Source organism: Odontesthes bonariensis, chromosome 11 (assembly GCF_027942865.1).
Source record: "Odontesthes bonariensis isolate fOdoBon6 chromosome 11, fOdoBon6.hap1, whole genome shotgun sequence".
In the NCBI taxonomy this organism is placed as follows: domain Eukaryota; kingdom Metazoa; phylum Chordata; class Actinopteri; order Atheriniformes; family Atherinopsidae; genus Odontesthes; species Odontesthes bonariensis.
In genome coordinates this window covers 6,208,891-6,263,653 of record NC_134516.1, presented here as the reverse complement: position 1 = coordinate 6,263,653, position 54,763 = coordinate 6,208,891, and the positions used below count along the sequence as shown (strand labels likewise).

At 45.0% G+C, this 54,763-nt stretch overlaps 2 protein-coding genes across 4 annotated transcripts; one reads left to right on the top strand and one right to left on the bottom strand.

Annotated features, from left to right (window-relative positions):
• Positions 1-7,768: 7,768 nt before the first annotated feature.
• On the top strand, positions 7,769-35,188 carry LOC142391523 (solute carrier family 22 member 13). Of its 2 annotated transcripts, none has more exons than XM_075477352.1 (10): positions 7,769-8,229; positions 10,192-10,289; positions 10,387-10,541; positions 16,846-17,014; positions 17,094-17,196; positions 17,330-17,469; positions 30,784-30,995; positions 32,931-33,039; positions 33,109-33,354; positions 33,449-35,188. In XM_075477352.1, exons 1-10 carry the CDS (start codon positions 7,993-7,995, stop codon positions 33,534-33,536), a joined length of 1,557 nt encoding a protein of 518 aa, XP_075333467.1. In that variant the 5' UTR covers positions 7,769-7,992; the 3' UTR covers positions 33,537-35,188. The 2 variants fall into 2 exon arrangements, with proteins under 2 accessions (XP_075333467.1, XP_075333468.1); XM_075477353.1 differs by having other exon boundaries at positions 33,113-33,354; positions 33,449-33,539.
• A 97-nt stretch (positions 35,189-35,285) lies between these two features.
• sh3yl1 (SH3 and SYLF domain containing 1) lies at positions 35,286-50,356 on the bottom strand. Of its 2 annotated transcripts, XM_075477354.1 has the most exons (11): positions 50,229-50,356; positions 43,679-43,789; positions 43,462-43,575; positions 42,086-42,150; positions 41,857-41,969; positions 40,152-40,280; positions 39,929-40,073; positions 38,592-38,673; positions 37,717-37,770; positions 37,025-37,057; positions 35,286-36,181 (listed from the first exon to the last, which is right to left on the bottom strand). In XM_075477354.1, coding segments are annotated over exons 1-11 (1,056 nt in total). In that variant the 5' UTR covers positions 50,230-50,356; the 3' UTR covers positions 35,286-35,972. The 2 variants fall into 2 exon arrangements, with proteins under 2 accessions (XP_075333469.1, XP_075333470.1); XM_075477355.1 differs by lacking the exon at positions 37,025-37,057.
• Positions 50,357-54,763: the final 4,407 nt, after the last annotated feature.

Sequence of the window (54,763 nt, the reverse complement as noted above, 5' to 3'; positions counted from 1 at the left end):
ATCCATCCACCATCCATCCATCCATCCATCCACCAATCCATCCATCCATCAATCCATCCATCCACCCTTCCATCCATCATCCATCCATCCATCCATCCACCATCCATCCATCCACCATCCATCCATCCACCATCCATCCATCCATCCACCATCCATCCATCCATCCATCCATCCACCATCCATCCATCCATCCATCCACCATCCATCCATCCAACCTTCCTTCCATCCATCCAACCTACTGACCACAGTCTCTGATGTGAGGTCACCCAGTCTGACGAACTGGGGCCGTTCTGTGAGGTAGTCTGTAATCCAGGGCTGGTGACCTCACATCAGAGACTGTGGTCAGTAGCACTGGAGCTCCACAAGGAACGGTGCTCTCCCCGGTGTTGTTCACCCTGTACACCACTGACTTCACCTACAACTCTGAGACCTGCCACATGCAAAAGTTCTCGGACGACACCGCCATTATTGCATGCATTAAGGATGGGCAGGAGGGGGAGTACAGGGGACTGGTGGAGAACTTTGCCGGATGGTGCAGGACCAACCAGCTGCAGCTGAACACCACCAAAACAAAGGAAATGGTGGTTGACTTCAGGCGAACCACCCCACCCCTGGTGCCTGTCTCTATCGAGGGGGAGACAGTGGAGACAGTCTGCACATACAAGTACCTAGGGGTACATCTGGACAATAAACTGGACTGGTCTGCAAACTCACACGCACTCTACAAGAAGGGTCAGAGCAGGCTCTACTTTCTGAGGAAGCTGAAATCCTTTAATGTCTGCAACAGACTCCTGCTGATGTTCTACCAGTCTGTCATGGCCAGTGTGCTCTCCTATGCTGTGACATGCTGGAGGGGTAGCATTAGGAAGAGAGATGCTGGACGCCTGGACAGGTTGGTGAGGAAGGCTGGGTCTGTTGTAGGCACAGAACTGGAGGCTCTCACTACCACAGCTGAGAAGAGGACACTGAGCAGACTCTTCTCTATAATGGACAACCACAGTCACCCTCTGCACTCTGTGTTTGCCAACCAGAGAAGCCTGTTCAGCTACAGGTTCCGCACCATTCCCTGCAGGACGGACAGGCTGCGGAGGTCCTTTGTCCCCAGGGCAATCCAGCTGTTCAACACCACACAGAAAGGGACTGCCATAGGTGTTTGAACGGCATAACCCCCCCCCCCCCCCACCCAATAACCAGGAACAATTTCTCTTTTTACTGCTCTTCACTTTGGACAATATATACATACTGTGTGTGTGTGTGTGTGTGTGTGTGTGTGTGTGTGTGAGATCTGCCTTTTTGATGAATGTATGGAGAGTTATATGGCTGTTATATGTGCAATGTTGTGAATAGTGCCTTGTTTATATGTGTATATGTTTATATGCTACTGGACACCTTAATTTCCTTCGGGATTAATAAATAGTACTCTACTCTCTACTCTACTCTACTCTACCTTCCATCCATCCATCCATCCATCCATCCATCCATCCATCCATCCATCCATCCATCCTTCCTTCCATCCATCCAACCTTCCTTCCATCCAACCTTCCATCCATCCATCCATCCAACCTTCCTTCCATCCATCCAACCTTCCTTCCATCCATCCATCCTTCCATCCATCCTTCCATCCATCCATCCATCCATCCATCCATCCATCCAACCTTCCTTCCATCCAAGCTTCCATCCATCCATCCATCCATCCATCCATCCATCCATCCATCCATCCAACCTTCCATCCACCATCCATCCATCCATCCATCCACCATCCATCCATCCATCCATCCATCCATCCAACCTTCCTTCCATCCATCCATCCATCCATCCATCCATCCATCCATCCATCCATCCATCCATCCATCCTTCCATCCAAGCTTCCATCCATCCAAGCTTCCATCCACCCATCCATCCATCCATCCATCCATCCTTCCATCCATCCATCCAAGCTTCCATCCATCCATCCATGCATCCTTCCATCCATCCATCCAACCTTCCATCCATCCATCCATCCATCCATCCAACCTTCCTTCCATCCATCCATCCATCCAAGCTTCCATCCATCCAAGCTTCCATCCACCCATCCATCCATCCATCCATCCATCCATGCATCCTTCCATCCATCCATCCATCCATCCATCCATCCATCCATCCATCCATCCATCCAACCTTCCTTCCATCCATCCATCCATCCATCCATCCATCCATCCATCCATGCATCCTTCCATCCATCCAACCTTCCTTCCATCCAAGCTTCCATCCATCCATCCTTCCATCCATCCATCCATCCATCCATCCATCCATCCATCCATCCATCCATGCATCCTTCCATCCATCCAACCTTCCTTCCATCCATCCATCCATCCATCCATCCATCCATTCAATTCAATTCAATTCAAAAATACTTTATTTATCCCAGAGGGAAATTAAATGTTGATGTAACTCAATTAAATCAAAGAGTTATTATAGATGCTGATGGCTGTGGGCAGGAAAGATTTCCTGTAGCGGTCCGTTTTGCATCCAAACTGAAGAAGCCTTTGACTGAAGAGACTCTGTTTTCTGATAACAGTCTCATGGAGAGGATGTTCAGGGTTGTCCATAATTCTCTTGATTTTATGCAAAATCCTTCTTTGCATTATTGTCTCCAGAGGTTCCACAGTCGTCCCCAGAACAGAACCAGCCTTCTTTATCAGGTTGTTGAGTCTTTTTAGGTCCCTGGTTCTGATGCTGCTGCCCCAACAGATGACGCAAGAGGAAATGACGCTCTCAACAACAGACTTGTAGAACATCTGCAACATCTTGTTGCAAACCTTGAAGGACCTTAGCTTCCTCAAGAAGTACAGTCTGCTCTGTCCTTTCTTGTAGATGGCTTCACTGTTGTGTCTCCAGTCCAGTCTGTTGTCCACATGAACACCAAGGTATTTATATTCCTCAACCACCTCCACTTCTTCTCCCATGATGGAAACAGGGTTTGATCTGACCCTGTTTCTCCTGTTTCCATCCATCCAACCTTCCTTCCATCCATCCATCCATGCATCCTTCCATCCATCCATCCAACCTTCCATCCATCCATCCATCCATCCATCCATCCATCCAATCTTCCTTCCATCCATCCATCCATCCATCCATGCATCCTTCCATCCATCCAACCTTCCTTCCATCCAAGCTTCCATCCATCCATCCTTCCATCCATCCATCCATCCATGCATCCTTCCATCCATCCAACCTTCCTTCCATCCATCCATCCATCCTTCCATCCATCCAACCTTCCTTCCATCCATCCATCCTTCCATCCATCCAACCTTCCTTCCATCCATCCATCCATCCATCCAACCTTCCATCCATCCATCCATCCATCCATCCACCATCCATCCATCCATCCATCCATCCATCCACCCTTCCTTCCATCCATCCACCATCCATCCATCCATCCATCCATCCAACCTTCCTTCCATCCATCCATCCACCATCCATCCAACCTTCCTTCCATCCTTCCATCCATCCATCCATCCAACCTTCCTTCCATCCAACCATCCATCCATCCATCCATCCATCCACCATCCATCCATCCATCCAACCTTCCTTCCATCCATCCATCCACCATCCATCCATCCATCCATCCACCATCCATCCATCCATCCATCCATCCATCCATCCATCCATCCATCCATCCTTCCATCCAACCTTCCTTCCATCCATCCATCCATCCATCCATCCAACCTTCCTTCCATCCATCCATCCATCCACCATCCATCCATCCATCCATCCATCCAAGCTTCCATCCATCCATCCATCCATCCATCCTTCCATCCATCCAAGCTTCCATCCATCCATCCATCCAACCTTCCATCCATCCAAGCTTCCATCCATCCATCCATCCATCCATCCAACCTTCCTTCCATCCATCCATCCATCCAACCTTCCTTCCATCCATCCATCCATCCATCCAAGCTTCCATCCATCCATCCTTCCATCCATCCATCCAACCTTCCTTCCATCCATCCATCCATCCATCCATGCATCCTTCCATCCATCCAACCTTCCTTCCATCCATCCATCCATCCATCCAAGCTTCCATCCATCCATCCTTCCATCCATCCATCCAACCTTCCTTCCATCCATCCATCCATCCATCCATCCATCCTTCCATCCATCCAAGCTTCCATCCATCCATCCATCCATCCATCCAACCTTCCTTCCATCCATCCATCCATCCAACCTTCCTTCCATCCATCCATCCATCCATCCATCCTTCCATCCATCCATCCAACCTTCCTTCCATCCATCCATCCATCCATCCATGCATCCTTCCATCCATCCAACCTTCCTTCCATCCATCCATCCATCCATCCATCCATCCAACCTTCCTTCCATCCATCCATCCATCCATCCATCCTTCCATCCATCCAACCTTCCTTCCATCCATCCATCCATGCATCCTTCCATCCATCCAACCTTCCTTCCATCCATCCATCCAACCTTCCTTCCATCCATCCATCCATCCATCCAACCTTCCTTCCATCCATCCATCCATCCATCCATCCATCCAACCTTCCTTCCATCCATCCATCCATCCATCCAACCTTCCTTCCATCCATCCATCCATCCATCCAACCTTCCTTCCTTCCATCCATCCATCCATCCATCCATCCATCCATCCATCCTTCCATCCATCCATCCATCCATCCATCCAACCTTCTTTCCATCCATCCATCCATCCATCCATCCATCCATCCATCCAACCTTCCTTCCTTCCATCCATCCATCCATCCATCCATCCATCCATCCATGCATCCTTCCATCCATCCATCCAACCTTCCTTCCATCCAAGCTTCCATCCATCCATCCTTCCATCCATCCATCCTTCCTTCCATCCAAGCTTCCATCCATCCATCCAAGCTTCCATCCATCCATCCATCCTTCCATCCATCCATCCAACCTTCCTTCCATCCTTCCATCCATCCTTCCATCCATCCAACCTTCCTTCCATCCATCCATCCATCCTTCCATCCATCCAACCTTCCTTCCATCCATCCATCCATCCTTCCATCCATCCAACCTTCCTTCCATCCATCCATCCTTCCATCCATCCAACCTTCCTTCCATCCATCCATCCATCCATCCATCCATCCATCCATCCATCCATCCACCCACCATCCATCCATCCATCCATCCATCCATCCAACCTTCCTTCCATCCATCCATCCATCCATCCAACCTTCCTTCCATCCTTCCATCCATCCAACCTTCCTTCCATCCATCCATCCATCCACCATCCATCCAACCTTCCTTCCTTCCATCCTTCCATCCATCCATCCATCCATCCAACCTTCCTTCCATCCATCCATCCATCCATCCATCCTTCCATCCATCCACCATCCATCCATCCATCCATCCATCCATCCATCCTTCCACCATCCATCCATCCATCCATCCATCCAACCTTCCTTCCATCCTTCCATCCATCCACCATCCATCCATCCATCCATCCACCATCCATCCATCCATCCTTCCATCCATCCATCCTAGCTTCCATCCATCCATCCATCCATCCATCCATCCTTCCATCCATCCATCCATCCATCCATCCATCCATCCTTCCAACCTTCCTTCCATCCATCCATCCATCCATCCATCCATCCATCCATCCATCCAACCTTCCTTCCATCCATCCATCCATCCATCCATCCAAGCTTCCATCCATCCATCCTTCCATCCATCCATCCATCCATCCATCCATCCATCCATCCATCCATCCATCCATCCAACCTTCCTTCCATCCATCCATTCATCCATCCATGCATCCTTCCATCCATCCAACCTTCCTTCCATCCAAGCTTCCATCCATCCATCCTTCCATCCATCCATCCATCCATCCAACCTTCCTTCCATCCATGCATCCTTCCATCCATCCAACCTTCCTTCCATCCATCCATCCATCCATCCATCCAAGCTTCCATCCATCCATCCTTCCATCCATCCAACCTTCCATCCATCCATCCATCCATCCATCCATCCATCCATCCATCCATCCATCCATCCAAGCTTCCATCCATCCATCCTTCCATCCTTCCATCCATCCAACCTTCCTTCCATCCATCCATCCATCCATCCTTCCATCCATCCAACCTTCCTTCCATCCAAGCTTCCATCCATCCATCCATCCATCCATCCATCCATCCAACCTTCCTTCCATCCATCCATCCATCCATCCATCCATCCATCCAAGCTTCCATCCATCCATCCTTCCATCCATCCATCCATCCTTCCATCCATCCATCCATCCATCCATCCATCCAAGCTTCCATCCATCCATCCATCCAACCATCCATCCATCCTTCCATCCTTCTTTTCTCTCTAATTTTTTCCAACATCGGCCTGTAGATACATTGTGTCGCTGCATCGAACAGATCAGTGTGTGGATGTAAAACAATTTCCTCCAGCTAAACTCAGACAAAACTGAAATAAATGTCTGTGGCCCACAGAAACAAAGAGAAAGTGTTATCAGTCACCTTGAGACTCTCTCTCTAAAACCTAACTATCAAGTTAGAAATCTCGGGGTAATATTGGGCTCAGAGAATAGACTTTAAAACAGCTCTGCTTGGGTACAAGTCTCTTCATGCTCAAGCGCCAAAGTACATCTCTGACATGTTAGAGCCATATGAACCAACCCGGGCTCTGAGAACCTCAGGGAGGGGTCTCCTGCCCCAGGGAGGGGTCTCCTGTCTTGGGGAGGGGTCTCCTGCCCCAGGGAGGGGTCTCCTGCCTCAGGGAGGGGTCTCCTGCTGGTGCCCAGAGTCAGGACTAAACAAGGTGAGGCTGCGTTTCAGTTTTATGCTCCTAACATCTGGAACAGCCTTCCAGAAGATGTGAGACAGGCCTCAACTCTGACAATGTTTAAATCCAGGCTGAAAACAGTTCTGTTTAGTTTATTTCTTCCTTCTCCATCTCTTTATGTCTCTATACTTCCCCTCTCCTGCTTTCTTTCTTCCTTCTCCATCTCTTTATGTCTCTATACTTCCTCTATCCTGCTTTCTTTCTTCCTTCTCCATCTCTTTATGTCTCTATACTTCCTCTCTCCTGCTTTATTTCTTCCTCCATCTCTTTATGTCTCTATACTTCCCCTCTCCTGCTTTCTTTCTTCCTTCTCCATCTCTTTATGTCTCTATACTTCCCCTCTCCTGCTTTCTTCCTTCTCCATCTCTTTATGTCTCTATACTTCCCCTCTCCTGCTTTCTTCCTTCTCCATCTCTTTATGTCTCTATACTTCCCCTCTCCTGCTTTCTTTCTTCCTTCTCCATCTCTTTATGTCTCTATACTTCCCCTCTCCTGCTTTCTTTCTTCCTTCTCCATCTCTTTATGTCTCTATACTTCCCCTCTCCTACTTTCTTTCTTCCTTCTCCATCTCTTTATGTCTCTATACTTCCTCTCTACTGCTTTATTTCTTCCTTCTCCATCTCTTTATGTCTCTGTACTTCCTCTCTGCTGCTTTCTTTCTCTTTTTTCAACATCGTCCTTTCCTTAAATCGTCTCATTTCCTTTATTTACTCTTTACCTTCTTTTTTTTTCCCCACCTCCTCACTTCCTTTCCTTCTTTCCACCTGTTTTCATCTTTCCCTTTGACTTCCTTTACTACTCGACCCCCTCTTGTTGCTTTTTTGCCCTTTCAGTGCCTTTCGCCCCTCTCTCGGCCCTCTCGTCCTGCCCCTGAGCCACCACCAGGGGTCGCTGTTTCCGTCTGAGCGGAACGCGGCGCTCTTTCCGGGCCCTGTAAGGTAAAGAAGGCGGAGAGTTGAGTGACAGAAGGTTCGCAGTGTACGTGAGGCTGCCTGCCTCACAGGACAACAACTATCCTGTGACAGCAGCAGCTGTTCAGACACCTGAGCGGCCGCGGACGGTCCGGAGCTCCTGGAAACTTCGGAAAAACTTCGGAAAACTTCGGATTGTTGTTGTCCAAACCGGCAGGAAGTCACGTGGGGTCTGTCCGGCGACAGAAAGGCGGCCATGTCCCCGCTGCAGCTGTCCGTCTACTGGCGCCTCTCCCTCGTCTTCTTCTTCACTTCTTTCCTGTTTTTCCTCGACATCTTCACGGCAGCCGTCGCTGCTGAAACGTGTCGCCCTGACAACGGGACCGCTTCTGGGGGTGGAACCTGGCTACCAAATGCAGAGGGCAACCAATCAGAAGGCGGGAAAGTTTCAGAGGGCGACGCTGATTGGAGGACGGACACAGCGAGCAGAGAAGTTAGTGGAATTTACATATATCAGTGAATTTGTGGTAATATTTCAGATTTCTGCTCCTCTTTATCTGCTTGGACACAAAGTATTTTTATCCACACAAATCTGAGCTGTAGCAGCCTGTCTGTGGAAGCCTGGATCCAGTATTTAACCAGGTTATTCCTCTTAAGGCAAGGCAAGTTTATTTGGATAGCACAATTCATACACATTAAAACAGTAGAAATAAGAAGCATGATTTAAATTTTAAACAAAAAAAGAAAGAAATAAGAACAATAGATAAAAGCAGATCAAATCAGTAGTTAAAATGTGATTAAGTTTTGAATCCCAAGCTTCAGATTTGGGAGACTTAAAAGGAGACTTTGACTGTATTTAACACCTGATTGACTTCAGCTGCGGGATGATTTTTGACTTGAAGTGTAAACACTGAAACAGCCAGGAGAGCAGAAGGAGCTGCAGCCCTCTCACATGTGCCTGCAGCATGCACGTTGCATAACAGAGTGGACATATTAACACGGTTAATCAGCAACCTGAGGCTGTAAATGAAGCATTTCTGCAAAAAATTAAAGCAGAATCTGGACATTTTTGTGCTGAATATGTGTCTAAAACTTGGCAGACAGCTCTGAACATACTGTTACCTTCCCCCACCCCCCCACACCCAGTATTTCCAAGAAGTCTAAATAACACGCTGTACAGAACCAGCTCTGCTGCCTGGCAGCTGACTCTACATGTCCTGTTTTACCGTCTGATTTTCAGCAGCCAGACTTTCTATAACCTTTAAAGTGTCCTGATCAGCAGTTCTGCAGCTTCCTGAAGCTCTTTCAGAGTTCTTCTTTGGACATTTTCTGCTTCTTCCCTCATCTTTAGTCCAGTCCTTGTACCTGAGCATCTTCAGATGAATGTGTTTTTTCTTTGTTAAGCCACTTAACTCTGAGCTGTGAACCATTCAGGCAGGAAAAAGGCTCCTAACTCAAGCGATGAACCAGTGCTGTGTCCACACAGAACAGACAACTGAGCAAAGAAGCCGTTTTAAACTGGATCTTTAGGCACTTTGTTCCCAGCAGCCTGTCACAGAGACGCATCATTTGTTCCCATTTCTTTAGCTGCATGAGTAATAAAACTGTTCTTTTTGCAGTGAAGTTCATAATAAAAACACTGATGTGCAGTTAGTTAAGATTCAAACGATCCCACAGGACAAAAGTGAGAAAAGTTAATGCTTTTATACTGAAAAAAAAAGGGTAATGCAGCAGGCGTTTAGGTGTTGATGAAGGCAGTCCGGCTAGTTGGCTGGGGTTTAAAAAATAAAGCGTTTTGCTTCTCAAAACAATATGCGTTCAACAGAGTAATACATTTGCATCACAAGATCGTTCTCCAGGAAAAAGTCAGACCTCCCAATCTCTTGGCCCTATTTTCTCTCCCTTCGTATCACTGCCTGCTGCCGCCTGCCGACAGCCGCGCCTGTTACGCTGTTTGCTGCTCGCTCTGCGCTTCGGTCTGCACGGCAGGCAGTGATACGAAGGGAGAGAAAGTTGGGCCAAGTTTGTTTTGAGAAGCAAAACGCTTTATTTTTTAAACCCCAGCCAACTAGCCGGACTACCTTCATCAACACCAAAACGAGGCTGGAACTCTGCTCACAGGACGCAGCAGGGGGTAAGAAGATGTTCAGAAATGATGTTGCTGATATGGGATGTTACACAGCTTCATGTCAAAAGAGGCGAACTGTCCCTTTAAAGAAAGGACAGAAAGCTCGTCTGAGAGCATTCAGGCTGTGTTAGAGGATAAAGGAGCTCAGAGCAGATTGTTCTGATGTCTGTGTTACAGCAACAAACTGAACATGTTCAGGCTTCAGGCTGCTTCTGCGTTGGGAACATGTGTGAACATGTGTGACATTTCTGTTACTTTAATCTGTTTTATTTGCATTAACAGTATAATATAATATATATAACATATGTTCCTGTGTTTGTGTGTCAGTCAGTGTGTGGCTGGACGGACTGGCTGCCTTATGGTCAGCCCGTCTTCATGACCGGTCTGCTGTTGGGGTCTCTGGTGGGCGGAGCCATATCAGACCGGTAGGACACGCAGCCTCCGACATGTTCTGTCCCCATGGCGACCAGGTGTCTGATCTCTGGTGTCTGATCTCTGGTGTCTGATCTCTGGTGTCTCCAGGTACGGGAAGCGTCCGGTGCTGCTGGTCTGCGTGTTCCTGCACGCCATCTGTGGCCTCGTGCCCGCCGTCCTTCCTCAGCCGCTCCTCTTCCTCGCCGTGCGCTGCCTGACGGCGGTTTGCGGCTGCTGCATCAACATCTGCGCCTTCAGCCTGGGTAGGGAAACTAAGTGAACCCCTGATCCAGCAGCTGGTAGCAGCAGTGAATGAGAAACTAAGTGAACCCCTGATCCAGCAGCTGGTAGCAGCAGTGAGTGAGAAACTAAGTGAACCCCTGATCCAGCAGCTGGTAGCAGCAGTGAGTGAGAAACTAAGTGAACCCCTGATCCAGCAGCTGGTAGCAGCAGTGTGAGAAACTAAGTGAACCCCTGATCCAGCAGCTGGTAGCAGCAGTGAGTGAGAAACTAAGTGAACCCCTGATCCAGCAGCTGGTAGCAGCAGTGAGTGAGAAACTAAGTGAACCCCTGATCCAGCAGCTGGTAGCAGCAGTGAGTGAGAAACTAAGTGAACCCCTGATCCAGCAGCTGGTAGCAGCAGTGAGTGAGAAACTAAGTGAACCCCTGATCCAGCAGCTGGTAGCAGCAGTGAGTGAGAAACTAAGTGAACCCCTGATCCAGCAGCTGTGTTTGGGATCTTTGTCCTGTTGATGAGCCAGTTTCAGCCCAGCTTCAGCTGTCGGACAGACGGCCTCACATCTGACTCTAGAACACTTTGGTATCCAGAGGAGTTCATGCTGGACTCAATGGCTGCGAGGTGCCCAGGTCCTCTGGCTGCAGAACCAGCCCAGATCATCAGCCCTCCACCACCGTGCTTGACAGCTGGTGTGAGGTGTTTGTGCTGATATGCTGTGTTTGGTTTCCTCCAAACGTGCTGCTGTGCGTTATGAGCAAACATCTCCACTTTGGTCTGCTCTGTCCAAAGGACATTGTTCCAGAAGTCTGGTGGTTTGTTCAGATGCAGCTTTGCAAACCTAAGCTGTGCTGCCATGTTCTTTTTAGAGAGAAGAGGCTTTCTCCTGCAGCCCTTCCACACAAGCCATACCTGTTCAGTCTGTTTCTAACTATGCTGTCATGACCTTTAACCTTTAACATGCTGACCGAGGCCTGCAGAGTCTGAGATGTAGCTCTTTGGGTTTCTGACCTTGGGGTGACCTTTAACCTTTAACATGCTGACTGAGGCCCGCAGAGTCTGAGATGTAGCTCCTGGGTTTCTGACCTTGGGGTGACCTTTAACCTTTAACATGCTAACTGAGGCCCGCAGAGTCTGAGATGTAGCTCTTGGGTTTCTGACCTTGGGGTGACCTTTAACCTTTAACATGCTAACTGAGGCCCGCAGAGTCTGAGATGTAGCTCTTGGGTTTCTGACCTTGGGGTGACCTTTAACCTTTAACATGCTAACTGAGGCCCGCAGAGTCTGAGATGTAGCTCTTGGGTTTCTGACCTTGGGGTGACCTTTAACACTCTAACTGAGGCCTGCAGAGTCTGAGATGTAGCTCTTGGGTTTCTGACCTTGGGGTGACCTTTAACCTTTAACATGCTAACTGAGGCCCGCAGAGTCTGAGATGTTTCTCTTTGGGTTTCTGACCTTGGGGTGACCTTTAACCTTTAACATGCTGACTGAGGCCTGCAGAGTCTGAGATGTAGCTCTTGGGTTTCTGACCTTGGGGTGACCTTTAACCTTTAACATGCTAACTGAGGCCTGCAGAGTCTGAGATGTAGCTCTTGGGTTTCTGACCTTGGGGTGACCTTTAACCTTTAACATGCTAACTGAGGCCTGCAGAGTCTGAGATGTAGCTCTTGGGTTTCTGACCTTGGGGTGACCTTTAACCTTTAACATGCTAACTGAGGCCCGCAGAGTCTGAGATGTAGCTCTTGGGTTTCTGACCTTGGGGTGACCTTTAACCTTTAACATGCTAACTGAGGCCTGCAGAGTCTGAGATGTAGCTCTTGGGTTTCTGACCTTGGGGTGACCTTGCCGGGACGTCCACTCCTGGGAAGATTGACAGCTGTCCTGAATGTTTTCCACCTGTGAATAATCTTTCTCTCTGTAGAACAATGGACTCCAGATAGTTTGGAAACGGCCTTATAACCCTTCCCAGGTTGATGGGCAGCAGCAGCTGCTGATGTCTTTCCTCCTTGGCATCGTGTTAACGCACACCTGAATAAACTGACAGAACTCCTGCTTTTATGGAGCTGCTCACACTGACTGATGATCAGTTAATCAGAGCATTGATCAGCATCAGCTGGCAGGAAGGGTTCACATAGTTTCTCACTGCTTCTGTGTCAGTTTTAGTTCAACAAATAATGACATGTGACGTGTAATATGTCACATGTTCTTAAGCAGCGTGACCTCTGACCCTGCTGAGTGTTCCTAAGCAGTGTGACCTCATGATCACAAATTGCCTCTGAGCGAAGAGTGGTGTCCCTCCAACTGACGTTCCGTCCATTATAAATGGCTAAAATCCTAAAATCAGTGTTTAAATATGATTTTAAAACTGCCATTACAAATGAGCCCGACTTGGTAGCCGAATGAAAATTACACCGCTGGCTTCGGCCGTCCCTTGGGGCGCTCACGGTACAAAAATGATTCGGATACGACATTTACTTTTCGAGCTGTGACCGTTTGTTCGAGAAAGTAGGCGAAAATCAGAAATAGTCCATTTTAAACAGGTAATAGTGTCTGTCAGTTGGAGCCGCTGTCAGTTGGAGCTGCTCGCATGCTAACGAGCTGTCTCCTAGCAACAAGCTTCACAGCCTGCTCTGGGCTGAGACAGAGGCTGTGTTCGAAACCGCCTACTTCTCCTACTATTCCTACTAGTCATACTTTTTTAAGTTCCCGGATGTACACTAGATGCATACTAGATTCGCCGAAATGTTGAGTATTCGTCATGAGGTTACTTGTCACACTCAAACTACCCAAGATGCAACGCAACGTGATGTCGCCCATCGCCATTTGAACGGTCAAATTCCGTTAACGGGACGAGAGCAGTCAAAACGGCATAACAGGAAGTGCGTTGCTCACTGCGGCTAGCTTTAGTAGCGCCGAATTCGTGGGAACAAAATTGTAAATATCCGGTATTTTGTCAGGTTTTCAACACGTTGGGGATCTAAACGACTACTTTCTCACCTGAAAATGTTTCAAATGTTGCTAAAGTTTACAGAGTTTAGAGCTTAAGAGAAATCAGCTTTTACAGGCCGGCTGATTTTGGCTCGGGCAGGAGCGAAATGCATTGTGGGTAAACGCTCTGCATACTGTCTGATCGATCAGTATGCCGTTTTCAAGTATGTAGTATGTAGTAGGCGGTTTCGAACACAGCCAGAGACTGCTTATGAGGGCAAAGCCAAGATGGAGCCATTTTGGAGCCATATTGGGCCTACCAGATGCCTTTACACAAGTACCCACAATGCATTGGGAAAATGCATTGAAAAGCACTTAACATTAAGCACTTAAGCATATTTAAAATGGCATAAAAACTGTATTTTACACCGGACCTTGATAAAAATGACATAAATGTCTCCCCCATTTAGGGACTGGCAGAAGCGCAAAATTGAATGGGAAAATCGATTGAAAAGCACAAAATGAGGCCATTTTGAAAATGCCATTAAAGCTGTATTTTAAACAGGACCTTGATAAAAAAAATGACATAACTGTCTTCATCAGACCTGCGAGACCTCTGCGAGACCCAAAATTCAATGGGAAAATCGATTGAAAACCACTTAACGAGTCCCAAAATGCATTTTAAAATGCTAAAAAACCTGTTTTTTTTAAAACAGGACCTTGATAAAAATGACATGGCTGTCTACAGCAGACCTGTCTTAGGAATTTTGGGTCTCTGCGAGACCCAAAATTCAATGGAAAATTGATTGAAAACCACTTAACGAGCCCCAAAATGCATTTTAAAATGCTAAAAAACCTGTTTTTTTTAAAACAGGACCTTGATAAAAATGACATGGCAGTCTACAGCAGACCTGTCTTGGGAAAATCGATTGAAAAGCACTTAACGAGCCAAAAATGCCAAAAAATGCCCTGTTTTGGAGGCCTCATAACTCAGCCATACGACATCACAGAGACCTCATTCAAAGTTTATATGTGACCCGAGGCTCTCAACTTCAACTAAACTAAACTTTTTTTTTTTATTGGGCGGGCAGTAGATTAGCACCCATCAAAATTTCTTCAGAAATGCTGAGTGTTCCTAAGCAGCGTGACCTCCTGACCTCTGACCCTGCTGAGTGTTCTTAAGCAGCGTGACCTCCTGACCTCTGACCCTGCTGAGTGTTCTTAAGCAGCGTGACCTCCTGACCTCTGACCCTGCTGAGTGTTCCTAAGCAGCGTGGCCTCCTGACCTCTGACCCTGCTGAGTGTTCCTAAGCAGCGTGGCCTCCTGACCTCTGACCCTGCTGAGTGTTCCTTAGCAGCGTGACCTCCTGACCTCTGACCCTGCTGAGTGTTCCTAAGCAGCGTGACCTCCTGACCTCTGACCCTGCTGAGTGTTCTTAAGCAGCGTGACCTCCTGACCTCTGACCCTGTGACCTCCTGACCTCTGACCCTGCAGAGTGTTCCTAAGCAGCGTGGCCTCCTGACCTCTGACCCTGCTGAGTGTTCCTAAGCAGCGTGGCCTCCTGACCTCTGACCCTGCTGAGTGTTCCTAAGCAGCGTGGCCTCCTGACCTCTGACCCTGCTGAGTGTTCCTAAGCAGCGTGACCTCCTGACCTCTGACCCTGCTGAGTGTTCCTAAGCAGCGTGGCCTCCTGACCTCTGACCCTGCTGAGTGTTCCTAAGCAGCGTGACCTCCTGACCTCTGACCCTGCTGAGTGTTCCTAAGCAGCGTGACCTCTGACCTCTGACCCTGCTGAGTGTTCCTAAGCAGTGTGGCCTCCTGACCTCTGACCCTGCTGAGTGTTCTTAAGCAGCGTGACCTCCTGACCTCTGACCCTGCTGAGTGTTCCTAAGCATCGTGACCTCTGACCTCTGACCCTGCTGAGTGTTCCTAAGCAGCGTGACCTCCTGACCTCTGACCCTGCTGAGTGTTCTTAAGCAGCGTGACCTCCTGACCTCTGACTCTGCTGAGTGTTCCTAAGCAGCGTGACCTCCTGACCTCTGACCCTGCTGAGTGTTCTTAAGCAGCCTGACCTCTGACCCTGCTGAGTGTTCTTAAGCAGCGTGACCTCCTGACCTCTGACTCTGCTGAGTGTTCTTAAGCAGCGTGACCTCTGACCCTGCTGAGTGTTCTTAAGCAGCGTGACCTCCTGACCTCTGACCCTGCTGAGTGTTCTTAAGCAGCGTGACCTCCTGACCTCTGACCCTGCTGAGTGTTCCTAAGCAGCGTGGCCTCCTGACCTCTGACCCTGCTGAGTGTTCCTAAGCAGCGTGACCTCCTGACCTCTGACCCTGCTGAGTGTTCCTAAGCATCGTGACCTCTGACCTCTGACCCTGCTGAGTGTTCCTAAGCATCGTGACCTCTGACCTCTGACCCTGCTGAGTGTTCCTAAGCATCGTGACCTCCTGACCTCTGACCCTGCTGAGTGTTCCTAAGCATCGTGACCTCTGACCTCTGACCTCTGACCCTGCTGAGTGTTCCTAAGCAGCGTGGCCTCCTGACCTCTGACCCTGCTGAGTGTTCCTAAGCAGCGTGGCCTCCTGACCTCTGACCCTGCTGAGTGTTCCTAAGCAGCGTGGCCTCCTGACCTCTGACCCTGCTGAGTGTTCTTAAGCAGCGTGACCTCCTGACTTCTGACCCTGCTGAGTGTTCTTAAGCAGCGTGACCTCCTGACCTCTGACCCTGCTGAGTGTTCCTAAGCAGCGTGACCTCCTGACCTCTGACCCTGCTGAGTGTTCCTAAGCAGCGTGGCCTCCTGACCTCTGACCCTGCTGAGTGTTCCTAAGCAGCGTGGCCTCCTGACCTCTGACCCTGCTGAGTGTTCCTAAGCAGCGTGGCCTCCTGACCTCTGACCCTGCTGAGTGTTCCTAAGCAGCGTGGCCTCCTGACCTCTGACCCTGCTGAGTGTTCTTAAGCAGCGTGACCTCCTGACCTCTGACCCTGTGACCTCCTGACCTCTGACCCTGCTGAGTGTTCTTAAGCAGCGTGACCTCCTGACCTCTGACCCTGTGACCTCCTGACCTCTGACCCTGCTGAGTGTTCTTAAGCAGCGTGGCCTCCTGACCTCTGACCCTGCTGAGTGTTCCTAAGCAGTGTGGCCTCCTGACCTCTGACCCTGCTGAGTGTTCCTAAGCAGCGTGACCTCCTGACCTCTGACCCTGCTGAGTGTTCCTAAGCAGCGTGACCTCCTGACCTCTGACCCTGCTGAGTGTTCCTAAGCAGCGTGGCCTCCTGACCTCTGACCCTGCTGAGTGTTCCTAAGCATCGTGAACTCTGACCTCTGACCCTGCTGAGTGTTCCTAAGCATCGTGACCTCTGACCTCTGACCTCTGACCCTGTGCAACTGTTTTGTTTCCTTGTGCAGCTGTGGAGTGGACGCTCCCCGCCGCCCGGCTGTGGCCGCCGGCCTTCCTGCCCTTCTGCTTCAGCTTAGGGACGATGGGCGGGGCTCCTCTGGCGTGGCTCAGCCCCACCTGGATGCACCTCCACCTGACGCTGGGGCTGCCGCAGCTCGTGTGCCTGCCGCTCTACCTGTACGCTCGCCGCCTTCCACGCTCCCAGCACGTTAAAAAAAGTTGATTTTCCAGGATTTCCCTGTCTCTGCCTCTAAAGGTCCATCCCGGAGTCTCCTCGCTGGCTGCTGTTACGGAAGAGGATGGATGTCCTGGAGCGTTACCGCGGCAACAGCTCTGCAGACAAACAGTGTCTGGACCAGGTAAGATTAACGGCCGAGCGGTCCTTTAATCATCCACCGGGCGATCTTTGCCTGGTCCTCGGTGTGAATGTGTCACAGAGCAGAGATGAATAAACCAGCTGGAGTTTGTTTGTGTTTGTTTGTTTGTTTGCAGCTGCTGGACTCGGCCTGGTCCGACCTGCAGAAGGCCACCGAGGCTCAGGTAGAAGCACCTGGAGGCCCCGCCCCCAGCGACATCGGCCACCTGAAGCACCCGACCATCCTGCTGCGGCTGTTCATCATGAGCTATCTGAGGTAGGAAGGGGGCCGTGCACGTGCTCAGAGGGCCGTGCACATGCTCAGGGGGCCGCGCGCCTGCTCAGGAAGCCGTGCACCTGCTCAGGAAGCCGTGCACCTGCTCAGGGGGCCGTGCACCTGCTCAGGGGGCCGTGCACCTGCTCAGGGGGCAGTGCACCTGCTCAGGGGGCCTTGCACGTGCTCAGGGGGCCGCGCACCTGCTCAGGGGGCCGCGCACATGCTCAGGGGGCCGCGCGCCTGCTCAGAGGGCCGCGCACATGCTCAGGGGGCTGCGCACCTGCTCAGGGGGCCGCGCACCTGCTCAGGGGGCCGCGCACCTGCTCAGGGGGCCGCGCACATGCTCAGGGGGCCGCGCGCCTGCTCAGGGGGCCGCGCACCTGCTCAGGGGGCCGCGCACCTGCTCAGGGGGCCGCGCACATGCTCAGGGAGCCGCGCACCTGCTCAGAGGGCCGCGCACATGCTCAGGGGGCCGCGCACCTGCTCAGGGAGCCGCGCACCTGCTCTGACAACCAGAAGTGCGTTGCTCACTGCGGCTAGCTTTAGTAGCGCCGAATTCGTGGGATGCAGTATGTAGTATGCAGTTCCGAACACAGCCAATGTGTTCTTAAGCCTATCTTCTACTTAAACACCATTTAAACCCCGCAGGGCGGCCGTTTAGCGCCCCCTTGGCATCTATTAAATGGTGTTTAAATCAAAATCAAATCAAATCAAATTTATTTATATAGCACATTTCATGTACTAACAATTCAAAGTGCTTTACATAAAATAAAAGCATTGCAGCAGGGAGTAGAAGAAGCATTAAAATACAAAAAAGAATATAAAGAGAAACAAATAAAATCATTTAAATGAATTTAAAAACAAGCAACAGTCCAGATAAGTTCAAAGATATCGTGCAGATTTCATGCATAGACACATGAGAACAGAAATGTCTTTAACCTGGATTTAAAAATGTCTACATTTGGTGAAAGTTTAATCTCCACTGGCAGTTTGTTCCACTTGTTCGCAGCATAACAGCTAAATGCTGCTTCTCCATGTTTAGTCTGGACTCTGGACTGGACCAGCTGACCTGAGTCCTTGGATCCAAGAGCTCTGCTGGCTTTATATTCTCTGAACATATCACAGATGTAAACCATCAGCAGGCTTTTAAAATCTATTCTGTGACTGACTGGAAGCCAGAGTAAAGATTTTAAAGCTGCTGTGATGTGTTCAGATCTCTTAGTCCGGGTTAAAACTCCAGCAGCAGCGTTCTGGATGAGCTGCAGATGTTTAATGCTCTTTGTGGGAAGTCCAGTTAAAAGAGCGTTACAGTAATCGAGTCTACTGGAGATGAATGCATGGATGAGTTTCTCCTGGTCTGTTTGGGAGAGGAAACCTTTAATTCTGCTGATGTTTCTGAGATGGTAAAAAGCTGCCTTGGTGACAGCTTTGATGTGGCTGCTGAAAGTCAGATCTGAGTCTATCAACACTCCGAGGTTACCAACTTGGTCAGTGATTGTAAGGGCCCGAGTCTCAAGATATTTACCAACGCTGACCCTCTTCTCTTTGCTACCAAACAGAATGATCTCAGTTTTGTCTTCATTTAATTGTAGAAAATTCTCTCTCATCCAGGTGTTTACTTCCTCCAGACACTGACACAGTACGTCTGCTGGGCTGCAGTCGCCATGGTGACAGAGACACATAAAGTTGTGTATCGTCTGCATAACTGTGATAATTGATGTTAAAGTTCTGCAATATCTGACCCAAAGGGAGCATATACGAGTTAAACAGAAGAGGTCCAAGAATTGACCCCTGGGGGACTCCACAAGTCATGGCCACTCGCTCAGATTCATAGCTGCCAATTGTAACAAAATAACTCCGGCCTTCTAAGTAGGACCTGAACCAGTTAAGGACCGCTCCAGAAAGTCCAACCCAGTTTTTCAGCCTGTACAACAGGATTCTGGGATCTACAGTATCAAACGCAGCGCTGAGGTCCAACAGAACCAGGACTGACAAGGTCTACGCAGATCCTTAAAAAGTATTAAAAAGTCTTAGATAAAAAATAAGTTTTTTAACGTCTTAAAATGTCTTAAATTTCGACGATTTTCAAAGAGTGGCATTAAATTTCATCTGTGCGGAATGAAAGAAAGATATGTACATATATGGAGAGACGATTTTCTATCGCTCTGTGCACAATATGGCGACCGTTGACGTTCGAACTTTTGTGTGTGCGCCAGTACTTCCGGTGAAAACTTCCGGTGATTTGACAGCTTAGGTTAGGGCCAGTGGCCGTAAACAAAGGTTAACTTATAGCCTAGAAGAAAGATAATAATATAACGTAGCTAAAAAGACTAGCTTTCTTCAGTAGCCTAATGCTTACCGATTTAGCAAGCCTAGCAGCCTAGTTGCTAATGCTAGCCGCAGTAACGTTACCAACCATACCCGACGTCAAGGAGTTGGCTGAGCAGGGGGAAGATTATGGGGCTGGCAGAGTTAACTTCATAATGGGTGAGTGCAGGTTTCATTCACTTGTTTTCATTCTTTCACAGGATTGATTCACTTCATTGGTTTATCCGATTGCTGGCCGCCGAGCCATTATGTGTCTGGGTTTGTGTGGGTTACTGATCATGGTTGTTAGCAGTCGATAGTCAGGTTGTGTGATGTGTGTGTGAGTGTGTATTTTTTTTTATGGGTACGTGCCATTGACTGTATGAGCGGTCTGTGCTCGTTTTTATTTATTTGATTAGATTGGAGATACTTTATTAATCCCGAAGGAAATTAAATTTTGTCGTGTGGTTTATGCTGCAAAGTCACTGTCCATAGTCTGTGCTTCACGCGAGTTGTCCAAAGTTCTGGTTTAAGTTAACTTGGGTAGTAAAATCGTTTTGCTAGTTGTAAAGGCACAGTAGACATAACTCGAAAATTAGGTTAAATTATGAATTTATTTTGCTCAGAGCCTCAGACAAACAACTGGCAGCAGTTTGTTTACACACTGTTTGTATGTTATTTACAGCAGTATTGTTGTATTATTGAGAAGGCAGTTGCCTGACATGCACTTTATGTTTGTAAATATGCACTGACTGTTTGCATGTTGCTAAAATACAATGGGCTTTGTTTAACCGAACAGCCTAGAGTGTAGTTTTTATATATATTTTTGCCGTGGTAATGGTCTTAATTTTTTATTCTTAGAGGTCTTAAAAAGGTCTTAAAAGTCATTAAATTTGTTGATAAAAAATGTGCAGATACCCAGGACTTTGCCAGAATCAGTATTCAACCTGATGTCGTTTAACACTTTGACCAGAGCTGTTTCAGTGCTGTGATGACGTCTGAAGCCTGATTGAAAGTTAAAGACTCCCACTTTCATTCAGAAAGTCGTTGAGCTGGTTAAATACAACTTTCTCAATAATCTTAGATATAAAAGAGAGGTTAGAGACAGGTCTGTAGTTGTTCATCATAGAGGCATCTAGAGTTCTCTTCTTTAGGAGCGGCTTAATGGCAGCTGTCTTTAGTGACTTGGGAAAAATGCCTGATGCCAGTGAGCTGTTAACTATTCGTAGGAGATCACTTTCTACTGAGGTAAAAACAGTTTTTAAAAAGTCGGATGGTATTATGTCCAGAGAACAAGTTGTTGATTTCAGCTGCCGAACTGTTTCCTCTAGGATTTTTAAATCAACAATATTAAATTGTGACATAACGTCAGAGTTATTTCTAGGTTTTAGACATAGATTAGTTTTCTTGTTTGTCTGTGTTGCGTTAATGTTTTGTCTAATTGTTTTGATTTGGCTAAAAAAGTTGGCAAATTCGTTGCATTTCTCAGTGGAGAGGAGGTCTGGGTTTGACTGTTTAGGAGGATTTGTGAGTTTTTCAACCATAGCAAACAGAGTTTGAGAACAGTTGACATTCTTATTAATGATTTCAGATAAATGCAGCTGTCTGGCCTTGCACAGCTCATTGTTATAACTACGCAGGCTTTCTTTATATAGCTCATAGTGAATCTGAAGCTTTGTTTTCCTCCATTTACGTTCAGCTCTCCTGCATTCTCTTTTCAGGTTTTTTTTTTTTTTTAAAAGCGTGATCAAGCCTCTACATGCGTGCGCATGTTTTGGTGGTGGGAGGAGCCCCGCGTGCACACGGCGGTGCTCACCATCACTCCACCGTGCAGCCCGCAGCCTCAGCCAATGAATTTAAAGGTTTTTCACCCAGTTACGAAATTAAAAGTCACACCTGAATTATCAGAATTAGTTGGCTTTGCAGGTTGTTTGCAGCCTGGATAAAATCCTGCTGATGCACTCCGGTGTAAGGTTTCAATTCACTGATAATCAATCAGTTATTCACATCAAATTTATTTATATAGCACATTTCATGTCCAAAACAATTCAAAGTGCTTTACATAAAATAAAAGCATTGCAGCAGGGAGTGGAAGAAGCATTAAAAATACATAAAAGAATATAAAGAGAAACAAATAAAATCATTGAAATGAATTTAAAAACAAGCAACAGTCCAGATAAGTTCAAAGATATCGTGCAGATTTCCTGCATAGACACATGAGAAAAGAAATGTTTTTAACCTGGATTTAAAAATGTCTCCATTTGGTGAAAGTTTAATCTCCACTGGCAGTTTGTTCCACTTGTTTGCAGCATAACAGCTAAATGCTGCAGAGAAATTCTTTCTAATTCTTTTACAGAGAAAGCAAACCTGAGAGGAACGCCACGATCTGTTCTGTTACAAACTGTCTGTGCTCAGAAACAAGGCCACGGGAACGCTTAGAAATGAGTCAAACATTCAGGGATTTCATCGTGTTTTCTCCAAATTGTTTGATATCGAACAATGATGAAAACTTATTGACTTCTTATGAATTCTGCGTCTGCTTGGACAGAGATGGTGACAGTTTGAAAGCAGAGAGTTCAGCAGCTTGAGCTGCATGTTCTGACCAAAGATTCAAGAAGATTCAAGGTTCAGGGTGGGTGGAAGCTGGCGGGAGGATCCAAAGGCAGGAGAAGCAAAAGCCTGACCAGGACTTTAAACATGAGCATGAGCTGACCGGGGAGACCGAGGAGGATCTGAAACCAGAGAGCTTAAATACTGTGAAGTCATCAGAGAGCAGCTGGGACACCTGGCACAGGTGAACGAGTGGAGCTGATGACCAGATCAGGATCAGAAACAGAGTTACAAATGATGAAAGTCATGATTAAACACCAGGAAACTACAAAACCCAGAAAACCCAAACCATGAGTATCCTTCCAGTTTGACTCAGTTAAGCACTCAGTGGGGTCACATGACTCTGAAAGGATCGGATTATTGGCTAAATTACAATCAGACTGAGCTGAGAAAGGGTAAGGCGACAACAACAGGAATATCGTCTCCTTTGACTTCCGGGTCACGACCCCGGGAAAACATCTGGAGCATGCGCAGAACGCAAAGTCTGATTCACCACGAGCTTCAGCGTCTACAAGCAGGTTTAGAGAGACTTTCAACCCAGTTATCTCGGGGTCTGAATCCGATCCGATCCAATTCTTAGTCAGACTAAGGCGTCTACATGCACTTAATAACTCAGTCTGATTGTAATTTAGCCAATAATCTGATCCAGTTCTTAGTCAGACTAAGGTGTCTACATGAACTTAACCCAGACTAAACATGGAGAAGCAGCATTTAGCTGTTATGCTGCAAACAAGTGGAACAAACTGCCAGTGGAGATTAAACTTTCACCAAATGGAGACATTTTTAAATCCAGGTTAAAGACATTTCTGTTCTCATGTGTCTATGCATGAAATCTGCACGATATCTTTGAACTTATCTGGACTGTTGCTTGTTTTTAAATTCATTTAAATGATTTTATTTGTTTCTCTTTATATTCTTTTATGTACTTTAATGCTTCTTCCACTCCCTGCTGCAAAGCTTTTATTTTGTGTGAAGCACTTTGAATTGTTTGTACATGAAATGTGCTATATAAATAAATTTGATTTGATTTGATTTGATGATAATAACTTATTGTAATTTAGCCAATAATCCGATCCGATCCCATTCTTAGTCAGACTAAGGCAAGGCAAGTTTATTTGTACGGCGCAATTCAACTACAAGGTGATTCAAAGTGCTTTACAGATACATTAAAACAGTAGAAATAAAAAGCATGATTTAAATTTTAAACAAAAAAGAAAGAAATAAGAACAATAAATAAAATCAGTAGTTAAAATGTGATTAAGTTTTAAAACTCAAGCTTCAGATTTGGAGCTTTATTCAAATGATCCAGTAAAACTAAGACTGACATTTTTCCACCGTCTGTATTCAGACATATGTCATTAGACTGTTCATGTAGACTAAGGTGTCTACATGAATTTAATAACAGTCTTATTGTAATTTAGCCAATAATCTGATCCTTTCAGTGCCATGTGACCCCACTGACTTCCAGAGCAGCTTTATCTCGCTCCTCCCCCGGTTCTTTCACACCTGAGCATCTCACAGGTCGGAGTCGGCTGCAGAAAAACTGCAGAAAGCCAGAATCAGACCCTGAAACGTGAGGTCCGCTGCTGTCGTTTCCTCATCGGGTGAAAAACACTCCAATTCACCAGCTGTTAAAAACCTGTTCAAACACACCGCGGATGGCAAAGCAACTGAATTATGACCCTTTTCCCTTTCCATAATTAAAAAGAAAAGTATTTAGAATATATCATAATTACCTCCGCCAAGGAGGTTATGTGATCGCCCGAGTATGTTGGTTTGTCTGGATGTCTGGATGTTTGTCTGTTCGCTGCAATCTTGCGACCTGCCACAAGGTGGCGGGGCTTGGTTGTGCGGGGCTTGGTTGTTTTGTTGTCGTTGAGGGAGGGGTAGGAGGGGGTGCGCAGGGGGGAAGGTAAACACAAATGGAAGCCGTTTGTGAGAAGTGGCATCTGAAAGATAGCATCTTAACTTTGTAAACCTTTTCAATCGGAACACGAGCCAGCTGAATCTATGCACAAGTTTAAGCAGACGCATCGCTTTCTCTCGGACGTGGTGGATTACGACGTTAATCGTTTCAGACCATTCACTACAGTATATGGGTGGATTAAAAAAAAAGCGCTTCTAAAACAAAGCTTCATTGGCGGAGGTCTGCACTCTCTGAGTGCATTTCTAGTTAAATAATCTAATCATGCTATAACAATGAGGTGATGTTGACTGTTCTCCAGGCTAAAGTTTATCTTCCTGTAGTATTTCAGAAATAAATCCTATTTGTAAACTTTTATAATTAAAGACGTTTATTTCCAGATTATTTATATGTTCAGGACAAAGTGAATATGCCTAAATAACATCTAGATATTTAAAATCAGACTATAACTTGTTTTTCTTTTAACGAACCTGTAAAACTTACAGGTTTCTGTCAAACATTAGAAGATAAATAAGAGTTAAATAAGTTAAATATCTATGAAACTTTCATTTCCAGCGTTAACAAGGCTTAAATCCAAAGAACTCCTTTATTCTTGTCCTGATGCTTGAGAGGACCTCTCAGGTTGTCGGATGACTGAAGGATTGTACGACAAATAAACAACCAGAGGAATGTATCAGCATTATATCATCAGCGACCTTTGGCTCCTCTTGGCCAACAAAAGCTCCCGTTATGCAACAGTTTGCACATGCAGCAGAGGCGTTATCATTAACTGATAATCAGGGATGGAAACCGGAGTCAAAGACTAAATGTTAAAGCATAGAAAACCGATAACCAGCCTCCTTTTAAGGCTCCTGGTGAGTCTGCGCTGCGAGGGTAGATGAGGAGAAAGTGGAGATCACAGCATTTCCTGCTTTATTTGGCTCTAAGCTGAGCAACAGCAACACTTCTTAAACCCCCCAAAGACAAATGCTGAATGAATTCCCTTTCTCATCTCAAATGTCTTCTTCCGTCTCCTCCCACAGGGTTTGTTCCTGTGTTATCAGGTATGATCAGAGTGATTAACCTCCACATTTAATCCCAAATCGCCACAAACTCAACGTTCTGGTGACGTTTCTCTCTGGGATCCAGACAAAAAAAAAGGGACAAAAGTCAGTTTCATGAGCACAAAGAATCACCTCAAACCAGAGTAAAGGTCATCACAGCGTGCACGTGCACGGCCGGTCAGAACATCACAGCGTGCACATGCACGGCCGGTCAGAACTAAGGAAACTCTCCAATTAAACCTTCAGAAACATATTGATCTCTCAACAAAAAGTCCAGAAAACCCAACCAGGTGAAACGTTTGAGTTCTTAATGAATAATTAATAATTAGTTGAGTTCTTAAAACACCACAACATCAAAACTCCTGCTCGGTTTGTTCAGAATTATCCAGCATTTGAAGCCAGAGCGGAGTGAAGCTGACACCCCCCCCCCCCCCACGTGAAAAATTCAAATTCAAAATTTTGCATTTCTTAGATGCAATTTCCTGCATTTTTACAAAATTGTGTCCCGTTTCAGCTCAATACAGAACCGTACTTTTGTTCCTAAATACGGGACGATTCCGTATTTCAAGGGACTGTTGGCAACCCTTCAGCGGTGCTCTGTCTGAATCAAATCCACCCAGTGGCGGCTGGTGATACAATTTGTTGGGGGGGGCACAGTTGCGCGTGACGGGTCAAATAGCACCTCACAATCAGAACACGACACACAAATCCTAAAAACCACCTAAACTAGACCATTGTTCAAGTATTAATACAATTAGAGAGATACTTTGGATATTGTTGACCTTAAATAAAGAGTTTTGGGACAGAATAGATAAAGAAATATAGGCTACTGTGATTAGAATAGACCATATGTTACACCATAACCACAACATAATAGTAGGGAGGGATGATGGTTCTGAATTTCCCATTCTATTGCAAAATGTACAAATATTCAGGAAAAACAAAGACCACATTAAAAGGTAGGTGTGTCTAATGTTTTGAGGACTAATATAGAAGACTGGATCAATTCTGATGTTTTTAAATGTGCTATATAAATAAAGCTGACTTGACTTGACTGCACTGAAAAATGGACAACAACTAATTTGTACAACAGAGACTCACCTCTGCAGCAATCCTACTGTCTGTGGTCTTCTTCCCCGAGAGCCCGGCGCTTCCTCGGATGCTCGCTTGATGGACGTGATTGATTCGATGAATTGTCCAATCACGTTAAGATTAAAAATAAGGAAAACTCTGCCATTGGTCTGGGCGCACAGAGCTGCGAACTAGAATCAATTTTTCATGCGCCAATGAAAAGCTGCCTCTGCTTGTTCGCGGTAAAAAAAGTTTGCTAGCTCTCATAGACTCCAGTGTTACCGGCGACCACCTGGAGGAGGGCTTTATATCCAATAGCAAATAGCAAGCCTAGCTTAAAGTCGAAAGCCTTTAATGGTTGCTGGCAGTGGCATGTAGCCTACAGCAGAGTCTATCACACCATTGCACGAGTGAAAACGCAATGTACAAATGTATAATTAATTTTATATTTGTTATGGTTGATTCACGGGAGGGGCGGCGCTCTAGCGCCCTCTATTGACCAACCGCCACTGAATCCACCCCTTAAAGCTGCCGTCAGCAGGTTTTCAAAATTCCGAGTCTAAAGTGGGAAAATTCGAACCGATACAACTTTCAGGTCCCTCCCCCTCTGTGGACGAGGTTGTGCACGTGAGTTCACACCAGTGTGCGCGCACACAAGCTGGGGGCAGACTCACGCTCAGCATGGAAGACGTGGTTGGTGACTGTTCTGCTCAGATAATAGATTAATAATAAACCTAACGTGATTGGTTAAAAACAGCCGGGAGCACGATTACAGGCTTCAGACGGAGCTGCAGAATTCGGGATTTTTCCTAAACAGCCTATTTAATATTCTCCTTTCAGAATCCCATGACAGTTCAAGCTAATATGACTAACAAAAAGTTGCAGACGGCAGCTTTAATAAAGCCTATAAAACTACGACAGCAACGTGATTCATAAAACCATCAATGACATCATATTACAATATTCTTAAGTAAAATGTTCAAATCTACTTGTGAGCTTCTCAGTAAAAGTCCTCCGGGCAAATGGCTGCAACAATAAATTTGCCACCAAATTAACTTCTCCTCCTCCTTCAGCCATTGATTTTTTTTTTTTTTTTTTTTTGTATAAAACGGAAATTAATATTAATTATTATTAATAATAATAATAATAATTATTATTATTATTATTAATAGTTTATTAATAACTCAACTATATCTTATAAAAGCTCCTCAATATTCGTGAATTCAATAACTCGACTAGCACTAGCACTAATGTATTTTTTTGTAGCATCAGACGTCATGTCCAAATCTACCCAATCATCGAATGTGATTAAAATGACGTTTCCGTATGTCTGCTTAGAGCCAATCAGACCACCTACGTCTGCAATGGGCTGTTGGGGGCCGTCAGACAGTCTAATAACATTGGTTCGGGGTTGGCTACGCTGTCTTCTACATTCTAGATGTAGTCAGGGCCAGCAGACCCGATTGTTCTGGCCGCCCGGCAGATTTGTTTGCCTGGCAACCAATGATAGCTGAAATGTGATTGGTTAAATGCGTCAATATATAAATACACGTCTGGCAGCAGAGCAGCCAGGGGAAAGGAAACGGACAGACAATAAAATAGTAAGATATGAAATTAAATAAAATAATAATTAAGAAAATCACAAACAGATGTTCATTTTATTTTGTTTAAGATGTTGTTTAGGCCAGCAGAGAAGGCTTTGCAGGCCCTGACGGCCCACCACTGTCCAAAGGTCACCGTCCCCCATCATGCTCCAAAACTGACCAGAGGGGTCTACTTTTTTAGTGCTCCGTTTGTGAAGCCTCGTATTGTCGTTGACGAAAGTAGTCCGGCTAGTTGGCTGGGGTTTAAAAAATAAAGCGTTTTGCTTCTCAGAACAATATGCGTTCAACAGAGTAATACATTTGCATCACAAAATCGTTCTCCAGGAAAAAGTCAGACCTCACTGTAGTGACTATTTGTCTATGAAAATAATAAAAAAAAACTTTTGTCTTAAAGGTTACCAAACTAAAATTAAACATAACTCAAATAGTCATTTGACGCACTTCAGGGTTTCTGGTTTACGCAGTAAGAAAGGTCCAAAAAGGTCAAAAATGCAGTTCATCGTGGTTTTATTCCGAGTTTACAGGCACAACAGAACATGGCAGCTTCCCAGGATCCCTTCCTGCCTCTCCTGCTCTGATTCCTGCTCTGATTCCTGCTCTTTCTGCCTGCTTGCCCCACCGATTGACTGACTGAGAACTGAGAACTGGTAAAAAACCATGTGACCACCCAAGTGCATCCAGAGCTCCCTAAAACCCAAGTATTTATGTGTGAAACGCCCATTTCCCAAACAAAAACTTAATTACATTAATTACAAACCAATTTATCCTAAACAACTCAAATTAAACAAAAAATGATCAACCAAAAACTAAGCAAATAATATAAAATAAATCTAAATTCTAAGACTTAACTAGAAATAGAGAAATAGGTCCTACACTCACAATCTCTTGGCCCTATTTTCTCTCCCTTCGTATCACTGCCTGCTGCCGACAGCCGCGCCTGTTACAGTGTTTCCTGCTCAGAAGCAGGGGACTGCTCGGTCTGCACAGCACATAAACAAAAGGAAAGGAAACAAAAGGATACAAAAGGAAAGGAAGGAAAGGAAAGAAAACAAAAGGAAATGAAACGAAAGGATACAAAAGGAAAGGAAGGAAAGGAAAGAAAACAAAAGGAAAGAAAACGAAAGGAAATGAAACGAAAGGATACAAAAGGAAAGGAAGGAAAGGAAAGAAAACAAAAGGAAATGAAACGAAAGGATACAAAAGGAAAGGAAGGAAAGGAAAGAAAACAAAAGGAAAGAAAACGAAAGGAAATGAAACGAAAGGATACAAAAGGAAAGGAAGGAAAGGAAAGAAAACAAAAGGAAATGAAACGAAAGGATACAAAAGGAAAGGAAGGAAAGGAAAGAAAACAAAAGGAAATGAAACGAAAGGATACAAAAAGAAAGGAAGGAAAGGAAAGAAAACAAAAGGAAATGAAACGAAAGGATACAAAAGGAAAGGAAGGAAAGAAAAGAAAACAAAAGGAAATGAAATGAAAGGAAAGGAAAGGAAAGGACAGGACAGGAAAGGAAAGAAAACAAAAGAAAAGGAAACGAAAGGATACAAAAGGAAAGGAAGGAAAGGAAAGAAAACAAAAGGAAATGAAACGAAAGGATACAAAAGGAAAGGAAACGAAAGAATACAAAAGGAAAGGAAGGAAAGGAAAGAAAACAAAAGGAAATGAAACGAAAGGATACAAAAGGAAAGGAAGGAAAGGAAAAAAACAAAAGGAAAGAAAACCAAAGGAAAGATAAGAAAAGGAAAAAAAGAGAAGGAAAGGAAAAAAAGAAAAGGAAGGAAAGGAAACAAAAGATAAGGAAAGGAAACAAAAGAGAAGGAAAGGAAACAAAAGGAAAGGAAACGAAAGGATACAAAAGGAAAGGAAGGAAAGAAAAGAAAACAAAAGGAAATGAAACGAAAGGATACAAAAGGAAAGGAAGGAAAGGAAAGAAAACAAAAGGAAATGAAATGAAAGGATACAAAAGGAAAGGAAGGAAAGGAAAGAAAACAAAAGGAAATGAAATGAAAGGAAAGGAAAGGACAGGAAAGATAAGGAAAGGAAACAAAAGAGAAGGAAAGGAAAGAAAAGGAAAGGAAACAAAAGGAAAGATAAGGAAAGGAAAGAAAAGGAAAGATAAGGAAAGGAAACAAAAGAGAAGGAAAGGAAAGAAAAGGAAAGAAACAAAAGGAAACAAAAGGAAAGATAAGGAAAGGAAAGAAAAGGAAAGATAAGGAAAGGAAAGAAAAGGAAAGATAAGAAAAGGAAACAAAAGAGAAGGAAAGGAAAGAAAAGGAAAGATAAGGAAAGGAAAGAAAAGGAAAGATAAGGAAAGGAAACAAAAGAGAAGGAAAGGAAAGAAACAAAAGAGAAGGAAAGGAAAGGAAACAAAAGGAAACAAAAGGAAAGACGGTGTTTGCTGCTCGGTCTACACAGCAGGCAGTGATACGAAGGGAGAGAAAATAGGGCCAAGAGATTGTGAGGTCTGACTTTTTCCTGGAGAACCATTTTGTGATGCAAATGTTTTACTCTGTTGAACGCATATTGTTCTGAGAAGCAAGACGCTTTATTTTTTAAACCCCAGCCAACTAGCCGGACTACCTTCATCAGCACCAAAACGAGGCTGGAACTCTGCTCACAGGACGCAGCAGGGGGTAAGAAGATGTTCAGAAATGATGTTGCTGATATGGGATGTTACACAGCTTCATGTCAAAAGAGGCGAACTGTCCCTTTAATCTGTTTATCCTATTGTTTTGGTGTCCCCTGATCGTCCCACAGCGCTGCTTCCGCCCTCACCTACTACGGGATCTGCATGAACATCGGCTCGTTTGGCGTGGGCGTCTACGCCGCCCAGTTCTTCTCCGGCCTATCAGAGGCTCCCTGCCTGCTGGTCCCGCTGATTCGCCTGGGCCGTCGGCCAATCAACATGCTGGCCCTGTTCCTGAGCGGCGCTGCCTGCTTCTCGTCTTTGCTGCTGTCCAGATACAACGGTGAGCAGAGGCCCGTCTGCACGTGCACTTCCACAGATCACTCATGAAGCTGCTAAATAAAACTAGCATCGTTAGCACCCTAAACTGTTTTCTCTTAAACATCTCTGATTGAGGAGTTTCAACGTGGTTAGAATCCACTAAAAGACGTCCGATGCTCTTCTTCTTATTCGATCTTTGAATAGATAAATGTTTCTTTGGCTAAAAGCTAATTTTTTTATGGATTTTGCGGGTCACAAACACTGGGTGCTGCCTCTGGGCAGGCCTCCCAAAGCTGGCCAATCACAGCGAAGGAGCCTCTTAAAGGGCCAGCAGCTGCCTTTGAAACTGTCCAGACCTCCTGGGAGACGGCTCACAGCAGGAGGGTATGTGTTCACCTGCTGTTGCCATGGTGATTTGGGAGATTTCTGCAGTGAACACGCACAGCTTGGGTCTAACCTTCAGGGCGAGGCCGGTTAAACGGTGACCGGGGCCGAGCTGAGGCGCTCCACTGGCTGCAGAAATTAATCTGAACATGAACGCTGGAAAAAATCAAGTCTTACCAAGTATATTTGTCTCATTTATAGTCCAAATATCTCATTACACTTAATATAAGACACAACTGCCTAACAAGCACTATTTCAGCCAGATATAGGGACTTGTTTTAATACAATACATCTGGAATATCTTGTTAAATGAAAAAGTCTTGAAAACAAATTGTTTTGAATCATATTTCACATGAAACAAGCTTTTTTGACATTTGAAGAGGTTTTTAAGCTAATTTCAAGATCACTTTTATCTCAAAAGTCCTAAATATCACATCTTATTTCAAGAAATCTTGACAAGCCGATTTTCACGAGTTCCATTGGCAGATTTATTTTGCTTATTTCAAGCAAAAACATCTTTTATTTGTTTTTTTACTTATTTTCAGAGGGGCATTTTTTTCCAGTGTGTCCTCCTGTATTTTGGGATGCAAAGGCCCACATGCTCCAGTCTATTTTCAGTAGGACGGTTCCTCACTGAGGGAAATGACCCAAAAGTATTGAAGTGGCAGACATGATCATTTAAATAAAATAAGTTTGAACTCCTCAAATGCAAAGCTAAAGAGCTTCAGTGCTTCCTTCAGCTCAGGATACGAGGACAGGAGGCCAGGGCTGAGTTCCAAACTGCATACTTCCATTCTGCATCGATCAGACAGTATGCAGAGCGTTTACCCACAATGCATTTCGCTCCTGCCCGAGCTGAAATCAGCCGGCCTGAAGCTGATTTCCCTTAAGCTCTAAACTCTGTAAACTTTAGCAACATTTGAAACATTTTCAGGCGAGAAAGTAGTCATTTAGATCCCCAACGTGTTGAAAACCTGACAAAGTACCGGCTGTTTACAATTTTGTTCCCACGAATTCGGCGCTACTAAAGCTAGCCGCAGTGTACAACGCACTTCCTGTTATTTTCACAAAATAAAATACCCGTTGCCTTTTATCATAGGGAAAGCCATTACCATACAATTGGTGCTTTTGTTTTGAAAACAGGAAGTGAACCTACCTTCGTTGTAGCTAGCTTGAAACTGCCGTTTTGACAGGAAATGACGATCGGCGACGTCACGTTACGTTGCATCTTGGGTAGTTTGAGTATGAGTAGTAACCTCATGATGCATACCCAACATTTCAGAGAATCTAGTATGCATCCGGGAACTTAAAAAAAGTTAAAGTTAGTAGGAGTAGTGGGAGTAGTAGGAGAAGTATGCGGTTTGGAACACAGCCCATGTTGGACTCAACTTTATTGAACTTTTTTACTGCTAAACGTCGATGTTCTGTCTGTCTAACACGAGCTAACATTTGTGTAACAGAACAGAATTAATGTGTTGAACATTCGCAGTTAGAAAGCTGCAGAACTGGTTGTCTTCGTGGTTTTTGAAGCCCTCCGTGTCCAGCAGCTCAGGGTTTTCTGGGGTCGTTGCAGGTGAGCCCATGCTGGTGATGAGTCTGGCTCTGCTGGGGAAACTCTGCATCCTGGCGGCCATCTTTATCTCTATCCTGTACAGCATCGAGCTGTTCCCCACCTGCGTCAGGTACGAAAACACCCCGACACGCATGTGCAGACGTTAGCCGCTTTGTGGCTGAGTGTCACTGATTTCCAGACAGCGCTGCATTTCCCTGGTCAACCTGTCTTTCCGGCTCGGCTGTCTGGTCACGACCTTCGTGCCCCCCAGCCCCGACGGAGCCATCTCATTGGCCGCTATGGTGGTGTACAGCAGCGGACCGATCGTGGGCTGCGGCCTGTGCGCGCTGCTGCCGGAGACCAGCAGCGTCCCGCTGCCCGACTCGCTGGAGGACTGCCGCCGGCAGCCTAAGCTCCACCCGCCCAGAGTGAACCACTTCTGGAGGTGAGAAGATCCCGTTTCAGATTCCAGCTGCTCCACAATCCTCACTGAGAGGACCGGAGTTGGTCTTTTAATTCATGTTCCTGTGTGGTTTCAGGAAGCCCGGAGGCAGTGAGGTGGAGAAAACGGAGCCCCTCCCACCAGAGAAGGACCAGGCTCACACATCCAACACACCCTTTCTCTGAGCCGTTTCTACCCTTTTAAATCCGACCAAAGAGCCCAGCAGACGGGACATTCTGCCTCATCCAGCCAAAGCATCCGCAGCTCAGAGGGTTTCTGAGGCCGTTTTGTTCTGTTTTTAATCACTGTGAGAATAAACTGAACTGAAAAGCACCGTCCGTCCCCCCCTTTGGTCACCATTTATCAGAGCAGTTTCTGCTCAAAGCCGGGATCATTGGAGCAGTCTCTGCTCGTTAGTTCAGTTTTACAGGCGCTGCAGCCAGAGCAGAGCTCAGTTAATCGTGTTGCAAAGCCAAGAAGCCAAAGGACAGTCAGGTGGACACAACGACCCCCCCAGGACAGAATAAACCAACGGGAAGCTGCCAAAGGACAGTCAGGTGGACACAACGACCCCCCCAGGACAGAATAAACCAACGGGAAGCTGCCAAAGGACAGTCAGGTGGACACAACGACCCCCCCAGGACAGAATAAACCAACGGGAAGCTGCCAAAGGACAGTCAGGTGGACACAACGACCCCCCCAGGACAGAATAAACCAACGGGAAGCTGCCAAAGGACAGTCAGGTGGACACAACGCCCCCCCAGGACAGAATAAACCAACGGGAAGCTGCCAAAGGACAGTCAGGTGGACACAACGCCCCCCCAGGACAGAATAAACCAACGGGAAGCTGCCAAAGGACAGTCAGGTGGACACAACGCCCCCCCAGGACAGAATAAACCAACGGGAAGCTGCCAAAGGACAGTCAGGTGGACACAACGCCCCCCCAGGACAGAATAAACCAACGGGAAGCTTCCAAAGGACAGTCAGGTGGACACAACGACCCCCCCAGGACAGAATAAACCAACGGGAAGCTTCCAAAGGACAGTCAGGTGGACACAACGCCCCCCCAGGACAGAATAAACCAACGGGAAGCTGCCAAAGGACAGTCAGGTGGACACAACGCCCCCCCCCAGGACAGAATAAACCAACGGGAAGCTGCCAAAGGACAGTCAGGTGGACACAACGCCCCCCCCCAGGACAGAATAAACCAACGGGAAGCTGCCAAAGGACAGTCAGGTGGACACAACGACCCCCCCAGGACAGAATAAACCAACGGGAACCATGACATGAAAGGAGTTTTGTGACTGAAGCAGCCGTTACATGCAGGGCTGAAACTGCCGATAACAGGACTGCGAGTGGAACGTTGTCAGGAAAAACAGAAGAATGGTGCATTGATTTATCTGTAAATGCTGTAAAGAGTAAAGCTGCTTTCTCCTCCAGCACAGCCTGAACCCTCTCAGACGAGCTTTCTGTCCTTTCTTTAAGGAGTCTTCAGGAATAGTTCTCCAGGCTTCTTGAAGGACATCCCAAAGCTCTTCTTTGGATGTGGGCTGCCTTTTGTTCCGTTCTCTGCCAACATGATCCCACACTGCTTCAGTAATGTTGTGTGAATATGAATTTAATCTGTTTTTGATCCAGTCGGGCCAGATTCAACTCCTGCAGGTACAGCTCCCTCTGCAGGACAAACACGGAACTGCACCTTTAAGCGTGATACAAGATCAGTTTGTAAAACATGATGCTTTATAAATATTTTTATATCCCACACTTAATTCAACTGTAAAAAAAATAAATAAATCTAATTCTGTTTCTTGATTAAACTATTTTTTGCATGAATTTCTCTGTTTTTATCTATTTTTCTTAAGACGACTCAACTTACTGAAGCATTTTTAGAACAATTTGACTAAAGAAGCATGAAAAAAACTGTGAGATTCATGTGATGTATTCACGTTTTAATCTAACAACATCTGACAGAATCAAGTCATTACATATCAACCGTTCTACCAAACAAATCCCCACGAGCTGCAGAGAAGACATTTTAAAAGATGCAAAGTGTAACAGATCCCAGAAGTGAAGCTTTAAAAAACATCTAATATGACCCAACAGTGAAGAAAAGTCAACGCCCTCTAAATACGTTTCCCCACGTCGTTTAAATCATCCGAGTGCAGCTTTATTTGGGTGCAAATAAAGAAATAAAAGTCCTTCTTTGTGAGTGTTAGTGTGAAGGAAAACAGGGAAGAGGTTTGTCCCTCGTCACCATAATCAATAATAATACATACGGGGTGAAAACGTTTGTGATAATAAATGAACAACAAGTGAATATTTCCTTTACTTTAAAGTTGAGCTGATCTCAAAGAAAAAGCTCATTTTCTTTCAGCTTTGCACCAAATTGCACAAGTATTCCCAGAAAACTGTTCAATAAAGAGAGCTCTGTGACATCTTTAAGTGTTTCCAAACTTCCCAAAAACATTCAGATTACTGTCAGACTAAAATTTAAAGAAAGATGTATTCATTTAAAATAATAAACCGTCTCATTGATGCCACCTCAGAGCTGTAGAGTTGCCCCAAACCCGAGGGCTTCCTGGATGTAAGGCGCAGTGCCTCCATCGGACCACCGGGTGGCGTCAGTAAGTGACGAAGTTGGCGGGGAATATCCCGACCCGCCCATCGTCCAGCGTCCCCTCCCACCAGTCGTACTGGGACTCCGTTTTGGTGACGACGGTGATCCGGTCACCAGGTAAGAAGCTCAGGTCTCCAGGCTGCTGTCCTGTGAACGGGTGGGTCGCCGTGACGACCAGCTGCCCACTGGCCCCGCCCACTGAAGACGCCGCACCTACGCAGGAATAAAGTGGAATTTTTCTGTTTAACCTTCTTCCGTCTTTGTTTCCAAATTTTCACCAAAACAATCTAAAATTAGGGCTGGGCGAGTTAACTCGTTATTATCGCGTTATTAACTCGTTAATTATTTAACGCCGGCAAATATTTTATCGCGCATTAACGCAGGTTTTATTTTGTAAAAGTCTGTTGCTCACAGGCTTTTATTCTGTAAAAGTCTGTTGCTCACAGGCTTTTATTTTGTAAAAGTCTGCTGCTCACAGGCTTTTATTCTGTAAAAGTCTGCTGCTGTCTGCTGTGGAACAGGAAAAGAAAGTAATCGGCGGATCCACCAAACATGGAGAAGGGTACGGAACTTTTACTCGGCCATTTTCATGTTAAAGTTCTTCCAGACGGCGGAGTCGACAGAACCAAAGTCATCTGTAAACACAGCCAAGTTGAATTGTCTTCTCAGCGTAGTAGTTCCAGTCTAAAATATCACTTAAAGGCAAAACACACAACTGATAGCAGCAAGTCATTCAAGGAAACAGACAGTGGAGCGAGGCTTCTACATAAAAACTACAGAAAGATGCTGATGTTAAAAGTGTGTTTGCACAACAAATGTTATGGCACTTTCATTCATATGGCAGCACATTTAAAATTAAACTAAATGCTAAAAGCTATACACTACTTTTGGATTCATTTTTGGATTTTAATCATGATTAATCAGGGAAATCATGTGATTAATTAGATTAAACATGTTAATCGTTGCCCAGCCCTATCTAAAACAAACTTCAGTGGAACACAAAGGAACGTTTTTAGCGTTTTTAAACAGACGTTACGTCAGTTTACACGTTCGTACCGTTGCTCTGAGAACTTCTGGAGGCAAACTGACCTGAAACAGAGAAAAAAATCAAGTGAAGAAACTCATTTAGAGCATTTTCTGTCAAACATTAATTCAGTTTTCTCAGGTCGCAGCTCAACAAAAAGAGTTTTATTTCACAGAGATCTGAGCAGCAGCTCATCGAGAGAAAGATTAATCACTGATGGAAATACGTTTCAGAGGATGGAAATGTTTTTATTCCGTTTCTGTGGAAACATTCAAACAATGAAACATCAAAGCCCCTCTTTACCTTCCAGTTATCGACTTATTTATAAAACTAAGTTAATAAGTTACGCTTTAATGCACAACACAGCAGATGTAGGTCGGTGCTGTGACCACTAGAGGGAGCTGTGGCCTCACGGAGATATCACATTTTAAATGAATATCTTTCTCTGGCTTCAAGCTAATTATTTACCCTAAAACTGAATTATTTACCCCACTGGGACATGTTTATTGTTCCCAGAAGGCAGCGGAGTGTAAATAGTTCTGTCTGCACACAGAACAGCAGGATTAGAAATCGCTGGATAACAGGTCCTATCACACATATGTGCTTATTCTTCCCTAAACCTGGGTTCAGAACCAAGTCTGAAGCCTGGAAACTGAAAATATCTTCAGACAGACAGTTGGGAGAAGAAAAGAAGTCAAGAGCTGAAGAACCACAGAAAGCTCACCTGAGGTGTCGGACTTATAGATGGAGACGCTCGGGTAGAGAGCGTTTTTTCTGGCTGTTGACACAAACACAAAAATTACACACAGTAAACAAACAAACACACATTACACACAGTAAACAAACAAACAAGGTAAACAAACAAAACACACACAGTAAAACAAACAAACACACATTACACACGGTAAACAAACACACACAGTAAACAAACAAACAAACACACATAGTAAACAAACAAACACACATTACACTCGGTAAACAAACACACACAGTAAACAAACAAACAAACACACACAGTAAACAAACAAAACACACATTACACAGTAAACAAACAAACACATTACACACAGTAAACAAACAAACAAACACACATTACACTCGGTAAACAAACACACAGTAAACAAAAAAACACACACAGTAAACAAACAAACACACATTACACAGTAAACAAACAAACACATTACACACAGTAAACAAACAAACACACATTACACACGGTAAACAAACACACACAGTAAACAAAAAAACACACACAGTAAACAAACAAACACACATTACACAGTAAACAAACAAACACATTACACACAGTAAACAAACACACAGTAAACAAACAAACAAACACACACAGTAAACAAACAAACAAACACACACAGTAAACAAACAAAACACATTACACACAGTAAACAAACACACACAGTAAACAAACAAACACACACAGTAAACAAACAAAACACACATTACACAGTAAACAAACAAACACACATTACACTCGGTAAACAAACACACACGGTAAACAAACAACCACATTACACACAGTAAACAAACACACACATTACACACAGTAAACAAACAACAAACAGTGGCGTGTCGGTGAGTTACCGGCGTCGGCCGCCGGCTGCTGGTAGCTGCTCGGCGCCCTCTGCTGGGGGGGAGCTGGAGGTCTGGATGGAGGAGCAGACGTCTGCAGACACACAGACACACGCTGTGAATCCTACAAACTAAATATCTGAAGCATTACATCACTCTTAGTGGTTTCTGTGACAGCTTTGATGGCAGCTTCTGTTTGCAAAGGTACGGTGACGTATAAGTATGTGCACCCTGTGTGGTTGGCCCAAAGTTTTCTCCATTTAAATGAATAAACTGAATGCATTGTGTTCGGGGACACTGTGACGGCCGGCTTTGGCACCTCGTCTTCAAAGCTTAGTTCAACCATCAGAAATCTGGGAGTGACCTTTGTTTTTTCCAGCTGCGTCTCCTGGCCAAAGTTAAAATGTTTTTAAGTCCTCATGACCTTGAGAAAGCCCCGATAAGTTCAAGGTCAGACTGTTTTAATGCACTTTATGTGGGCGTCTCCCAGTCTTCTCTCAGCCGCCTTCAGCTGGTGCAGAACGCTGCTGCCCGTCTTTAACCAACACCAACAGACGTGTGCACATCACTCCTGTTCTTAACTCCCTCCATCGGCTTCCTGTCCTTTATAGAACCGATTTTAAACTTTTTAATGTTTGTTTTTAAAGCTCTTAACGGCCTCGCCCCGTCGTATTTATCTGAGCTTTTAACAGTCCTGGTAGAGCTCTGAGGTCAGCAGATCAGTTTCTGCTGGAAGTGCCCAGGTCAGAATACAAACCCTGGGGTGAGCGAGCCTTTTCCCAAAGCTGCCCCCAGGCTCTGGAATAAGCCCCCCGTCCAGCTGCGTCTTATTTCTGACCCGGGCCTCTTCACATCCAGGCTAAAAAACTACTTATTTAGGATGGCTTTTAATACCCAGTAGTATGATGATGCTTTTATCTTAATCGATTTTGTTGTATTTTATTGCTTTCACTATTCGTTTATTGTTTTTATTTGTTTTTACTTCTTCTTCTCTTTATTTATTACCTGCTGTAAAGCACTTTGGTACACCGTAAGGATTGTCTGTAAAGGGCTGTAGAAATAAAATACATTTACATGATGCAGGAGGGAGAATGTGAAGGGATTCAAAACAAAAAGACTGAGTGATCACAAAGGGAGAGAGAAAAGATTTGACCCAATAAAAATACAAGATGACCTGAACTGGAAGTCGCTGAATCTTTTCCCACATCAGTGACTGAGGGTCAAAGTGTGTGCTAATGTTGCTAAAAAAAAGCAGCTGATTCAGAGATGATTGGCAATGTTTCTGAAACTGAAACTGCTGCACTGTGCATGAAAAGCATTTCCTTTTGGGTTGGATTTGTTGACAGCACCTTCATACGCATGTTCTTGCTGGTCCAGTCGGTGGCGTACGCTTCAGTGTAGACTTCAAGGCTGTGGTAGAGGTCATAGCACTCTGATGGAGGCTCCACGTCGCCGTTCAAAATGGCCGACGCCCGAATATCTTGGGAGTAAAACCTGCAAAGGAAACGCTCATTTAAAGAGAAGTGACGTGCAAGTCAGACATGAAGCTGGTAGACTTGTAGTTTTCCATACTTGCGGTTGGTTTCCTTGCGTTCAATCAGATAGGATCCCTCCAGAGAAATCCCTGCAAACAAACCTCTGGACCTGCAGTAGGTGAAGACGGCTGCCGTGCTGCGCAGAGCAACGTCAGCCTCCACGTTCCTGACAAACACAGTAAGAGTTCAGGAGGCAGCCGGTGAAAGTGTTGCAGAGTCACAGTGCAAAAGTCTGAGCGAACAGCCTAGCCTTAAGGGTGCAAAACGAAAGAAAAGATGCCAAAAACAAAACAAAATAAGCAAAGAGATGTGCAAGATGGCTGCAAAGAGATGCAAAACAACCGGGAAGAGGTGGCGAAACAGCCAGATATAAACCAAACGGGTAAAAACAGAAACCAAACAACTGCAAAGAGATGCAAAACAACCGGGAACAACCCGAGAAACAGCCAGATATAAACCAAACGGGTAAAAACAGAAACCAAACAACTGCAAAGAGATGCAAAACAACCGGGAAGAGGTGGCGAAACAGCCAGATATAAACCAAACGGGTAAAAACAGAAACCAAATAACTGCAAAGAGATGCAAAACAACCGGGAAGAGGTGGCGAAACAGCCAGATATAAACCAAACGGGTAAAAACAGAAACCAAATAACTGCAAAGAGATGCAAAACAACCGGGAACAACCCGAGAAACAGCCAGATATAAACCAAACGGGTAAAAACAGAAACAAACAACTGCAAATAGATGCAAAACAACCGGGAAGAGGTGGCGAAACAGCCAGATATAAACCAAACGGGTAAAAACAGAAACCAAATAACTGCAAAGAGATGCAAAACAACCGGGAAGAGGTGGCGAAACAGCCAGATATAAACCAAACGGGTAAAAACAGAAACCAAACAACTGTAGAGATGCAAAACAACCGGGAACAACCCGAGAAACAGCCAGATATAAACCAAACGGGTAAAAACAGAAACAAAACAACTGCAAAGAGATGCAAAACAACCGGGAAGAGGTGGCGAAACAGCCAGATATAAACCAAACGGGTAAAAACAGAAACAAACAACTGCAAAGAGATGCAAAACAACCGGGAACAACCCGAGAAACAGCCAGATATAAACCAAACGGGTAAAAACAGAAATGAAATATGGCTGCAGGAAGAAGCAAACACAATTCAAAGACAAAGAGGATAAAGAAGTTCAAAGCTAAATGTAAAACAGAGAAAATATTCCTAAAATGAGCCCAGGCTTGTTTATGTTTCACATTGTTTTCAGTAAAACTTATTCATGTGTTTTATTCAGTCATAATGTGCATTTCTGCCCGAACAGGCTGTGAACCCAGATGTGTTCAGATCAGGACCTTCAGCTCTCCGTCTGCAGCTGTTTAGAGAACACGAACCAACCACGGCTTAGGTCTGGCACCTGGTCCCGCCCACACACAGACCTGCCAAAACCCGCCGAAACCCGCCGAAACCCGCCAAGCTGCCCCGAGACAAAATTGACCTCCTTGTTGGAAAATCAACCCGACGATGGTAAATGGCAGCTGATGCTGCTGTTGCCTCACACAGGATCCGTTAGCTTCAGCTTCAGGCATCAAAACACCAACCGTCATTAAATATCTCGTAAAATTTTCAGCAGGCAGAATGGAACATTAGAAGCAAAGCTGTAATTTACGTGAACTGTAAACATTAGAAGCAATTAAGAGGCAGACAGACAGACGGGGGGGGGGGGGGTGCAGAAGCTCACCTTCCCATAGGTCCCACAGCCACCGTACAGTTCCCGCCCAGCGTCAGGTTCCCACCCTTCGTGAAAGCCTCGATCGCCCTGCGTTGGTTCAGGATGATCACCAGGTCTGACACCTGGGTGCAAAGTTCAAAGACGGCTCACAACCTCGGAAACAGTGTCAGCCAATTCCTGATGTCCACTCCAACACCCTGCGCTCATGATGGGTTAAACACCGAGGAGTCCGACTTACCTCCACTCCGATCTCAAAGCCTCCACCGAGACCGGCTATACCGATGGCTGAAGGTGCCGACCAACCTGCGCACACACACACACACACACACACACACACACACACACACACACACACACACACACACACACACACGTTACGATTCAGATTTCTGGCTCAAGGAGATGCATGCTGCTAATTTTAATCCCATAACCTCGGGCTGCTGATAACAGCTGGGCTGTTACAATAACTATTCAGCTGTGTTCCACTGAAGTTTGTGTTTTAGATTAGGGCTGGGAAACGATACAAAATGTTTAATCTAATTAATCACATGATTTCCCTGATTAATCACGATTAATCGCATTTGTACGCAGAATCCAAAAATGAATCCAAAAGTAGTGTATAGCTTTTAGCATTTAGTTTTATTTTAAATGTGCTGCCATATGAATGAAAGTGCCATAACATTTGTTGTGCAAACACACTTTTAACATCAGCATCTTTCTGTAGTTTTTATGTAGAAGTTTCGCTCCACTGTCTGTTTCCTTGAATGACTTGCTGCTATCAGTTGTGTGTTTTGCCTTTAAGTGATATTTTAGACTGGAAGAACTTTAACATGAAAATGGCCGAGTAAAAGTTCCGTACCCTTCTCCATGTTTGGTGGATCCGCCGATTACTTTCTTTTCCTGTTCCACAGCAGACAGCAGCAGACTTTTACAAAATAAAAGCCTGTGAGCAACAGACTTTTACAAAATAAAAGCCTGTGAGCGACAGACTTTTACAAAAATAAAATGGATTGTATTATTAATAAATAATTAATAATAATTAATTATTAAAAATTAATATTATTAATAAATAATAAAACAGGGGTGCTGCGTGTTGTTCCCCCTCTCTCTGCCCCCTGATTCCTCTCTCTCTGAACTTTCCTATCCATTAAAAAGGCACAAAAGCCCTACATTTTTTTTTTTTATTAAATTATTATTATTTTTTTAAATAAAAAAATAAAACATGCGTTAATGCGCGATAAAATATTTATCTGCGTTAAATAATTAATGCTTTAACGCGATAATAACGAGTTAAGTCGCCCAGCCCTACATTTCACAAAATTGGGAATTAAAACCCAATTCCATAAGTTCTTCTCATCGGTTCCTGAGTGATCCACAGAGAGGATCTGGATAAGAACCGTGTAGGTCAGACTCTTCACCTCGAGTCCAGCTGCTGCTCACAATAAAGATATTTTTGTTTTCTACACGTTGGAAGCGACACAAAGACAAAACTCATAATATTACAACAACTTCCAACCCTAATCAAGACAAATCAAGTGAAGAAGACGTGGCCTGAGGGCAGATTCTGCCTCCATCTGACGCCCCAGCAGAGCACAGAGAAGACGGCCGCCTTACGTCTGTCCGCGAGTCTGGCGATGACGACACCACTTCCTCCTCTGGCCGTGATCATGAAGCCGGCCTTGATGACCGAGATGATGGCCAGACCCTCGGCCTTCGCTATCACATGAGCTGTAAAACACAAAGATGTGCGAGTACATCCACACGTTTAAAAACAAAAACATTTCTTAAGCACATTCTCCAACAGAAAGATGTCCGTCTGCGCGCTCGTTACCAGGGATGAGTTTGTCTGGTCCAAACCTGTTGGTGATCTCGGTGAATTCCCGGAGGATCTTGGCGGCCTTCTTCGCCTCAGACTTCAGGTTGGAGGGAATCGGGTTGTTCACTGTGAACATGCAAAAGACAGAGCTCTTTATCCCTCATAGGGCATATTTGGGGTGAACTTTCTCATCTAATTTCACACTGGAAACAGTGATACTCATCATATTTGATCATATTTGGTCCAGGTGTGCATTTTTGACTATTTTTTCAAATTTAAAACACACATCATACACAATGCAATTTTGCATTGTGTAGAAAAAAAACTCAATTTATGAAGGAAAAAAAACTACCTAAAAACATATATCAATATTTTTTTCCACTTTTTTTTCCATAAATCTTTTATTCCACTTAATTTCTGATCATAACCACCAAGTTTTCAATTATTTTTAAAAAAAAATAACCCTTTAAATACAAGTATATATGAGGTAAACACCAATTTCTGTTAAAAAACACACACAAACTGCTGTATTTTCAATGTATGCAGTGCAAAGTGAAATATTCTATGGGGGATTATTAGGTCTGGGATATGTCATTGATGACCAACAACATCAGTTTTTATAGGTTTATAGTTTTTCTGCAATGGCAGATTACAGAAACAGCTCCCATAGACATCAACAATTCCACTTTGCATTCTATATATTGAAAATATAGCAGTTTTTGTGTTTTTTTAATTTTTTTTAAAGAAATTGGTGTTTACATCGTATAAACCAGTATTTAAAGGGTTACTTTTTTTTTTTTTAAATTGAAAACTTGGTAGTTATGATCAGAACTGAAGTGGATAAAAGGTCTATGGAAAGAAAAGGGGAAAATTATATCAACATATGATGTTTTTAAGTTGTTTTACAAGGGGACAAAAATGTCAGAAACATCCGACTGATGCAGAGTTTGTTTGTGAAGACTTTGTTTATTCTGATGACTTACGGCCATAGTTACTGAGCAAAGCTCCAGTTATTATTTAGGATTCTTTCTCAGTAACGAGTCGAAGTGCTTAATGCTGAAATGAAGAGCAGAGCAAAACAATGCTGCTTTTCAGGAACCTTTTATCAACTGCTGAGATGTTTTTAAGATAAAGTGGAGAACAAATCCACCTTCAGCGAGTGCGATTCTGTCTGAATCTGCTCTCAGTCCGACAGCAGCGACCAGTCTGCCGACATACCAACACGCCTCGTGCTGCAGCAGCACATTCCCAACCCCTGACACAACTACAGGGCAGCCTGAGCACCACATCTACATCCTCTGATGGTAAAGATGCACCAACACAGCCCTGCTGCTACAGTTTAACCATCCTCTGATGGTAAAGATGCACCAACACAGCCCTGCTGCTACAGTTTAACCATCCTCTGATGGTAAAGATGCACCAACACAGCCCTGCTGCTACAGTTTAACCATCCTCTGATGGTAAAGATGCACCAACACAGCTCTGCTGCTACAGTTTAACCATCCTCTGATGGTAAAGATGCACCAACACAGCCCTGCTGCTACAGTTTAACCATCCTCTGATGGTAAAGATGCACCAACACAGCCCTGCTGCTACAGTTTAACCATCCTCTGATGGTAAAGATGCACCAACACAGCCCTGCTGCTACAGGATGCTACAGTTTAACCATCCTCTGATGGTAAAGATGCACCAACACAGCCCTGCTGCTACAGTTTAACCATCCTCTGATGGTAAAGATGCACCAACACAGCTCTGCTGCTACAGTTTAACCATCCTCTGATGGTAAAGATGCACCAACACAGCTCTGCTGCTACAGGATGCTACAGTTTAACCATCCTCTGAGGGTAAAGATGCACCAACACAGCCCTGCTGCTACAGTTTAACCATCCTCTGATGGTAAAGATGCACCAACACAGCCCTGCTGCTACAGTTTAACCATCCTCTGATGGTAAAGATGCACCAACACAGCCCTGCTGCTACAGTTTAACCATCCTCTGATGGTAAAGATGCACCAACACAGCCCTGCTGCTACAGTTTAACCATCCTCTGATGGTAAAGATGCACCAACATAGCCCTGCTGCTACAGTTTAACCATCCTCTGATGGTAAAGATGCACCAACACAGCCCTGCTGCTACAGTTTAACCATCCTCTGATGGTAAAGATGCACCAACACAGCCCTGCTGCTACAGTTTAACCATCCTCTGATGGTAAAGATGCACCAACACAGCCCTGCTGCTACAGTTTAACCATCCTCTGAGGGTAAAGATGCACCAACACAGCCCTGCTGCTGCAGGATGCTACAGTTTAACCATCCTCTGAGGGTAAAGATGCACCAACACAGCCCTGCTGCTACAGTTTAACCATCCTCTGATGGTAAAGATGCACCAACACAGCCCTGCTGCTACAGTTTAACCATCCTCTGATGGTAAAGATGCACCAACACAGCCCTGCTGCTACAGTTTAACCATCCTCTGATGGTAAAGATGCACCAACACAGCCCTGCTGCTACAGTTTAACCATCCTCTGATGGTAAAGATGCACCAACACAGCCCTGCTGCTACAGGATGCTACAGTTTAACCATCCTCTGATGGTAAAGATGCACCAACACAGCCCTGCTGCTACAGTTTAACCATCCTCTGATGGTAAAGATGCACCAACACAGCCCTGCTGCTACAGGATGCTACAGTTTAACCATCCTCTGATGGTAAAGATGCACCAACACAGCCCTGCTGCTGCAGGATGCTACAGTTTAACCATCCTCTGATGGTAAAGATGCACCAACACAGCCCTGCTGCTACAGTTTAACCATCCTCTGATGGTAAAGATGCACCAACACAGCCCTGCTGCTGCAGTTTAACCATCCTCTGATGGTAAAGATGCACCAACACAGCCCTGCTGCTACAGTTTAACCATCCTCTGATGGTAAAGATGCACCAACACAGCCCTGCTGCTACAGGATGCTACAGTTTAACCATCCTCTGATGGTAAAGATGCACCAACACAGCCCTGCTGCTGCAGGATGCTACAGTTTAACCATCCTCTGATGGTAAAGATGCACCAACACAGCCCTGCTGCTGCAGTTTAACCATCCTCTGATGGTAAAGATGCACCAACACAGCCCTGCTGCTACAGGATGCTACAATTTAACCATCCTCTGAGGGTAAAGATGCACCAACACAGCCCTGCTGCTGCAGGATGCTACAGTTTAACCATCCTCTGATGGTAAAGATGCACCAACACAGCCCTGCTGCTACAGTTTAACCATCCTCTGATGGTAAAGATGCACCAACACAGCCCTGCTGCTGCAGGATGCTACAGTTTAACCATCCTCTGAGGGTAAAGATGCACCAACACAGCCCTGCTGCTGCAGGATGCTACAGTTTAACCATCCTCTGAGGGTAAAGATGCACCAACACAGCCCTGCTGCTACAGTTTAACCATCCTCTGATGGTAAAGATGCACCAACACAGCCCTGCTGCTACAGTTTAACCATCCTCTGATGGTAAAGATGCACCAACACAGCCCTGCTGCTACAGTTTAACCATCCTCTGATGGTAAAGATGCACCAACACAGCTCTGCTGCTACAGGATGCTACAGTTTAACCATCCTCTGATGGTAAAGATGCACCAACACAGCCCTGCTGCTGCAGTTTAACCATCCTCTGAGGGTAAAGATGCACCAACACAGCCCTGCTGCTGCAGTTTAACCATCCTCTGATGGTAAAGATGCACCAACACAGCCCTGCTGCTGCAGTTTAACCATCCTCTGAGGGTAAAGATGCACCAACACAGCCCTGCTGCTACAGTTTAACCATCCTCTGATGGTAAAGATGCACCAACACAGCCCTGCTGCTACAGTTTAACCATCCTCTGATGATAAAGATGCACCAACACAGCCCTGCTGCTACAGTTTAACCATCCTCTGATGATAAAGATGCACCAACACAGCCCTGCTGCTACAGTTTAACCATCCTCTGATGGTAAAGATGCACCAACATAGCCCTGCTGCTACAGTTTAACCATCCTCTGATGGTAAAGATGCACCAACACAGCCCTGCTGCTACAGTTTAACCATCCTCTGATGGTAAAGATGCACCAACACAGCCCTGCTGCTACAGTTTAACCATCCTCTGATGGTAAAGATGCACCAACACAGCCCTGCTGCTACAGTTTAACCATCCTCTGATGGTAAAGATGCACCAACACAGCCCTGCTGCTACAGTTTAACCATCCTCTGATGGTAAAGATGCACCAACACAGCCCTGCTGCTACAGTTTAACCATCCTCTGAGGGTAAAGATGCACCAACACAGCCCTGCTGCTACAGTTTAACCATCCTCTGATGGTAAAGATGCACCAACACAGCCCTGCTGCTACAGTTTAACCATCCTCTGATGGTAAAGATGCACCAACACAGCCCTGCTGCTGCAGGATGCTACAGTTTAACCATCCTCTGATGGTAAAGATGCACCAACACAGCCCTGCTGCTGCAGTTTAACCATCCTCTGATGGTAAAGATGCACCAACACAGCCCTGCTGCTACAGGATGCTACAGTTTAACCATCCTCTGATGGTAAAGATGCACCAACACAGCCCTGCTGCTGCAGGATGCTACAGTTTAACCATCCTCTGAGGGTAAAGATGCACCAACACAGCCCTGCTGCTGCAGGATGCTACAGTTTAACCATCCTCTGATGGTAAAGATGCACCAACACAGCCCTGCTGCTACAATTTAACCATCCTCTGATGGTAAAGATGCACCAACACAGCCCTGCTGCTACAATTTAACCATCCTCTGATGGTAAAGATGCACCAACACAGCCCTGCTGCTACAGTTTAACCATCCTCTGATGGTAAAGATGCACCAACACAGCCCTGCTGCTGCAGGATGCTACAGTTTAACCATCCTCTGAGGGTAAAGATGCACCAACACAGCCCTGCTGCTGCAGGATGCTACAGTTTAACCATCCTCTGATGGTAAAGATGCACCAACACAGCCCTGCTGCTACAGTTTAACCATCCTCTGAGGGTAAAGATGCACCAACACAGCCCTGCTGCTACAGTTTAACCATCCTCTGATGGTAAAGATGCACCAACACAGCCCTGCTGCTACAGGATGCTGCAGTTTAACCATCCTCTGATGGTAAAGATGCACCAACACAGCCCTGCTGCTGCAGTTTAACCATCCTCTGAGGGTAAAGATGCACCAACACAGCCCTGCTGCTGCAGTTTAACCATCCTCTGATGGTAAAGATGCACCAACACAGCCCTGCTGCTACAGGATGCTACAGTTTAACCATCCTCTGATGGTAAAGATGCACCAACACAGCCCTGCTGCTACAGTTTAACCATCCTCTGATGGTAAAGATGCACCAACACAGCCCTGCTGCTACAGTTTAACCATCCTCTGATGGTAAAGATGCACCAACACAGCCCTGCTGCTACAGTTTAACCATCCTCTGAGGGTAAAGATGCACCAACACAGCCCTGCTGCTACAGTTTAACCATCCTCTGAGGGTAAAGATGCACCAACACAGCCCTGCTGCTACAGTTTAACCATCCTCTGATGGTAAAGATGCACCAACACAGCCCTGCTGCTACAGTTTAACCATCCTCTGATGGTAAAGATGCACCAACACAGCCCTGCTGCTACAGTTTAACCATCCTCTGATGGTAAAGATGCACCAACACAGCCCTGCTGCTACAGTTTAACCATCCTCTGATGGTAAAGATGCACCAACACAGCTCTGCTGCTACAGTTTAACCATCCTCTGATGGTAAAGATGCACCAACACAGCCCTGCTGCTACAGTTTAACCATCCTCTGATGGTAAAGATGCACCAACACAGCCCTGCTGCTACAGGATGCTACAGTTTAACCATCCTCTGATGGTAAAGATGCACCAACACAGTCCTGCTGCTACAGTTTAACCATCCTCTGAGGGTAAAGATGCACCAACACAGCTCTGCTGCTACAGTTTAACCATCCTCTGATGGTAAAGATGCACCAACACAGCCCTGCTGCTACAGTTTAACCATCCTCTGATGGTAAAGATGCACCAACACAGCCCTGCTGCTACAGTTTAACCATCCTCTGATGGTAAAGATCTAAAAGCCCTAAAAAAGCCCCGCGGGGTAACAGCAGGTGAACCCCATCAAAAACCACATTACAAACACTTTAATTTGTTTATCCGGTTGCATTTCTTCTTGTTTGTATCGCTTGTTCTGCACACGCACGCGCAAATGCGGAAGAGATTGCGTAATCTTTAAAAAAAAAAAGATTTCAGATGAACCGAAAGTTCTCATGTGAGAATCATTGAAAAATCAGCCGAAGTAGGAGCAGATTTCCCGGATAAGAGCAGAAATGTGAGCGCGGTGCTCCTCCTCTTTGGGACGCGGGGCTCAGGTGGAGAAGCACCCGGAGAATGAGTCACACCTGTCCGCTCTGATGGCTGCGGAGCTCGCGGCTCTCATGGAGCTCTTACAGGTGGAACCTGAGCACGAGGACTTGGACACGAGGCAGAACAAACAGAACTGAGAAACTTTCTTTCAGCTTTTAACTTACTTTTCCTTCTTTCTCTCTTTTCTCCGGTTGTTTACCTGCCGACGAGGTGACTTGCGCGAGGCTCCCTCCTCCCCTTTTTCACTTCCGCCTCACCTGACTGCGGCAGCCGGAAACCGCGCACGCGTAAACGGGGCAATCAGCGGAGGCACCTGGACAGGTGCAGAGCAGGGCAGCACCGGGCCACCTGAGGAGGTTTCGACAGCGTGTTGCCAAGGAGACAGGCGCCACGCGGGGAAGCGCACATGGAGGGGTGTTGTCTCTGTCAGCTGGGCGCGCTCCCGCATGTGTCCAAGGCTTCGCTTGGCGCGTTCCCGATCACGTTGGCTTTATATTTTACCCTGAGTTCGGCCTGTCAGGCACACGTTTATGTAAAGAATATTATGGGGGAGACTCACACATTTCTAAAAGCTAATACTGACAAAATGAATGAAAAAGAAAAGAAAAATGACTCAATATGTTAAACCTCTTAATGAAAAACACTTTCCTTAAAAGTAATTCATACATATATATATATATATATATATATATATATATATATATATTTATATTTAAAGGACCTTTATCAGATCTTTCACATCAACAAACTGCAGATGAGATATAATATGTGTGCATGAATAGTTTAAATGCAGATTTACACCCTGATGATCTTCATCATCAGTGTTTTTCTTTCGATCCTCTGAGTCTTCATCTCTCGGCCTCCTCTTCCTCACTTTTTAAAGTATTTTTCCACAATCGTTGCTCTTTAAATAGCCTGCTGGATAAACATCAGTCCGACTGCAGCCATCAGTCTCCCTAATGTGTTTCCACTGTGTGAGGCCACCCAGACTCCAGAAACCAGGACCGGAGGAGTTCGGATTCTGACTTCAACTCGTTGCTCATTGTTTTTGTTCCTCGTGTGTTTTTCCATGTTTTCCAGTTCAAACTTCCTTCAAGTTCACTCATCCCTGTTGAGTAATCTTTAACAGTTTCTTTGATCCTCTAATCTCAGTGTGACTGTCACCGCTCTGATGCTACTAACTGTTCATTTTGCACCTGCACTGTTGCCATAGGTCTTCATTTCTGTTCATTTTCTGTCACAGTTGTATCTGTCATGGGCCAGTTTTTAGTGCTGGGCAACGATTAAAATGTTTCATCTAATGAATCACATGATTTCCCTGATTAATCACAATTAATCGCATTTGTACGCAGAATCCAAAAATGAATCCAAAAGTAGTGTATAGCTTATAGCATTTAGCTTTATTTTAAATGTGCTGCCATATGAATGAAAGTGCCATAACATTTGTTGTGCAAACACACTTTTAACATCAGCATCTTTCTGTAGTTTTTATGTAGAAGCCTCGCTCCACTGTCTGTTTCCTTGAATGACTTGCTGCTATCAGTTGTGTGTTTTGCCTTTAAGTGATATTTTAGACTGGAACTACTACGCTGAGAAGACAATTCAACTTGGCTGTAAATGCAGGAGTTTTTTTAAAATTCATTTTGAAATACGTGCTTTTATGTTGAAACAAGTAGAACAGGAAGTAGCGCCGGTTAGCTCCGTTAGCTTCACACAGAGACTGAGGAGCACCTGTAGCGGTGATGTTACCTGCTAGTTTATCTTTATTTTATCACTCCATGCTTCGTGGTGTTTGCTGTAACTGTGTGAATGTGATGCATTCAACAGACTTTTACAATAATAAAACCTGCGTTAATGCGCGATAAAATATTTATCGCGTTAAATAATTAACGAGTTAACGAGTTAATAACGAGTTAACTCGCCCAGCCCTAGTTATTTTACATCTGTGCTCATTTTGTGTTGCTATTTAAGCCTCATTTAGTCGTCTTGTGCCACCTATTGATCACTTAGGGTCTGTTCGCCTTGCTTTTTGTATCTGTAAAGCACTTTTGTGAGACACCTTGTTAACTTTGGTCATTCTGCATTTCATGTGTTTTATTGATATTATCATTTTAGGTCTCCATCGTTATTTTGGTGTCCTTCAGCATCACTTTGTGTTCATCTCTTTTTGGCTGATCTTGTCCAGTTTTCATAATTCTGCACACTTCATCTTACATTCATGTGGTGTTTGGCCTCATTTTACCTCCACGTGTGTCATAATGCTTTGATTCTTTTAAATATCTTCATGGTCATTTGTGACCTGACTTGTTTTGTTTTGCATCGGCCATTTTGTGTCGCTTTTTATGTTTTCATTTGGTTTACTGTATCTCCTTAAGATGAACTTTTCTTTAATTATTCCATTTCGTAATCCAACTGTCGGGCTGCGGGGGGGGGGGGGGCGGAGCCTATCCCAGCGGTCATAGGGTGAGAGGCGGGGTTACACCTGGACAGGCCGCCCGTCCATCACAGGGCTCACACTCACTCCTAAGGGCATGTCAGAGTCTCCAGTTAACCTAACCTGCATGTTTTTGGGCGGTGGGAGGAAGCCGGAGAGAAGCCACGCACACACGGGGAGAACATGCAGACTCCACACAGAAAGGCAGCCGGGAGTCGAACCTGGAACCCTCTGCTGTGAGGCGACGGTGGTTAGCACCACCCTGTGGCCCCTTCTCTGTCATCATTTAAGGTTCATTTTTGCACCATGTTGATAACTTTTTTTTATGGTTATTTCCACTCCTTTAGAGACATTTCTGTCAGTTATTTTGCAGTGTGTCTGTGCATACTTTACCTTACTTTTAGGCACTTTTGTTATTTGGTATTTTGCATTTATTTAAGAACGTTTTTTTGTTATCTACTCATACCCTCTTTGTCCAGAACACCATTATGTATGGAACAATAATAGCAAAGACCTCTGTGTTGCACATGGAGAGAATTAGATACAGCATGATAAACAACCCCAGGAAGTTTTACCAGACGTGGCAGCCTTTTTTAGATCACCTAGCTAAGTACAATGATCATTAATAAGACCCATAACAGGCTACTCACCTCTTCTTTGAGAATTTGTCCACGTACATAGAGTACTAGGGATGCAATACGTTTGTCATTGCTTGAAGTATTCAGTTTGTGCTGTTGTTTTGCAAATTTTATTTTATTTTTTTAATTATTATTTATTATTATTTATTATTTTTCTTTAAATTTATTTTTTAATTTTTTATATAGACATTTTTATTGTTTTTTTCTATTATCCTTATTTATCTTGTATGTCCTACACGACTTGAAAAAGACCTAATAAAAATACTGCGCAAAAAAAAAGTTTTTTGTTCTCTTTTTTCCTTAATTGTGTCTAATTCTTTATTGTTTGAATCTCGGTTGTCTTGTCTCTCCCCCCCGGCGTGTCTCACATCCTCCGACTGAAGGAGAAACCATCGTCTGTGCTGGAGAAGACAGAAATGTGAGGAACGTTTCCCATCGGCTGGAAACACCCTGAGGTGTCTGAGTGAGCAAATCAGGACACAACTGTGACAATTAGTGACAGACTGTTAACGAACCCGTCTCACACGCACAGAAACCACATGCTTGCCGGGTCACGCCCCCAAGCTGTCACTCAAACATCCCCTCCCAGGTATGCGAGCCGCTCGGTGGTGTGCGTGTTCGTGCCCACAATAAGCGCAGGAATGTGTTTATTTAAAGGAGCTACTTGTGGAAGTGTGTGTGTGTATAGACAGTAGCAGACCTGGCTGAGGTAAAGGTGTAATTCATCAGAGGTTAGTCATTACCTGCCACAGGTGTTAGTCACCTCAGTGCTCTGCTCCTCCTGTTGTTTCTGCTCATTAACTTCACCCTCAATGACCTCACAGCACTTAAGTTTAGTGCAGTTGTGTAACTATAAATACGCAACAAGGCGACGCCTAAAAGCAGAGGCAGCAGAATCCCCGAGAAAGATTCAGATTCGACCCGAGACTAAAAATAGGACAAGTGTTGATGAAGAGGAAATAAATCGTTGTGTGGAAAACGGGAGTCATGTGGGCTGTGGGAAGTCTGCATTTTTTCTGTGATATCACGTGAAAACAGAGCAGTTTGATCCCCAAACTCCTGCTGAACTCTGCCACAGTCATCTGGAGATCAGCTGCCTCTGAGCAGCAGAAACCTCCTCTCTGGATCCCCCGAAACCAGCAAAGAACCCTGAAAGCAGGGTCAACGGGTAAGAAAGCAGCCTTTTTAGCCAAGTTATCAAAGCCACAATGCGGCTTGGAGAGTAACATGGAGAGTTATACATCTGTACCAGGAACGATGTCAAACAGCCAGAACAGGGCGATAAAAAGGCCCCTGGTACATTTTCCTCCTCAGTCATTCACACAGGTGAGAGTACATCTAAAATGTCTCACTTTAGGACCAAAAACAATCGTGAAATTAAAAAAAAAAAACTAAATTAATTAAGATGAAAAATGACGACAAGATATGCAAAATGATCATAAAAAACAACACTAAAACATTTACAAACAGATGTAAAACCACCATAAAACATTAAAAACAGACATTAAAGGGCTTTGAACTGATGTAAAATAACAAAACAACCACAAAGCAACGTCTATAAACCCCCAAAATGACCATAAACAGATGTAAAACCACCATAAAACATAAAAAACAGACATTAAAAGGC

Coding starts and splice junctions, on each gene's coding strand:
- LOC142391523 (XM_075477352.1), top strand. CDS start 7,993: ATGTCCCCGCTGCAGCTGTCCGTCTACTGGCGCCTCTCCCTCGTCTTC. Junction 8,230..10,191: donor CGGACACAGCGAGCAGAGAA/GTTAGTGGAATT, acceptor TTTGTGTGTCAG/TCAGTGTGTGGCTGGACGGA. Junction 33,355..33,448: donor AGAGTGAACCACTTCTGGAG/GTGAGAAGATCC, acceptor GTGTGGTTTCAG/GAAGCCCGGAGGCAGTGAGG.
- sh3yl1 (XM_075477354.1), bottom strand. Junction 43,576..43,678: donor ACCAGACAAACTCATCCCTG/GTAACGAGCGCG, acceptor TGTGTTTTACAG/CTCATGTGATAGCGAAGGCC. Junction 40,074..40,151: donor CGCAAGGAAACCAACCGCAA/GTATGGAAAACT, acceptor TTTCCTTTGCAG/GTTTTACTCCCAAGATATTC.